Consider the following 72089-nt stretch of genomic DNA (forward strand, 5'->3'; position numbering starts at 1 on the left):
TAATAAATTCCATCTGGTCCAGCAGCACCATTGCGAGCTGTTCTAATGACATGTAAAAGTTCAGAATATTGCAGAGGTTTGTTATATGGGAGAGGACGGGTAGTTTGAAAATGAATAGCATGCTTTTCTTTAGTGATTTTAATTCTTTGGAAAGAGGTAGTATAGGCTGACGTTGCTGAGATTTCTGCAAAAGTATTGGCTAAAGCATTAGCTATATCTACAGGATTAGAGAGATCTTTTCCATTCCAGGAGAGGATTGGAGAAGGTATGGTAGGAAACTTACCAGACAGCTGTCTAATTTTTTTCCATATTATTTTGGGATCGGTATTTCTGTGAAAAGTGGATGCAAAACGGGTCCAGGATTCTTTCTTTGCCTGTTTTTGTATGAAGCGTGCTTTTGCCCTTAATTTCTTATAATTAATGAGATTGACTGTGCTCGGACATTTCCGAAACAAATTCCAGGCTTTATTTTTTGCTCTCTTTGCTGTGGTGCATTTGTCATTCCACCAGTAATTATAATGCTTTCGGCCCGGCGGATTTGATATTGGTATTGTGTCTTTAGCCACATTTAGAAGATGCGACGTGATGTAATCTGTCACATCATCAATGTGCTGGAGGCGGATTTTTTCCTCATCGAGGTCAATTGATGATTGAAATTTTGCCCAGTCTGCTCGGACAAATTTCCACTTTCTGCAGGGTTGAATTGAAGGAGTCTTTGCTTTTAGAAAGTTGCATACTATTGGGAAGTGGTCACTACCCATGGGATCGTTTATTACATACCACTCTATGGCTGGGACTAGTACTGGTGAACAAATTGAGAGATCTATTGCTGAGGTGTGTCCTGTTGGAAGCTGTACGTGTGTCGGTGCACCTGTATTGAGTATAGTGAGATTTAGTGCATCCAAAAAACTTTCAATTAGTCGGCCTCGTCTATCCAATTTAGGAGAGCCCCATAATGGGTGGTGCCCGTTAAAGTCCCCTAATATACAGAGAGGTGGAGGTACCTGTATAAAGAGGTCTTCAAGATCTTTTAAAGAGTTAGTACAGTTTGGCGGTAGGTATATTGAGACTAGTGTTATTGCACTATGGAGAATTATACGAACAGCAACAGCTTCTATATAAGTTTGGAGTGGGATATGTTTAGTTGGGATCTTTGAATTTACTAAGATTGCCACACCACCATGGGCAGCGCTAGCGGTATTTCGATCTCTTCGATAAATGCAATAGTTCTTTATCGAAGGAGAAATTTGTGTGGTTAGGTAAGTTTCCTGTAAACAAAAGGCAACCGGAGAATATTGATTAATTAGGTATTGAATATCGTCTGTGTTTGAACGAAAGCCTCTGCAATTCCATTGTAAGATGCTGTGGTTCATTTTGGTTTAGATGAGGACGATTCATCTGACTGTTTTTTGTTTGAGGAGGATTTTTTTCGGTCTCTTTTCGGGAAGGTAGGGCGACCGGTATCCATAGTATCGTTTGCGTGAAGTTCTAGTATTGGTTCTTCATGATCTGGGTTTACATCTACTTCCATACTACCAGTGGATGATTCAGGTTTATTGTTGTGTTTAGTAGTTTTCAGTTTTTCTTTGTCATGCGGGACTGTCCGAGTCTCAACTGGGATACTGATTGGAGTGTTGGTCGATTCAGTGGTTTTAATTTGATGTGTGTCTTTGACAGGGCTTGATAATGTGTTTTTAACCCATTTAGATAGAGATGTGCAGGGAGGTATGGATACATCTGTTTGAGCTGCTGTTGAATTAAAGCTTCGAGTGTGAGCTGCATATGAACGACTGGGCATGGTCGACATAACCTGTCTGCGTGCCTCAGGGTACGTGACTTTGTGCTCTATTTTATATTTTTGGATTTTCTTCCCCGTTTTCCACATTTCACAAGATTTGGAAAAGGCTGGGTGACTTTCTTTGCAGTTTGGACAAATGGGACTTGAGGCTGAACAGTCTGTTTGTGTATGCTCCTTGGAACCACAAATTGGACAAATGGCATCACCTCTACATGCTTGTTGCGAATGTCCATATTTTTGGCATTTAAAGCAACGTAGAGGATTAGGTATGTAAGGCCGTATTCGGCAGTTTAAATAGCCAGCTTTTACTGAGGATGGTAAATCTGGGGTGCTGAATGTTAAAATTATGGATCGGGTTGGAACAAGATTTCCATCTTTTTTGGTTTTTATACGTTTTGCACTAATTACTTTTTGATTGCCCAGTTCCTGTACTAGTTCCTCTTCAGATACTGTAATCAGGTCCCACTCTGTGATGACACCTTTTGACGAGTTTAACGTATTGTGGGGAGTTACAGATACGGGTAGCCCAGCAAAGGCTGTTGTTTTAAGCAGCCATTCTGAATGTTTTGAGGAAGCTGTTTCGATTAGTAGGTCTCCGGACTGCAGACGTTTAACCATTTTCGGCGTACCAGCAATGGATTCCAAAAATCTTTGGATGACAAATGGTGACAATTTGCCAACAGGCTGGTTGGAGAGCGAATGTATTACAAGGAAGTTTGGCATCTCATTGCTCTGCACTTCTCTTCGGAGCCTTTTTGGTTGGTTTAGGTCATCATCATTTGGTATGTCTGGCCTTGAATTTGAAGGCTCTAGTGGTGGATAGTCATTTATATCCATCGTTACTCCTTTTCGCCCTGGAGAATAACTTTTCCCCCAGGTTACCGGCCCCGCCACGGGGAGGCAGGAGCAGTGCCGCTCGGAGGCCAAGCGGTTGAAGTGTTAGTTAATTAGTAAAAATATAAATTGAGGAAAATGTAAAGAAAGGTGTATTTCCTTCCTGTGTTCTACTTGTTACTTTTCAAGTATAGAACTGTTTTTTAAAGTAAAACTGTTTATAGAAATGTGAACGTAAAATATAATTTCAATCACTTATCAAGAGCACTTTATAAATCGCAAGAATATAGCTTGGCCTCGAAATACGCTTGGCACCCGGGGCCATGGTGGAATGTAAATCGAAACAATGGTAACTGAAATACCAACTGCAATCCGAGCTGCCACAGCTTCTAGGCTGGTTCTTAATTGGATCGGTCTGGACGGTATGTTAGTATTTACAAGAATGGCTACTCCTCCACGGGCAGGAGACTCTGGGCTTCTGTCTCGTCTATATATCATAAAATTTGAGAATTTCGGCGAAACTTGGGGTGACAAGAATGTTTCCTGTAGGCATATACCTATGGGGTTAAACTGAGAGATTAAATCTCTTATGTCATCCGAATGGCTGCTTAGTCCTCTACAATTCCACTGTATGATGTTAGGCATTATTTTGGTTTGGCTGAAGATGATTCATCTGACTGTTTTTTATGTGCAGGGCATTTTTTTCGGTCTTTTTTTGGGAATAATGGACGTCCAGTATCCATAGTGTCATTGGCAAGGAGTTCTAGAATAGGGTCTTCATCATTTTGGTGTATATCCACTTCCATAGTGTTGGTTGGTGGATCAGTTTCCTTAGAGTCTTTATTGGGTTTCAATCTTTCTGCATCATTTGAGACTGTCACAGTATCAGTTGGGATACTAATTGGGGTGTTGGTGGCATGGCTGGTTTTTGTTTTAGAATTTTCTTTTCCAGTGGTTGATAAGGTTGTTTTAACCCAATTAGCTAGCGAGACGTTGGGCGGTATTGAGACATCTGTTTGAATTGCAGTTGTATGAAAACTGCGAGTTCGAGAGGCATATGATGGACTTGGCATGGTCAACATTATTTGTCTGCGTGCCTCAGGATATGTGACTTTATGTTCTACTTTGTATTTTTGGATTGTCCTACCTGTTTTCCACATCTCACATGATTTAGAAAAGGCGGGGTGATTGCCTTTGCAGGTGGGGCAAATGGGAATTGCGGCTGGACAATCTGCCTGTGTATGATCTTTTGCTCCACAAATAGGACAGATGGCGTCACCTCTGCATGCCTGCTGTGAATGGCCATATTTTTGGCATTTGAAACAGCGAAGAGGATTTGGGATGTATGGACGAATTCGACAATTTAAATATCCAGCTTTTACTGAGGAAGGCAAATCAGGAGTACTAAAAGTTAAAATGATGGAACGAGTTGGAATGAGATTTCCATCTTTTTTTGTCATAATTCTTTTAGCAGCGATTACCTTTTGATGGCTAAGTTCTTGGACTAATTCCTCCTCAGACACTGTAATTAAGTCCCATTCTGTGATGACTCCTTTAGATGAATTTAAGGTATTGTGAGGAGTGAAAGACACTGGTAATCCACCAAATGTAGTTGTTTTTAATAGCCACTCAGAATGTTTGGATGTGGCTGTTTCAACCAGGAGATCTCCTGATTGTAGTCGCTTCACCATTTTTGGTGATCCTGCAATAGATTCTAGATGTCTTTGAATCATAAATGGTGATAACTTGCCCACGGGCTGCGTGGACAGAGAGTGTATCACAAGAAAATTAGGGATGTCTGGACGCTGTGCTTCAGTTCGAAGCCTTTTTGGTTGATTAATATCATGAGAGGATTCATGTCTTGAGCTTGAAGGCTCTAAGGGTGGAAAATTGTTTGAATCCATGATAGCTCCTTTTGGCCCTGGGGGTTTATCTTTACCGCCCAGGTTTCCGGCCCCGCCACGGGGAGGCAGGAGCAGTGCCACGAGGTGACCAAGCGGCTGATTGATTGATTGATTGATTGATTGAGTTTTATTGGCGCATCAGCAACTAAGGCTATAATGCGCCAAAACCTTGTCATAAAAAGGTAAAACTTTCAGTGACCTAATGAATTAGGTCACTAAGTCAGGGTATAAAAACAAGTATAAACTATAAAAGACAAAGATCAGTAAACAAATAACCATAGTAAATGTTAAAATAATAAGATTTTTTTTTTTTTTTTAAATGCGTGTAAAAAGGTTTACTGATTTTAGGAAACTAAAAACAGCAGACACATTGTCATTGTCGGATAAAATCTGAATGAGTGTATACGGCTCAGTCAGATGGTTAAAAGCGGTAAAACGAGCATTTCTAAAACTGGTACAGTTACATAAAATATGTTCAACGGATAAAATGGTGTCACACTGCTCGCACATAGGAGGGTCATCAGCCCTCAGCAAAAAGGAGTGTGTAATATGACAATGTCCTATGCGGAGCCGAGCAAGAACAACTTCCTCTTTGCGATCTCTGCGTAAGCTGGACCGCCAAGGATAGATCACAGGCTTAATTCGACATAATTTGTTTGTAGTAATCAGTCGATGCCACGAATCTTGCCACTGAGATTGTAAATTATTACGGATCACTTGCCTGTAGTCTGTATAGGGGACTAACAGGCCAAGATTATCCATCAGGGCTGCCGATTTGGCTGCAGTGTCAGCCAAATCATTTCCTGTAATCCCGATGTGACTGGGGATCCAGCAGAAATGGATATCGAATCCACTTACATAGAGGCTGTATATTATCTGCTGAATTCGGGACAGTGTTGGATGATTGGTGTGTGACATCGCTGATAAAGCCTGTAGTGCACTCATTGAATCGGCATATATAATACACCGTTGGTAACGGTGTTTTCTTATGTGATCTAGAGCTAACTCTATGGCATGCAGCTCTGCAGTGTAAATGCTGCAGTTAACAGGTATCTGCTCTGATATGGTTTTATTTGGAAACACAGCAGCAGATCCTACATATGATTCTGACTTCGAGCCGTCTGTGTAAACTGGCAAGAAGTCAGAATGTTCTGCACGGTGTTGTGAATAGAGCTGAAGGTAGACTGAAATTGGAGTATTCGACTTCGTCGCAATCTTCAGCGAGAAGTCACATGCTGGTGTTTGTGCATGCCAGGGTGGAAGGGGGTCCTTTGGTGATCGAGCGACCTTGTCTACCGAGATGTTAAGCTCATTGAGTAGCTCTTGAACACGAATGCCGAATGGGCGATTGGCGGTCCGTCGTGTGTTATAAAGATTTTCCCATCGTGGCTCGAAAACGGATGTCCACGTGGGATGGTCCGGCATCGACTTCAGCTTGAAGGCATATTGTAGCGACAACTGCATTCGTCGAAGCGACAGAGATGGTTCATTTGCTTCGACATACAGACTTTGGACAGGGGAGGTTCTGAATGCACCAGTAGCGATACGAATGGCTTGGTGATGGACGGGGTCAAGCCACCGAACAGCGCTATTTCTAGCAGATGCATACACCTGAGACCCACAATCTAATTTTGAGCGTACAAGTGCACGGTACAGACGTAGTAGAGTGCATCGGTCTGCACCCCAAGAGGTAGAAGAGAGAGAGCGGAGGATGTTAAGCCCTCTCGTACACTTTGTACGTAGCTGACGAATGTGTTGAACAAATGTCAACTTTTTGTCAAAAATGAGTCCCAGGAATTTCGCCTCTGATACAACTGGAATGGTGCTTTGTCCAAGTCGTAATTCAGGCTCGGGGTGGAGGTTACGTTTGCGACAAAAATGGACGCAAACGGTCTTCTCCGGTGAGAACCTGAAACCATTGGCCGTGGCCCAGGTGTTAACACGGTCAATAGCTTGTTGTAGTTGTCTCTCAATAACCCTCATATTGCATGATTGAGAAAATATGCAGAAGTCATCGACATAGAGTGCACTGTTTACAGTTGGAGGAAGTTGTTCAGAAATAGAATTTATTTTAATGGCAAAAAGCGTAACACTTAAGACAGATCCTTGTGGTACCCCCTCCTCTTGGCAAAAAGGCCGCGAAAGGGAGGATCCTACACGAACTTGGAAATAACGGGAGGATAAAAAATTTTTAATAAAAATGGGGAGGTGGCCTCTCAGACCGAGATTGTAAAGGTCTTTTAAAATACCAAATCTCCAAGTTGTGTCGTACGCTTTTTCCATGTCAAAGAAGATGGACACCAAATGTTCTCTTTTTAGGAAAGCATCTCGAATAGATGTTTCCAGTCTAATTAAGTGGTCCAGTGTGGACCTATTTCTTCGGAAGCCGCACTGAAAGCGGGAGAGAAGGTCGTTCGATTCTAGATACCATAAGAGACGAGCATTGACCATTCTCTCCAATATTTTGCACAGACAGCTGGTCAGAGCAATAGGACGATAGTTTTTTGGACATTTAGGATCCTTTCCCGGCTTAGCAAAAGCAAGTATAATTGCCTTGCGCCAGGTATCCGGAAAGTGCTCTTCAAGGAAGATTCTGTTATACAGGAAAAGCAAACAGTCCATGGATTCTGATGAAAGATATTTGATCATTTCATAATGGATGTTGTCTGGTCCAACAGCGGTAGCCTTTGTATAGGCAAGTGCTGTTTTTAGCTCGTGGATAGTAAATGGCCCATTATATGGGTGGGAACCCTTCGATGTGAACTTAAGGGCCTGATTTTCAGTCTTGCACTTTAAGACCAGAAACTCTGGGGAGTAAGATGACGTTGCAGAGATGTTAGAAAACGTTTCCCCAAGAGCATTGGCTATTGCAGTAGAGTCTGCAATAGTACATCCCTTATATTCAAGGACCGATGAGGGGTGTGCTGTGTATTTACCCTTCATTTTCCAGATTTTTTCCCAGACTACCTTGGAGTTGGTAGACTGGTTAATAGATGATGTAAAACGGATCCACGATTCCTTTTGACTCTGACGACGGATGTAGCGAGCTTTGGCTCGCGCACGTTTAAAGGCTATAAGGTTGGTCGTGGTAGGATATCGGCGGAATATCCCCCACGCTTTGTTTTGGGCCTTTTTTGCTGTTGTGCATTGGGAATTCCACCAAGGTTTGGGAAATGGTGGAAACCGGGCAGATGTTTTTGGAATTGCATTCGCAGCTGCTTGGACGATAACTTCTGTGATGTACGTTACTGCTTCATTGATAGGCTCTTGGCTGACGGTACTGAGATCAAAATTTGCCTGATTTTGGAAGGCAAACCAGTCAGCCTGATCAATCTTCCACCGTGGTAACCTGAAAGGAAGACATGGTCTCCCACTGTGTAACAAGGTTATCACAGGGAAGTGGTCACTTCCGTATGGATTCTCCTCCACTTCCCAAGTGAGTGAAGGGAGTAGAGAAGGGGAGCAGATAGAGAGATCAATGGCAGAAAAAGTACGGGTAGGCATGTGGAAGAAGGTGTTTTTTCCAGTATTCAGAAGGGAAAGGTCATTGTCATTGAGCATACGCTCTATGACTCGTCCCCTTCCGTTGATGTTAACACTACCCCACAGGGTGTTATGTCCGTTAAAATCCCCGAGAAGTAAGAAAAGGGGAGGCAGCTGCGTTAGAAGATCATCAAGGTCTGCCTGGGTGATGTCAGTCCCAGGTGGCAAATAAATGGAGCACACAGTTATTAAAAATCCCACTGAAAGGCGAATTGCAACAGCCTCTATGCTGGTTGTAATTAGCAAGGGCTGCACTGGGGTCTGGTTACCCACAAGGATAGCCACTCCCCCATGTACAGGGCCATCCGCAATTCTATCCTTTCGAAAAAATGTGATGTTGTGCATTGTGGGATCATCATTTGCCTTTAGATATGTCTCCTGCAAGCAAAAGCCAACTGGATCGTGCTTTTGCAGGAGGGCCTTGATGTCATCAATATTTCGCCGGAATCCACGACAATTCCATTGTAGGAATTTAGCCATTATTTTGGCTTGGTGGGTCCATCAGGCGGCTTCCGAGGTGCTGAGGGCTTACTTTTGTCAGTCTTGGATTTATCCTTTTTGGGGAAGAATGGACGCTGTCCGGTGTCCATTTCTTCCTCCGCAAAGAGTTCCAGGACTGATTCATCCGGTACCTCCTTATTCTCTACATCCATTTTTTCTGGTATTGCGGGTGGCTCTTTCGAACTTTTTGGACTTTCTTTACCACTTGGTTTGGGTAGTGGTGGAGCATTAGGAGGTACGGATATAGGAGTGGCAGCCGATTGTGTTTTTTTGGTGGGCTTTTGTGAACTCAATAAATAGCGTGCAATCGGAGTGAATGACTCTCTTGGTGGTATAGTCATCTCAGTTTGTGTCCCGATAGTGCTCTTAGCAGAAACCCTCTGGGCATATGAAGGTTTCCCGCTATTTATTGGTTGGATACGTTTTCTGGCCTCTGGGTAGGAAATATTCAGCTCTGTTTTCAGTTTTTGGATTTCTTTTTCGTCCTTCCACCGCTGGCATGCTCTTGAATAGGCGGGGTGCTCACCTTGGCAGTTGACACAGGTGGGTTTTGGAGCTGAACATTCCTTGCTCTCGTGGTCTTTCATACCACATCGAGCACAGGCAGGGTTACCACGACAAGATATTTGTGAGTGGCCGTATTTTTGGCATCTAAAACACCGCAGTGGGTTTGGGATATAAATCCTCACTGGGCAATTTAGATAACCTGCCTTGATGGAACTTGGAGGCCGTGGGGTGTTAAATGTGAGGATAAGAACTCGGGTAGGGACGAGATTCCCATCCTTCCGTATCGATATTCTTTTTACAACTGTCACTCCTTGGTCTTTTAATTCAGAGCAGATCTCTTCTTCAGAAACATGAAGAAGGTCCCACTCTGAAATGACGCCTCTAGAAGAGTTCAAAGTTTTGTGGGGGGTGACAATGATAGGTATTCCCCCTATTGATGTGGCGTTCAGGATTTTTTCCGCCTGTTTAAAATTGGTAGCTTCGACCAAAAGGTCGCCAGAACGCAGTCGTTTAACGGATTTGGGCGAACCTGCCAACCCTTCTAATCCTTTCTGGATGAAGAAGGGTGACATCTTTCCAATGGACTGCTCTCCGGTGGAATGGAGAATGAGGAAAAGCGGTGTAACTGATGGTGGTTGTTTATCCTCAGTTCTGGCTCGTTTTGCAGAGGTGTTATCTGCGTCATCATCTCGATTAGGTAGGGGCCTTGTTGGGGCCCCAGAAGAAGGATTTAAATTACTCATGAGAGTAAAGAAAAAATGTCTGATGCCTAAGTACCTCACCCACCACGGAGCCCTACGAGGGGGCGCCCACTCGTGAACTAGCAGGTACTGCGTACACGAATGGGACGCCGAGTTCGCTTAGAACACCATACCCACGTTACCAATAAGTCTTTATCCCGTCCCAGGACCAAAGGGAGGGAGACTTATTGGAACGCAGTTGACCCTAGCAGTATAGAACCACCCGCCGATTGATCCCAGTCGAGCCGGTCCGGGACCGCCCGTCTTGTCGAAGCAGGGGCCAAAGTGGTGTATTAAGGCTGGGCCCCTCAACCACCAGGATCCCCCTTTCCGCTTCCACGGGTCGCGGCGCACGGCTGCCCACGCCGGATTCCAAAGATGTAACCCTGGAACCAAGGTATGGGCGTTAGATCCCAGTGGTGCTAATCTGGAAACCCAGCAGCATCACTGGGAGGTCCCCTCACCACGTACAGGTGCCCACGTCGAGGGGCCAAGCGGCTGAGTTAGTAAGTTAGTACTAATAGAAAAAAACAGAATGGTGGTTTCCCTTTCTGGGCTTCTGCCTACTTCTTGTAGTGCGAGAGAGCTACTATGCAATAGAAATCAAGAAAACGGTTTTTCAAACTAAAATAGAAACTGTTCGCTCAAATGTTCTCTGTAGAAAAACGCTTTGGAAAACGCACTAGAATCGCTTGGCCACGGAACGCTTGGCACCCGGGGCCGTCTATGGCTGTAGTATTTCCTGATGGAAGATGTGTATAAGTATGTGTGCCGTCGTTCAACAAAGTTAAATCATTCTCGTCTATCCATTTTTCAATTTGTTTTCCTCTCCGATCTGTGGTTGTGTTACCCCACACAGGGCTATGCCCATTGAGGTCGCCTAGTATACAGAAGGGGGTTGGTACCTGCCTTACAATGTCTTCTAAGTCCTGTTGTAATAAATTTTGGTTTGGTGGAACATAAATTGTTATTACTGTTATGAGGGATCTAGTGGCTATGCGTACTGCAATCGCTTCAAGGGTTGTGTTTAGCGGGACAATCTGGGACGGAATGAGAGAATTTATTAGTATTGCCACACCACCATGGGTTGTGCCACCTGTTACTCTGTCCTTTGGATATGCTGTATAGTTCTTTATTAAGGTAGAGTCTTGAGGTCTGAGGTAGGTTTCTTGTAAGCAAAGACATAATGGTGCATACTGTGTAATCAGATCATATATATCACCTATGTTAGTGCGGAGTCCTCTACAATTCCACTGGATTATGGTTTTCATTATTTGGTTTTGGAGAGGTTTTCGGTCTGTTTCCTAGTTGCTGTTTTAAGTCTTTCACACGTTGGTTTTTCCTTTTTCGGGAAATATGGTTTTCCGGTGTCCATATCGTCTTCCGCGAAAATCTCTAATACTGATTCATCTGCTTGGTTGGTTGCTTCTGTCTCCATTTGTTCGGTTGCCTTCTGACTTATCACATTACGTTTTCCTTGAGGGGCTTTCGATTCTGAGTGTTTTTTATCGGGAGGCACGGAAAGTGGTGTGTTGGTGAGTTTCTCTTGATATTTTGGCTGGGAAATTGTGAGTAGTGCTCGTGCCCAGTCTGAGATAGATTTCTTTGGAGGGATTGTAAAATCTGTTTGAGTTTCTATTGTACGATGATTCGTTATGACCTGCGCGTAGGAAGGTCTGTTTAAGATAGTCGGGTGTATAGTTCTCTTAGCTTCTTGGTATGTGACAGAATGTTCCACTTTATACCGCTGAATCTGGTTTTCTCTTTTCCAATATTCACAATTCTTGGAATAGGCAGAATGGTCTCCCTTGCAGTTTGGACATTTCGGTTTCTCGGATGAACAGTTCTGATTGCTGTGCTCCTGGGACCCGCAGTTGGAACAGATAGCTACACCACGGCATGCCATTTGTGAATGACCATACTTTTGGCATTTAAAGCAGCGGAGAGGATTTGGAATGTATGGTCTGATGTTACAATTTAGATATCCGGCCTTCACAGATGTAGGTGGTTTAGGAGTGTTGAACGTCAGTATGATAGTTCTGGTTGGGATAAGTGTCCATCTCTTGTAATTTTAATCCTTCTCACAGCTATAACGCCTTGATTTTCAAGTTCATCTTTAATTTCTTCTTCGGAGAGGCTGATAAGGTCCCATTCAGAAATTACTCCTTTCGATGTATTTAGCGTATTATGGGGAGAGACCTTTACTGGGATCCCACCAAATGTTTTCATTTGAAGCAGTCTTTCTGCGTGTTTGGCATTTGCTGTCTCGACTAGAATGTCGCCTGATTTTAGTCGCTTAACATTTTTTGGTGTTCCAGCCACACTTTCTAAACATTTCTGGATGACGAATGGCGACAATTTTCCTAATGGCTGTTCTGTCGTAGAATTAAAGACAATAACGGTAGGTGCATTAAGTGATGTTATTTCCTTTTTTTGCCTTTTGGTTGCAATAGTCACATTGTCCTCATTTTTCCGACTCAAAGGAGTCAGATCTTTGGGATTCGTGGTAATGTTTGAGTCATTCATGTTTGCTCCTTTTAGCCCTGGGAGTGAGAGCTTTTCCTCCCAGGTTTCCGGCCCCGCCACGGGGAGGCAGGAGCGGTGCCACCTAGTGACCAAGCGGAAGTAGATTAGTGGTTAGTAAGACTAGAATATAAATAAAAGAAAGGTGACTTTCCTTTCTTAGGAACCTTTGCACTGATACTTTTCAGTAACTATATATGTTTACAGAAGAGAATTAACTTTAAACTCTTGATATATCTAACACTCTTTCACTTTACGAATCGCTTTATAATTGCACAGAAATCGCCTGATCACTAGAAACGCTTCGCACTCGGGGCCGGTCTCCCACTGTATAACAAGGTTATCACAGGGAAGTGATCGCTTCCGTATGGATTCTCCTCCACCTCCCAAGTGAGTAAAGGGAGTAGAGGAGGGGAGCAGATAGAGAGATCAATGGCAGAAAAGGTACGGGTAGGCATGTGGAAGAAGGTGTTTGTTCCAGTATTTAGAAGGGAAATGTCATTGTCATTGAGCATACGCTCAATGACTCGTCCCCTTCTGTTGATGCTAGCACTACCCCACAGGGTGGTATGTCCGTTAAAATCCCCGAGAAGTAAGAAACGGGGAGGCAGCTGCGTTAGAAGATCATCAAGGTCTGCCTGGGAGATGTCAGTCCCAGGTGGCAAATAGATAGAGCACACAGTTAATAAAAATCCCACCGTAAGGCGAATTGCAACAGCCTCTATGCTAGTTGTAATTAGTAAGGGCTGCACTGGGGTCTGGTTACCCACAAGGATAGCCACTCCCCCATGTACAGAGCCATCTGCAATTCTATCCTTACGAACAATTGTGGTGTTATGCATCGTGGGATCGTCATTTGCCTTAAGATATGTTTCCTGCAAGCAAAAGCAAACTGGCTCGTGCTTTTGCAGGAGGGCCTTGATGTCATCTATATTTCGCCGGAATCCACGACAATTCCATTGTAGGAATTTAGCCATTATTTTGGCTTAGTGGGTCCGTCAGGCGGCTTCCGAGGTGCTGAGGGCTTACTTTTATCAGTCTTGGATTTATCTTTTTTGGGGAAGAACGGACGCTGTCCCGTGTCCATTTCCTCCTCCGCAAAGAGTTCCAAGACTGACTCTTCGGGTACCTCCTTCTGCTCTACATCCATCTTTTCTTGGGAACTAGGGGGGACTTCCCCTTTTTTATTCTTTTCTTTAATAGTTACCTTTGGAACTTGTGTGTGAGATATGGGTGTTTTTTGGCGCATCAGCTGCTATGGCTATAGTGCGCCTATTCGTAGTTATATCAGAAAATAATAAAGAACGTAACAATTCAAATTCATTTCAGTACTGAGCGCTATTCATAAAAGATTATATACTCTAATTTGTTTCAGAAAGCAGAAAAGTTCCTTAATATTTGCCTCCTCTCCTATGATATGATGTAGTGTCAGCGGTTCATGAAGATTAGCCAGATTTTGAAGTGTTGAGGTACGATGTGGTTGATAGTGTGGACAGTCAATCAAAATATGTTTGACTGTTAGATGTTCAGAGCAGTGTGAACACTGTGGAGGATCATTGCCGGTGAGTAAATGGAGGTGAGTCAGATGGGTGTGCCCTATTCTTATCCGTGTGAGTACCACTTCTTCTCGTCGAACTTTCTGAGTGCATGAGTGCCATAATTTTGGGTCCCGTTTCAATTGAAAAAGTTTGTTATTTGTTTCTTTATGCCACAGCGCTGTCCACTGTGCATGGTATGCTGTTTGAATTATGATATTATAATCCGATGCTGGAATGAAGGCAGAGGTTAAGTCTAAGGTTGATGGATTTTTAGCAGATATATCAGCTATTTCATTTCCTTTTATGCCTGAATGTGCCGGAATCCAGCAAAACTTCACTAGTTGTTGACGGTGGTCAATTTGCGATAGCAAACTCCTGATTTTAACTAAAATATGGTGATTCTTTTGAAAGGGATTCTGCATTGCTCTAATTGAGCTGAGAGAGTCAGTGTAAACTATATATTTTGCAGATGGGTGTAGAGTCAAATTTTCTAGAGCTAATTGTATTGCATACAGTTCTGCTGAAAAGTTGGTATACTCAGGTGGAAGAGAAGCTGATATGATAGCAGAGGGAAACACTGCTGCTGCTCCAACAATTGAAAGAGATTTGGAACCATCCGTATATACCGGCAAGAAGTCAGCACAGCTTTGAAGATGGCTAGCATGGAGTTGTTGCACATTCAGTGTCGGTAGGCGATTCTTTTCCCATTGTAGAAAATAAGTATCACAGGTTAGTTGAGGAAACGAGGTCCATAGAGGATGAGAGTAATTCTCTATCTGTTGCCTATTGTGGAGAGGAACATTCCAGTTCTGTGATATGTCAAGAAGCCGTAGGCCAGCTGGTCGGATTTTACTTGGTTTATTTCTATAGAGATTAATTAGTGGTTGATTAAAAAGGTATGGCTGAATAGGATGCAAAGAGCAAGTCTGTATTTTGGCTGCATATTTAAGTAACAGCATTTTTCTGCGGAGATGCAGAGGGGGCTCATGAGCTTCAATGTATAGACTATGAGTTGGAGATGTCCTATACGCACCAATTGCAATCCGCAGTGCATTATGTTGAATAGGATCCAGCCAGCGTAGTACACTCTTTCGGGCAGAATCATAAACTGGAGCACCATAATCTAAACGGGATCTGATCAATGCTCTATATAAGAGCAGCAGAGTTGTACGGTCTGCTCCCCAAGAATGGGCAGATAAAGCTCTTAGCATGTTGATCTTTTTAAGACAGGTAGTACGTAACAATTTAACATGCTCAAAGAAATTCAGCTTACTGTCCAGGATTAGTCCCAAGAATCTGATATTGCTGGCGATCGGAATGGTGGTATTTGATATCCGAAGTTCAGGATCCGTATGCAGTTTGCGTTGATTGCAAAAGTGGATCGCAACTGTTTTTTGTTGGGAAAGACGATATCCATTGCGCTCAGCCCACTTTTGTACTTTATTGAGAGATATCTGCAATTGCCTTTCAATAGATCTCATATTCTGTGAATGGCAAGAAAGAGAGAGATCGTCAGCGTAAAGGTACGCCTCTACAGTATTTGGAAGTTCTTTTGTGATAGAATCAATTCTGAGGGCAAACAGGGTTGCACTCAAAACTGACCCTTGTGGAACTCCTTCTTCTTGCAAGAATGTAGTAGAAAGGGAATTTTGATATCGCACCTGGAAGGATCTGCTCTTGAGGAAGTTCTTAATAAATATAGGCAGGTTGCCACGGAGACCATGATTATGGAGGTCACGAAGAATTCCATAACTCCAGGTAGTATCGAATGCCTTCTCTATATCTATGGAGACCATAACTAGGTGTTCGTTTTTAACAAAGGCATTGCGAATTTCGGATTCAGCCTTGATCATCAGATCAAAGGAGGACCTGTTTTGGCGAAAGCCATGCTGACTATTACTTAGTAGATGTTCGCTTTCAATGATCCAAGCGAGTCGACTGTGGATCATTTTTTCAAGAATTTTACCGAGGCAACTGGACAGAGATATTGGTCTGTAACTATTAGGATTGGAGGGGTCTTTTCCAGGTTTCAAAAAGGCCAGAACTGTAGCATGGTGCCAAGAAGTGGGATAAACATTTCCCAGGAAGATTCGGTTAAAAAAGGCTAGCAGCATTTGTAAGTTTTCTTCATCAAGGTGCTGTAACATAACATAATATATCCCATCTGGCCCAGCGGCACTGTTGCGTGTTGTTCTGATGGCTTGCATAAGTTCACATTTTTGGAGCGGCTGGCTATATGGAAGTAGCAGTGAAGTTCGAAAGTTGATGTGTCTCTGTTCTGCGGTGCTCTTAGTTTTCTGAAATTCCGGAGAGTAGGTGGAAGCAGCTGAGACGTCAGCAAACGTTTTGCCTAAGGCATTTGCTATATCCAGAGGAGCAGAAACGTTTAGACCATTGCAGGAGAGAATTGGGGAAGGAACAGTTGGAAACTTCCCGGAAAGCTGCCTTATTTTCTTCCATATTAATCGTGGGTTCGTGTTTCTATTGATAGTGGATGCAAACCGAGTCCAAGAATCTTTCTTGGCTTGTCTTTGAATGAGACGAGCTTTTGCCTTTAGTTTCTTGTATTGAATAAGATTAACTGTAGTTGGAGTTCGCCGAAATAAATTCCATGCTTTATTTTGTTCTTTCTTCGCTTTTGTGCATTCCTCATTCCACCAACAGTTGAAATGGCGTCGAGTCTTTGAGTTTGATATTGGTTGTATTGTTGTATTTGAGGTTTTTTTTGGCACAAGGGCCTCTTGGGCCATATTGTGCCTGTTCATGGTTTGGGTATCACTGATTTCACGTTATGATTAGAGACTATTATAAAAATTGATGCGTTTTAAATACTTAAACAGATCCTCAAAATTTGCTTCGTTGCCAAGAATATGTGATAACGTTAAGGGTTCCTGCAAATTGGAGAGGGAGCTGAAGCTGGAATTTCGGACAGATGAAAGGTGTGGACATTCAATGAGAATATGTTTTATTGTTAGTTGCGACTGGCAGAAAAAACACTTAGGAGGAGTCTCTCCCAAAAGCAAATGCAGATGAGTTGGGTGTGAATGACCGATGCGAAGCCTTGCCAGAATTACTTCTTGTCGCCTGTTTCTTCTAAAACTAGATGTCCACAGTTGGGGCGCTTTTTTTATCTGGAACAGTTTATTATTGGTTTGAGATTGCCAGAGATCAGACCATTGTTTCCAACATGTTTTTTTAATAATGGATTTATAGTCTGTGTATGGAGCTTTCAGCTGACTGTAAGATCCAGAGTCGGGATGTTTAGCAGCCTCATCTGCACAATCATTACCTTGGATGCCAACATGACCAGGAATCCAGCAGAAGGTAACCTTGTAGTTGGCTGTTTGATGGTAAGATAATTTAGACCGGATCTCTTTAAGAACGGGATGAGAGGGAGGAAAGGTAGATTGAAAGGCATTGATTGCACTTTAAGAGTCTGTATATATCAAAGATTGTTTGATATGATATTTGTTTATGTTATCCAGAGCCAGTTTTATTGCAAATAATTCTGCAGTATAGATACTGCATTCGGAGGGAAGAGAGGCAGCTGTTATGAAAGTGGCGGAAACTGCTGCTGCACCAACAGCCGTATCTGTTTTGGAGCCGTCAGTATAGATATGAACTTTCTCTGAGTTTTCCAAAGAATGCAGTTTATGTAGCTGTTGAATGTTGGTATTTGCCAGGGAGGATTTTCCCCATCTTGAGAAGAAATTGTCACAGAGAGGTATGAATTCAGTCCAGGGAGGTTCAGGAGTGGCAAGGTCTTGGAATATATTCTTAAAGTTAATTTTCCAACTAATCATGAGTTCTTGCAGTCGAATCCCTGCGGGGCGGTTTTCATTAGGTTTATTGTGATATAGCACGGTGTGTTGAGGATCAAACAGATACTGCCAGCTGGGGTGGGCTGGATTACTTCCAATCTTTGCTGCATAATTTAACAATAACATTTTTCTCCTGAGATGCAGAGGGGATTCGTTTGCCTCAATATACAGGCTGTGAACCGGAGATGTTCTGAAGGCTCCAACAGCTATTCTAAGGGCACTATGCTGGATGGTGTTCAGACGTAATAGAGAACTTTTCCTGGCGGAGTCGTAGATAGGTGCTCCATAATCTAAGCGAGATCTTATTAAAGCTCTATAGAGGTGTAGGAGAGAGCTTCTGTCAGCACCCCAGGACATAGCAGAGACAGCTCTTAGGATATTAAGTTTTTTAAGACAAGTATTCCGGAGGTATGCCATATGGGAAGCGAAGTTAAGTTTGTTATCTAAATGTAAACCCAACAGACGGAAATTGGTAGTGACAGGAATGAGGCTGTTATTTAAAAATATTTCTGGATCCGGATGTAGTTTCCGTTTTTTACAGAAATGAATAGCAGCAGACTTCTTTTCTGCTAGGGAATAACCGTTCCGCAATGCCCATGATTCTATTCTAGCTATAGCAATTTGAAGTTGCCTTTCGATGGTGTTCATAGTCTGGGATTGAGTAGAGATAATGAGGTCATCGGCGAACATGTACGATTGTACTGTATTTGGTACATCCCTTGTCATGTTGGTGATTCTTATTGCAAATAACGTTGGACTCAGAATGGAACCCTGTGGTACACCTTCCTCTTGTTCAAATGTTTTAGATAAATTATTCATGTATCTGACCTGAAAAGTTCTATGGCATAGGAAGCTTTGAATAAATTGGGGTAGATGACCTCTCAAGCCGAAAGAATGAAGATCTTGTAGAACACCATATCGCCAGGTGGTATCGAAGGCTTTCTGAATATCTAGATTAATCATGACCAGATGCTGTCCCCTTATGAAGGCATTCCGTATATTTGACTCTGCTTTTATCATTACGTCTAAGGTGGAACGATTTTTTCGGAACCCGTACTGATTACTATTTAGCAAGTTGTTTGTTTCCAGGAACCAGATTAAACGCCGGTGAACCATTTTTTCCAGGACTTTGCCTAAACAATTGGTCAGTGAAATTGGCCTATAATTATGTGGAAAGGTACGATCCTTTCCGGGCTTTGGGAAGGCTAGAACTATTGAGTGACACCAGGAGATGGGGTAAGCATTTTCTAAGAATATTCGGTTGTAATAGGTTAACAGTGATCTTTTTGCTCTGTCGTTCAGTTGTTTCAGCATTATATAGTAGATCCCATCTGGGCCAGCAGCGCTATTTGATGTTTTATTGAGCGCTCCAAAAAGCTCTGTTAATGTGAATGGTTGGTTATATGGATGTGAAACTCTGGTGGAGAAATTAATCTTATGCTGCTCTGCAGTTTTTTTTAATTTGCTGAAAGGCTGGTTTGTAGGAGGCTATTGCTGATATACTGGCGAATGATTCCGCTAAGGCATTTGCTATTTCTCCCGGGGATGACAACTCTTTCCCTTCCCAGTTTAGTATTGTAGCTGGGGACTGAATGTATTTGCCATTAAGCATTTGTATTTTCCTCCAGATAATTCTGCTGTCTGTATCCTTGTTTATGCTCGAGGAAAAGCTGATCCAGGCATCTTTCTTTGCTTTTCGTCTTATTTGGCGGAACTTGGCTTTCAGTCTTTTGAAGTTAATTAGATTGGTAGTTGTGGGAAATTTACGAAATAAATTCCAAGCTCTATTTTTGTACTGTTTGGCGTGTGTACAATCATGATTCCACCAGTAATTACTATGTTTCCGTTTCCCTGAGAAAGATTTTGGTATTGCAGAGGTAGCAGCTCGTAATATTTGATTAGTTACATGTTCTGTGACATTGTCTATGGGTTGAGATTGGATTATTTTGTTGTCTAACTGCACATGAGAGGCATATTCATACCAGTGTGCCCTACGAAATTTCCAAGAGGAACGACGTAGTGAAGGAGAGTTTACCCGTGTTTGCAGCTTGCAGAGAATCGGAAGGTGGTCACTGTTTAGTGGATTTTCAAGAACCGACCACTCCATAATACTATATAAGGAAGGAGAACAGATTGATAGGTCTATTGCACTCATGGATCCTGTAGAAAAATGAATATAGGTAGGTTCACCAGTGTTCAGAAGGGTAAGTTGATAAGAGTCCAGAAGGGATTCTATTAACTTGCCTCTCTTGTCAATTGTTAGAGATCCCCACATCGGATGATGAGCATTAAAATCTCCAAGTAAGCAGAAAGGAGACGGTAGCTGTTCTATTAGATTTTCTAGGTCATCTGAAGAAAATGAGAAATTAGGAGGAATATATATAGATGCTATTGTAAGAGTGATGCCAATGTCAATGCGCACTGCCACTACTTCAAAGGGAGACTGAAGAGCAATATGTTTCGATGGTACGTTGTTTCTTATAAGAACCGCCACTCCTCCATGGGCTGGAGAGTCGATACTTCTATCTCTTCTAAAGATAGAGTAATCTTTTATAGTAGGACAAACTTGTGAATTTAAATAAGTTTCCTGAAGGGATATGGCTGCTGGATCATAACGGTGGATGAGATCACATATATCATCTTTTGTACTGCGAAACCCTCTACAATTCCATTGAAGAATTCTTTCCATTAAGCGGTTTTGTTGGTTGTTTTTGTTTCTGACTGCTTTTTAGTTGTGACTTGTTTACATCGATCCGATTTTCCTTTGTCTTTCTTTGGAAAGTAGGGGCGTGTTACGTCCATCTCATCAGTCGCATGAAGTTCTAATATGGCCTCTTCGGAGTCATTGTGCTGGTCAATATCCATTCTGCTTGGATTTGGTGGTTTCAGTACCATGGTTTCTGTCACTTTTTGTTTTGCTGTTGGGTTTACATTAGCTGGAATGGTAATTGGGGTATTACAGGCTTGTTCAGTTTTTTGTTGCGAAGGACACTGTTTGGGAGCAGAGAGAATGGAGCGTGCCCAATTAGCGATGGACATATTTGGGGGAACAGCAACATCTGTTTGTGTACCTATTGATTGAAATTGTTTAGCAGCCATTGCATATGTACGTGTTCGATCTGTTTTTAGTACTTGCCTTCTGGCCTCTGAATATGTCACTTTATTTTCAACTTTATATTTCTGGATTGTTTTTCCTTGCTTCCAAAGTTCGCAACTTTTGGAAAAAGCTGGGTGATCACCCTTACAGTTTGGGCAAACAGAAGTCGTAGCAGTGCATTCAGTTTGATTGTGCTCCTTCGATCCACAAATTGGACATACTGACTCACCTCGACATGCAGTTTGGGAGTGTCCGTATTTTTGGCACTTGTAGCACCTGATTGGGTTTGGGATGTAAGGCCGGACACGGCAATGGAGATAGCCTGCTTTAACAGATGATGGTAGGATGGGAGAGCTGAAAGTAAGAATTATGCTCCTAGTGGGAACAAGCACACCATCTTTCCGAGTCATAATTCTCCTTGCTTGTATGACTTTTTGTTTACCTAGCTCTTGAACTATCTCCTCCTCTGATACAGTTAGCAAGTCCCATTCTGCGATTACTCCCTTCGAGGAGTTTAAGGTGGCATGGGGAGTAACTTTTATTGGTTGTCCGCCAAAAGTAGTCATCTTTAGTAATTTTTCGGAATGCTGTGGTTTCATAGTCTCTACAAGAAGGTCTCCAGACTGGAGCCGCTTTACTGTTTTTGGTGAGCCTGCAGCAGACTCGATGCATTTTTGAATAAGGAATGGGGACAGTTTACTCAGAGGCAGCTCTGATAGAGAGTGTAGTATGAGGAAAGCTGGTATTTCCTCTTGTGGGGTTGTTTTCAACCTCTTTGGTTGAGAATAGTCATTTTCGGTGTCTTTTTCTAGTCTTGAGCTCGATGGCTCTAAAGGTGGAAAAGAATTGTTTTCCATCTTTGCTCCTTTCAGCCCCGGGAGAGTGGATTTCTTCTCCCAGGTTACCGGCCCCGCCACGGGGAGGCAGGAGCAGTGCCGCTAGAGTGACCAAGCGGTATAAGGGTTAATGCGTTAGTTGAAAGAGAAAAAAAGAAAGGTGAATTTCCTTCCTGTAACTTAGTTACAATTCGTAATACTAAGTTAATAAATAATTAATGGGAACGTAAGAAAACTTTTACAAATGAAAATAACTGTAGCTTTGACAAAAACGCTCTAGAAATCACTCAGGGAATCGCTTGATCACTATAACGCTTGGCACCCGGGGCCGTTTGATATTGGAATTGAGCTTTTAGCTGCAAATAAAAGGCAGGAAGTGATATAGTCGGTAACTTCATCTATGGGATGTAGTTGTATAAGTTTTTTGTCCAATGTGATTGCTGACTGAAATTTGTCCCAATTAGCTTTAGAAAATTTCCATTTCCTGCAGGGTTCGTCTAATGGTGGTTGTGTAGTCATCAGATTACAAACAATTGGAAAATGGTCGCTGCCCATGGGATTATCCAGAGCGGACCATTGCATGACTGAAAACAGTATTGGGGAGCAAATCGATAGGTCAATGGCAGAAGTCTGTCCATTAGGTAACTGTATATGGGTGTGCGAACCACTGTTAAGAAGAGTGAGGTTTTCTTTATCCAGCAAAGTTTCGATCAGTCGGCCGCGTGGGTCTAATTTAGTTGATCCCCATAAAGGGTGGTGGCCATTGAAATCCCCTAGCAGGCAGATAGGGGAGGGGAGCTGTAATAAAAGTTCTTTAAGATCAGTATAAGAGTAAGTATGATTTGGTGGGAGATAAACTGAGACTAGAGTTAAAGCAGTCTGACTAATCAGACGCACAGCGACAGCTTCGATTTGGGTTTGGAGAGTGATTTGCCTAGCTGGAATCCTTGTGTTAATTAAGATAGCTACACCACCTCGAGCAGAATTGGATGTGTTCCGATCTAGTCGATAGATTGAGTAGTTTTTTATGGAAATGGAAATTTGAGGAGTTAAATAGGTTTCTTGCAGGCAGAAACCAACTGGAAAGTAGCGGTTAATTAAGTAATGAATGTCGTCAATGTTGCCACGAAAGCCTCTGCAATTCCATTGTAAGATGTTAGGCATTACTTGAATTTAGAAGAAGAAGCTGTACCTGACGTGGCTGTCTTATGGCGTTCTGGCTTTGGTTTGTCTCTTTTTGGAAATGTAGGGCGACCTGTGTCCATATCTTCTTCTTCTACAAATATTTCCAGAACTGGATCTTCCTGTTTGGGTGAATACTCTGAATGCATTGATGTGTCCTGAATAATCTTTTTTGTGGATGAATTAAGATTATTTGAAGTAGTAGCAATCACTGGTGGAGGAGGAGATTTTGCTGGAATTTTAAGAGGCGTATTACTGGCTTGGTCTGAGTGCTTCAGGGTATTGGACTCTTGCTGAGAGAGGACAGCTCGAGCCCAGTCGGAGATTGATATGTTATGTGGAATGGTAACATCAGTTTGCGTGGCTATTGTCTGATACTTTTTTGCGATACTGGCATAGGTACGGTTATGTATAATGGGTGCAACTAATTTTCTTGCTTCCTGATAACTAACTTTATTTTCGACTTTATATTGCATAATTTTTTTCTCTGTTTTCCATCTCTCACATGTCTTAGAGTAGGCCGGATGGTTGCCTTTGCAGTTGGGACAGATCATTTCTTTCACTGAACAATCACTTTGAATGTGATCAGAGGATCCACAGTTGGGACAAACTGGGTTGCTTCTGCATGTCGTTTGAGAGTGGCCATACTTTTGGCATTTATAACATCTCAACGGATTTGGTATAAAAGGACGAGTGCGGCAAAGAAGATATCCTGCTTTTATTGATGAGGGCAGATTTGGGCTGTTAAAGGTGAGAATTATATTTCTGGTTGTTGTTGTTGTTGTTGTTATTGTTATTTTTGGCGCAAGGGCTGCTCAGGCCATATTGCGCCGATCAGCGATGTGAACGATACTCATGATGACTGTTTTGCAAACAGTCAGAACTGATCGTATAAGTTTATCCGCTTGATAAATTAGAAAAATTCTGTGAGATTGGCATTATTACCTATGATATGACAGAGGTTCAAAGATTCGTTAAGATTAGGAAGAAAACTGAATGAGAGTTGCCGGGCATGCGAGTATAAGGTGCATTCAACAAGAATGTGCTTCATTGTGAGTTGAGAATTGCAGTGTGTACACTGAGGAGGATCATTGCCTGTGAGGAGGAATAGGTGGGTAATGTGACTGTGACCAATTCTTGCTCTGGCTAGGATTACTTCTTCCTTTCTGTTTTCCCGGAAGCTAGAGGCCCATAATTGTGGATCTGGTTTTATTTGAAAGAGCTTATTATCTGGTTTATTTTGCCATATAAATGTCCATTGTTCCTTACATATTCTTTGTATATTAGATTTGTAGTCAGAATATGGAACGAGAGCACATGATGAATCTGAATTAGAAGGATGTTTGGCGGCATAATCTGCACATTCATTTCCAGATATCCCAGTGTGGCCTGGGATCCAGCAAAAGATAACTACAATCTGGCGTTCCTGAGTGTGTATCAACATATCTCTTATAGTTTTTAGTAAAGGATTCTTTGGTGAGGAGGTGTTTTGTAGGGTTATAAGTGCACTCTGCGAGTCCGTATATATTATACTCTTTTTGATGGACAGATGGAGAATATTTTGTAGGGCAAGCTTGATGGCAAATAACTCAGCTGTATAACTGCTGCATTCTGTGGGAAGTGATAGAGAGATGGTGTTAAAAGGGAATACTGCTGCAGCACCTACTGCGCTATCAGACTTTGATCCATCGGTATATATTTTTGTAAAAAGAGGATAATTCTCTGTGTGAGCAGTATGGAGTTGTTGTATATTGATATTTGCCAGGGAATGCTTCCCCCAGTTTACGAAGTAATTGTCGCAGGATGGTATATTATAGGCCCATGGGGCAACTGGACAGGTTGGATCTTGGAGGACTTTTTCGAGATGGACATTCCAAGTTTCTGATAGTGCTTGTAATCTGATACCAGTAGGCTGAGCAGCACTGGGTTTATTTCTATAAAAGCTTTTAAACTGTGGGTCACTAAGTATAGGCCAAATTGGATGGGTAGGCATGCTTCGAATTTTAGCTGCATAATTCAGAAGTAACACCTTTCTTCTGAGACAGAGTGGAACTTCATTGGCTTCAATATAAAGGCTTTGTACTGGCGATGTCCTAAAAGCTCCTGTAGCAATCCTGAGGGCAGAATGTTGAATAGGTGCAAGGCGTGTAAGTACGCTTTCCCTGGCAGAGTCATAAACTGGGGCACCATAATCAAGACGAGACCTAATTAGAGTTCTATACAATTGAAGCAGGGTATAGCGATCTGCACCCCATGTTGTCGAAGAAAGAACTCTGAGTATATTCATTTTTTTCTGGCAAGTAGTCCGCAGATATTTGATATGTTCCAAGAAATTAAGCTTACTATCAAAAATGAGGCCCAGGAGAGAAATACTTTTCATGACTAATATAGAATGATTCGTTAAGTGAAGCTCTGGTTCAGGATGCATCTTTCGTTTGTTGCAAAAATGAATGACACTGGATTTCTGATGTGATAGTCGGTATCCATTCTGTGTCATCCATAATTCAATATTGTTAAGAGAGGTTTGTAGTTGCCTTTCGATGAAGTTCATATTCTGTGAACTGCAGGAAACAGTCAGGTCATCGGCATAGAGATATGTGTTTACAGGGACTGGTATGCATTTGGTTATATTATTTATTCTTATTGCAAATAAGGTAGAACTCAGAACTGAGCCTTGTGGGACTCCTTCCTGTTGTATATAGATTTGCGAGAGGACTTGCCGATAGCGGACTTGAAAAGTTCTATTCTGAAGGAAGTTTTGTATGAAATATGGTAAGTGGCCTCTGAGGTCAAGAGAATGTAGATCTTTCAAGATACCAAAACGCCAAGTGGTGTCAAAGGCCTTTTCTATGTCAAGGCATACCATAACGAGATGCTCGTTTCGGATAAACGCATTCCTGATGTTTGTTTCAGCTTTGACCATGAGATCCAGGGATGATCGATTTTTCCTGAATCCAAATTGGCTATCAGATATTAAATGTTTGGAGTCAAGATACCAGGTTAGTCGGCGGTGTATCATTTTTTCCAGGGTTTTGCCCAAGCAGCTGGTAAGAGAAATAGGTCTATAGTGGTGAGGGACAGAGTGATCTTTCCCTGGTTTGGGAATTGCCAGTACATAGGAGTGATGCCAGCATGTGGGGAATGAATGTTCAGTGAAAATACGATTGTAGAAAGTTAACAGCAAGGATAATGCTTTGTTATCTAAGTGTTTAAGCATTGTATAATACACTCCATCTGGACCAGGAGCACTGTTCTTTGAGGTATGTATAGCTTCTTGAAGTTCAATCATAGTGAGGGGCCGATTATATGATAGACACGATTTGGTTTTGAAGTTCAATCGAGATTTTTCAGCTGAAGCTTTAATCTTCTGAAATGACTGGTCATATGCGGTCGATGCAGACAGCTGTGAGAATACAGAGCCTAAAGCATTTGCAATTTCTGCAGGAGTACACAGTTCCTGTCCATTCCAGTTGAAAATTGGGGAGGATGGAGGAGGAAATTTGCCATTTAATTGTTTTATTTTTCTCCATATTATTCTAGAATCTGTATTTTTATTAATTGAATTTGCAAATCGGATCCAGGAGTCTCTTTTTGCTTTTTTCCTGATATGGCGAGCCTTGGCTCTGAGTTTTTTATAATTTATAAGATTATTGGTGGTAGGATGTTTGCGGAATATATTCCAGGCTCGGTTTTTTTCTTTTTTGGCACTTCTACAGTCTTCATTCCACCAATAATTTGTGGATCTACGAGAGCTTGACTGTGACTGTGGAATGGCAATAGACGCAGCTGCTAGGATTTGTTTAGTGATATGGCTGGTGACTATGTCAATTGGACAAGATTCAATTATCTGATTATCAAATGATACATGATAAGTATATTTTGCCCAATCAGCCTTGGAAAATTTCCATTTCATGCAGTTTTCTGAAGTCACGGAGTGTGAAGTTTGAATTTTACAGATTAGTGGATAGTGATCACTGTTCAGTGGATCATCCAAAGCTGTCCACTCAATACAAGGAAAAAGGATTGGAGAGCATATAGATAGATCTATTGAGGACACAGTTCCTGTTTGGAGATGAATGTAAGTTGGTGAACCAGTATTTAGGATGGATAAATTCTGCCTGTCAATGAGCATTTCAATAAGGTGTCCCCGTCCATCTGCATTGGGAGAGCCCCACAATGGATGGTGTCCATTGAAGTCGCCCAATAAACAGAAAGGGGTTGGCAACTGCAGTATTAGATCTTCAAGTTCATGAATAGTGCAAGGCTGAGTGGGCGGTAGATAGATAGAGACAACTGTTATAGTGACTCCAATTGCTATTCGCGCAGCAACCGCTTCAATGGAGGTTTGCAAAGGAATACGCCTGCAAGGGACTCGTGAATCTATGAGAATAGCAACCCCACCGTGAGCTTTATTTGTAACTGGTCTATCTTCTCTGAAAAGAGAATAATTTTTGATCGAGAGAGATACTTTAGGAGTTAAATATGTCTCCTGTAAACAGATGCCAACTGGATTATGACGTTTAATTATTTCTTGGATGTCATCAATATTGCTACGCAAGCCTCTGCAATTCCACTGGACTATATTATTCATTGTTTAGATTTAGATGAGGGAGCTGAGTCTGTCTGCTTTTTAAAAGTCTGTTTACCGCGGTCAATTTTGATTTTATCTCTTTTTGAGAAAACTGGTCTCTTGTCTATTTCATCTTCCGGATGGATCTCCAGAATCGTTTCTGTTTCTTCCTGACTGGGGATTTCATTGGTATCCATAAGGATGGAGTCAACTGGCTGTTTGCTAACGGTATCTGGTTTCTCTGTTTGAACAGATATTACAGGGGCTGCATGGACAGCTGGTGGTATGGTGATTGGCGTGTTGTTAGCCCTGCTTGATATATGTTGCTTTGATGATTGTGGTGCAGAAGAGAGCAGGGATCGAGCCCATTCAGCAATAGAGATGTTTGGTGGAATTGATGTGTCAGTTTGGATGGATACTGAATGAAATTTTTTCGAGGCTTCGGCATATGTACGTCTAGGCATCTGTATTTGCAGTTGCTTTCGTGCTTCTGGGAACGAGACTTTGTTTTCTATTTTATATTTCTGGATTTTTTTCTCGTATTTCCACTGTTCACAATTTTTGGAGAAGGCTGGATGGTTGCCTTTACAGTTGGGACAAAGAGAAGACTGGGCATTACAATCAGTTTGGGTATGCTCTTTCGATCCACAGTTTGGGCAGACTGGGTCACCTCGACAGACTGTTTGTGAGTGTCCAAATTTCTGACACTTATAACATCTTATTGGGTTTGGAATGTATGGCCGTATGCGACAATGCAAATACCCTGCTTTCACTGACGAAGGTAGGTTTGGTGAGCTGAATGTTAGTATGATGCTCCGAGTTGGAGTTAGCTCGCCATCTTTTTTCATCATGATTCTTTTGGCCTGTGTGACTTTCTGTTCCTGCAATTCCTGTACAATTTCCTCCTCTGAAACATTCATTAGGTCCCATTCTGAAATTACGCCTTTGGATGTGTTTAGTGTGGCATGTGGGGACACCTTGACTTGAATTCCACCAAATGAATTGAGTCTAAGTAGAGACTCAGATTGTTTAGAGCTTGTGGTCTCTACAAGCAAGTCGCCAGATTTTAGTCGTCTCACCATTTTCGGGGAACCAGCTACATTCTCAAGACATTTTTGAATTAGAAATGGCGATAGATTGCCTAAGGGTTGGTTTGTCAGTGAATGGAGAATCAGAAAACTCGGATGTTCAATTCGATGAGTATCCGTTTTCAGTCTCTTTGGATTGGTAGAGTCGATATCAGGTTGATGCAAATCCGTATTATTCAGATTTGCAGTCTTAATCGGGGGGAAGTTGTCATATTCCATGTTTTGCTCCTTTTGGCCCTGGGGGTTTGCTTTACCTCCCAGGTTTCCGGCCCCGCCACGGGGAGGCAGGAGCAGTGCCACTAGGTGACCAAGCGGCTGAGTTAATTGGTTAGTACTGTTAGAAATAGAAACAGAAAGGTGGCTTCCCTTTCTGGGCCTTTGCCTACTTCTTGTAGTGCGAAAGTGCTGCAGTAATTTATAAATAAAGAAAACGGTAGTTGGAACGAAATATAATTTGTTCAAAGGCTCTTTGGATATAACGCTTTTTGGAACGCACAAAAATCACTTGGTCACGGAACGCTTGGCACCCGGGGCCTATATTTCTGGTAGGTATCAGTATATTGTCTCTTTTGACCATAATTCTTTTTACAGCGATGACATTTTGTTCCTTAAGTTCTTCTTTAATTTCTTCCTCCGTCACATTCATCAGGTGCCAACTAGATATTACACCCTTTGATGTATTTAGGGTTGCATGTGGAGTTACGTTAACTGGAATACCAGCAAAAGTTGTCATTTTTAGTAGTTTTTCAGAATGCCTGTGGTTTTGAGTTTCAACAAGTAAGTCCCCTGATTGCAGTCTCTTAACCGTCTTGGGAGACCCTGCAATACTTTCCAGATGTTTTTGGATTAGAAAAGGGGATAGCTTACTGAGAGGCTGTTCTGATAGTGAGTGCATTATTAAAAATGCTGGTAAGTCTGTCACCGAGGGATTTGTTTTCAACCTCTTTGCTTGTGACGAGTCATGTTTATTTTCGGTATCTGGTCGACAGCTTGTCGACTCTATAGTTGGAAACATATTTTTTTCCATGTTGGCTCCTCTTAGCCCCTGGCAGATGGACTTTTCTGCCAAGGTTACCGGCCCCGCCACGGGGAGGCAGGAGCAGTGCCTGGTGTGACCAAGCGAAGTTAGTAGTGATTAGTCTATTAAATATGAAAAAAGAAAGGTTACTTTCCTTTCTTGCTCTCGATCAGTACTTTTGAAAAAAGAGCTGCTATTAAATAAAAGGATTTATTAAGGAGAAGAACGTAAAAGAGAACTAGAATTCACCTTTTGAGAATCACAGTGAAAGCACAGAGAAATCGCTTAGTCACAATCGCTTGGCACCCGGGGCCTTTGGAACTTGTGGAGCGTTAGGAGGTACCGATATAGGAGTGGCAGCTGATTGGTCCTTCTGCGCAGGTTTTTGAGAACTTAAAAGGTAACGCGCGATGGGAGTGAAAGACTCCTTTGGAGGAATGGTCATGTCCGTCTGAGTTCCGACGGAACATCTCCCTGCTACCTTCTGGGCGTAGGTAGGTCTGCTGATATTCAGGGGTTTGACCGATTTCCTTGCCTCCTGGTATGATATATTTAGCTCTGCCTTCAGCCGTTGAATTTCTTTTTCTTCTTTCCACCTCTGGCATGCTCGTGAATAGGCCGGGTGTTCGCCTTCACAGTTAATACAGGTGGGTTTTGCGGCTGAACATGCTGTTGTTTTGTGGTCCTTTGCACCGCATCGTGCGCATGCAAGGACTGCGCGGCAGGCCATTTGAGAATGTCCATACTTCTGGCATTTGAAACACCGTAAAGGGTTCGGAATGTATGGACGCACTGAACAGTTGATGTATCCAGCTTTAATCTCATCAGGAGGTTTAGGAGTGTTAAACGTCAGGATAACGCTCCTGGTTTTAACAATTTTTCCATCCCTTCGCGCAGTGATTCTCTTGATGGCAATGACTCCCTGTGGTTTTAATTCGGAGCAGATTTCCTCCTCGTATACGTCGAGAAGGTCCCACTCCGAAATGACACCTCTAGATGAATTGAGTGTTCTGTGTGGTGTCAATGTTATAGGGATTCCTCCGATTGATGTTGTTCGGAGTAGGTGTTCTGATTGCCTGTCATTTTTAGTTTCAATTAAGAGGTCTCCAGAACGGAGCCTCTTAACTGATTTGGGTGAACCTGCTAACCCATCTAACCCTTTTTGAATAAAAAAGGGCGACATTTTATCAATCGGTGTCTCATTGGTAGAATGCATGATTAAGAACCGTGGGACTGGCCCTGATGTTACTTCGGTTCGCTGCCTCTTTTTAGCAATACTGCTATCTGTATCTGTGTCAATGTTTTCTGATAGGGACCGGGTTGGGGCCCCTGAAGAAGTAAGTTTATCAGGATTCATGAAGTTTTTTATATGGTTCAGTGCCCGGGCTCCCCACCCACCACGGAGCCCAAAGGGACGCCCACTACCCGGCATGCAATAAATGCGCTCGGGAGTGGGACGCCAGGGCTACCCAGACACTATACCCGCACCGCCGCCAGCCTGAATCCTGTCCCTCGGACCATGAGGGTAGGAGCATGGCATTGTCACGGTTGACCCTCGCAGGCGAGCCTACTAGCCGATTGATCCTAGCCGGGCCTTCCAGGACCACCCGTCTTGTCGAAGCAGGGGCCAAAGTGGTGTATTGAAGCTGGGCCCCTCAACCACCAGGATCCCCCTTTCCGAATTTCCACGGGTCGCAGCGCACGGCAAACACGCCGGATTCCATTGATGTAAGCCTGGAACCTGGGCTGTGGGCGTTGGATCCCAGTGATGCTAGTCTGGAAGTCCAGCAGCGTCACTGGGAGGTCCCCTCACCACGTACAGGTGCCCACGTCGAGGGGTCTGAGGCGCAGTCCTACTGGTTTATTTTCATTTGGCTTGTGATCATAATTACTCGTCCATGGTGGATTGTGAATAATGGACCAATTTGGATGTGATGGCTGACTGTATATTTTTGCCGCATACATGCACAGTAAATAATCTCGGCGAAGATGCAGCGGGGGTTCCGAAGCATCTGCATACAGGCTGTAGATTGGTGAAGTTCTAAATGCTCCTAGAGCTATACGGAGAGCATTATGGTGAATGGTATCTAGGCGACGTAAGATGCTCCTTCTTGCTGAAGCATATACAGGAGATCCATAGTCTAAACGAGATCTAATCAAAGTTTTATATAATAGTAATAATGTGGACCTGTCGGCTCCCCAGGCCATTGAAGATACTGTGCGCAAGATGTTAAGTTTTAAGAGGCAACTAGTTCGAAGTCTTAGTATATGTTCCTGAAAGTTTAGTTTTCTATCTATTGTTAAGCCCAAAAAGGTTTGTTTGTTTGTTTGTTTGTTTGTGTTTTATTGGCGCATCAGCAACTGAGGCTATAATGCGCCAAATACCGGTCATATATAAAAGGTTAAGAAATTCAGTGACCTAAGTAGTTAGGCCACCATGTCCATATGTATAATAACAAAGATATAAAAAGTGAACCAATAAACACGTAACAATAACGTAAATTTTTATATACAATTAAAAACTTTTATTAATTTGAAATAGCTAAAAACAGCAGACACGTTGTCGTTGTCGGATAAAATCTGACTGAGTGTATACGGCTCAGTCAGATGATTAAAAATGCTAGAACGGATATTGCTAAAATCTGGACAGTCGATTAAAAGGTGTCTAATTGATATAATTGTGCCACAAGACTCACACATAGGAGGGTCATCAGCCCTCAGCAGAAAAGAATGTGTCAAATGACTATGTCCTATGCGGGTCCGGGCAAGAACAACTTCCTCCTTACGATTCCTGCGCAGACAAGACTGTCACGGTTCAATAACAGGCTTTATACGATGTAATTTATTCGCAGTCTGTCTATTCCACGAATCCTGCCATTGGGAATGTACCTTTTGATGTACTGTTTGCCTGTAGTCTGTATAGGGGACTAACAGGCAACGGTTATTATTGGGAATTGCTGATTTGGCTGCGGCGTCAGCGAAATCATTTCCCCTAATCCCAATGTGGCTGGGAATCCAGCAGGAGCGGATGTCATATTCGCGTTCATGGAGAACGTGAATCTTCTGCTGAATGCTAGACAGAACTGGATGAGGATTATACCTCACAGATATTAAAGCCTGTAGCATGCTAAGAGAGTCGGAATATAAAATGAACCGTTGGTATTGGCATTTACTAATATGATCCAAAGCTAACTCTACAGCGTGCAGCTCTGCAGTAAATATGCTGCAATCAGAGGGAATCTGCTCTGAGATAGTGCTGCCTGTAAAGACAGCAGCAGATCCCACATATGATTCTGACTTCGAACCGTCTGTGTAGACTGGCGCGAAGTCGGAATATTCAGTTCGGTGTGCTGAGTGAAGCTGCAGGTAGACAGACGATGGCGTGTCCGACTTTCCCCAGTTTCTAAGCGACAAGTCGCATGTCGGGACACGAGCATGCCAGGGTAGAAAGGGTTGCTTTGATGTTTGGGCAACCTTGTCTACCTTGATATTAAGTTCTTTGAGTAGCTCTTGGAAACGAATACCAAATGGACGATTGGCAGTCTTACGAGTATTGTATAAATTTTCCCATCGTGGCTCAAAAACGAATGGCCACGTAGGATGGTCTGGCAGGGATTTCAGTTTTAAAGCATACTTTAAAGACAACTGCTTACGTCGAAGCGATAACGGTGGTTCGTTTGCTTCAACGTATAAGCTCTGGACAGGAGATGTGCGATATGCTCCAGTAGCAATACGTAGGGCCTGATGATGGACGGGGTCCAGCCATCGCAGGACATTGTCTCTGGCTGAGGAATATACCTGGGACCCATAATCTACTTTGGATCGCACAAGTGCACGGTACAGCCGAAGAAGGGTGCTTCTGTCTGCTCCCCAAGTTGTAGAGGAGAGCGAGCGGAGGATATTAAGCCCACGTGTGCACTTTGTGCGGAGTTGACGAATATGATCCAAGAAGGTCAGTTTTTTATCGAAGATGAGTCCCAAGAATTTTGTGTTCGCTGCTACTGGAATAGCATTTTGTCCGAGCCTTAATTCAGGTTCAGGATGAAGATTACGCTTGCGACAAAAGTGTACACATACGGTCTTCTCCGGCGAGAACCTGAAGCCATTAGCAAGTGCCCAGGAATTCAAGCTATCAATGGCTTTCTGCAGTTGTCTTTCAACAACCCTCATGTTGCACGACTGGCAAAAAATGCTAAAGTCATCAACATAGAGGGCACTGTTTACGGTTGGAGGAAGTTGTTCTGTGATGGAATTAATTTTAATGGCAAAAAGCGTGACACTTAATACTGATCCTTGTGGTACTCCCTCCTCTTGGCTAAAGGAGCGAGAGAGTGAGGATCCCACACGAACTTGGAACGATCGATTGGCTAAAAAGTTGTGAATAAAAAAGGGCTGATGCCCTCTTAGGCCTAGGCTATGTAAATCTTTTAAAATGCCAAATCTCCAAGTTGTGTCATACGCTTTCTCCATGTCAAAGAACACCGACACCAAGTGTTCGCGTTTTAGGAAAGCATCCCGGATGGATGCTTCCATTCTAATAAGATGGTCCAAAGTGGACCGGTTCCTTCGGAAGCCGCACTGGATGCTGGAGAGAAGGTCATTGGATTCTAAATACCATACTAAACGAGAATTAACGATTCTCTCCAGGATTTTGCACAGACAGCTAGTCAGAGCAATAGGACGATAGTTGGTGGTGACTTTTGGATCCTTTCCTGGCTTAGGGAAGGCAAGAACGATTGCCTTTCGCCAGGAGTCCGGAAACTGCCCTTCAGTAAAGATTCTTTTATACAGAAGGAGCAGACAATCCATAGATTTTGGTGAAAGATTTTTAATCATTTCATAATGGATGCCATCTGGTCCAACAGCACTTGCATTAGAAAGAGTGAGGGCTCTCTTCAATTCCTGCATAGTGAACGCCCCGTTGTAGGTATAGAGGCCCTTGGACTTGAAATTGAGTGCCTGCTTTTCGATTTTATGTTTCAGGACCAGGAACTCTGGGGAATACGAAGATGTTGCGGAGATGTTAGAGAATGTTTCCCCAAGAGCATTGGCTATTGCAGTTGGATCTGCAATAGCGCATCCATTATAATCTAGGATTGAAGAAGGGTGGGATGTATATTTCCCCTTCATTTTCCGGATTTTATCCCAGACTACTTTAGAGTTGGTAGCCTGGTTAATAGATGATGAAAAACGGATCCACGATTCCTTTTGACTCTGACGACGGATATAACGTGCTTTGGCTCGTGCACGTTTGAAGGCTATAAGGTTGTTCGTGGTAGGATATCGGCGAAATATCCCCCACGCTTTGTTTTGAGCCTTTTTTGCTGCTGTGCATTGTGAATTCCACCATGGTTTAGGAAATGGTGGAAACCGGGCTGATGTTTTTGGGACAGCATTAGCAGCTGCTTGGACAATATTTTCTGTGATGTACTTAACTGCATCATTGATAGGCTCTTGACTGACTGTACTAAGATCAAAATTTGCCTGGTGTTGGAAGGCAGTCCAGTCAGCCTGATCAATCTTCCACCGTGGTAGCCTGAAGGGAAGACATGGTCTCCCACTGTGTAGCAAGGTTATCACGGGGAAGTGATCACTACCGTATGGATTCTCCTCCACTTCCCAGGTGAGTGAAGGGAGTAGAGAAGGGGAGCAGATAGAGAGATCAATGGCAGAAAAAGAACGGGTAGGCATGTGGAAAAAGGTGTTTGTTCCAGTATTTAGAAGGGAAAGGTCATTGTCATTGAGCATATGCTCTATGACTCGTCCCCTTCCATTGATGTTAGCACTACCCCACAGGGTGTTATGTCCATTAAAATCACCAAGAAGTAAGAAAGGGGGAGGCAGCTGCGTTAGAAGATCATCAAGGTCTGCCTGGGAGATGTCAGTCCCAGGTGGCAAATAGATACAGCAGACAGTTAATAAAAATTCCCACCGTAAGGCGAATTGCAACCGCTTCTATGCCAGTTGTAATTAGCAAGGGCTGCACTGGGGTCTGGTTACCCACAAGGATAGCCACTCCCCCATGTACAGAGCCATCCGCAATTCTATCCTTACGAAAAATGGTGGTGTTATGCATCGTGGGATCATCATTTGCCTTTAGATATGTCTCCTGCAAGCAAAAGCAAACTGGCTCGTGCTTTTGCAGGAGGGCCTTGATGTCATCTATATTTCGCCGGAATCCACGACAATTCCACTGTAGGAATTTAGCCATTATTTTGGCTTGGTGGGTCCATCAGGCGGCTTCCGAGGTGCTGAGGGCTTACTTTTATCAGACTTGGATTTGTCCTTTTTGGGGAAGAATGGACGCTGTCCCGTGTCCATGTCTTCCTCCGCAAAGAGTTCCAAGACTGATTCTTCGGGTACCTCCTTTTGCTCGACATCCATCTTTTCTTGGGAACTAGGGGGAACTTCCCCTTTCTTATTCTGTTCTTTCGTAATTACCTTTGTTAATTGTGGAGCATTAGGAGGTACCGATATAGGAGTGGCAGCTGATTGGTCCTTCTGTGTAGGTTTTTGCGAACTTAAGAGATACCGTGCGATGGGAGTGAAAGACTCCTTTGGAGGAATGGTCATGTCCGTCTGAGTTCCGACGGAACATCTCCCTGCTACCTTCTGGGCGTAGGTAGGTCTGTTGATATTCAGGGGTTTGACCGATTTCCTTGCCTCCTGGTATTATATATTTAGCTCTGCCTTCAGCCGTTGAATTTCTTTTTCTTCTTTCCACCTCTGGCTGTTGTTGTTGTTGTTGTTGTATTGGGGTTTTTTGGCACAAGGGCCTCTTGGGCCATATTGTGCCTATTCAGGATTTGTTTGTCACTTTGATCACAGTCTATCATACAGATTTATGTGCTTCAAATAATTAAACAGTTCCTCGAAATTTGCTTCATTGCCAAGAATATCAAATAACGTTAATGGTTCCTTTAAGTTGGACAGGGAGCTAAAGCTTGATTTTCTGACTGTTGAAAGTTGGGGACATTCTATGAGGATGTGTTTTATTGTGAGCTGCGACTGACAGAAGAAACACTGAGGAGGATTCTCTCCCATAAGCAAAAACAGGTGAGTTGGGTGCGAATGGCCGATGCGGAGCCTTGCTAGAATCACTTCTTGTCGCCTGCTTCTCCTGCAACTAGATGTCCACAGTTGTGGCTCTTTTTTTATCTGCAGTAATTTATTATTGGTTTGAGTTTTCCAAAGGAGAGACCATTGTTTCCTGCATGTTGTTTTAATGACAAATTTGTGATCGGTGTAGGGAACTTTTATTTGTCTGGAAGATCCAGCGTCGGGATGCTTTGCAGCAGCATCCGCATGTTCATTGCCTGAGATGCCAACATGACCAGGGATCCAGCAGAAGGTAACCTTCTGATTGACTGTTTGATAGTGAAATAACTTAGATCGGATCTCTTTAAGAATGGGATGAGAGGGACAAAAAGTAGATTGAATGGCAGTGATAGCGCTTAAGGAGTCTGAATATATCAAGGATTCCTTGATATGGTACTTGTTTATATTATCTAGAGCCAGTTTTATTGCGAATAATTCTGCAGTATAAATACTGCATTCAGTGGGAAGAGAAACAGCTACTGAGAAGTTGGAGGAGACTGCTGCAGCACCTACGGCTGTATCCGTTTTGGAGCCATCAGTATAGATATGTACTTTTGCTGAGTTTTCCAAGGAATGCGATTTATGGAGCTGTTGAAAATTTGTATTAGCCAGGGATGTCTTCCCCCATCTTAAAAAGAAATTGTCACAGAGAGGTACGAATTCAGTCCAGGGAGGTTCGGGAGTACCAAGGTCTTGGAAGACATTATGAAAATTAATGTTCCAACTGATCATGAGCTCTTGCAGTCGAAGCCCTGCTGGGCGATTCTCATTAGGTTTATTTTGATATAGCATGGTGTATTTAGGGTCGAACAAGTGCTGCCAGCTAGGATGTGATGGAATACTCTTAATCTTTAGTGCATAGTTACATAATAAGGATTTTCTCCTTAGGTGCAGTGGAGGTTCATTTGCCTCAATATACAGGCTGTGGATCGGAGATGTTCTAAAGGCTCCCACAGCTATCCTAAGGGCACTATGCTGTATGGTGTTCAGTCGTAATAGGGAACTGTTCCTAGCGGAGTCATAGACAGGTGATCCATAATCTAAGCGTGATCTTATTAAAGCTCTATAGAGATGGAGAAGAGAGCTTCTGTCAGCACCCCAGGACATGGCGGAAACGGCTCTTAGGATGTTCAGTTTTTTAAGACACGTGGTTCGAAGGTAAGATATATGGGAAGCAAAATTAAGTTTATTATCTAAATGTAGCCCCAACAGACGAAAATTGTTAGTGACAGGTATCAGGCTGTTTTTTAAAAATATTTCTGGATCCGGGTGGAGTTTTCGTTTTTTACAAAAGTGAATTGCAGTGGATTTTTTTTCGGCTAAAGAATAACCATTCCGCAGTGCCCATGATTCTATTTTAGCTATGGAAATTTGAAGTTGTCTTTCAATGATGTTCATAGTTTGGGATTGACAGGAGATAATGAGGTCATCGGCAAACATATAGGATTCTACTGTATTTGGTACTTCCCGTGTCATGTTTGTAATTCTTACTGCAAATAATGTTGGACTTAGAATAGAACCCTGCGGTACACCCTCCTCTTGTTCAAATGATTTGGATAAATTGTTCATATACCTTACCTGAAACGTTCTGTTGCATAGAAAATTTTGTATGAATTGAGGTAACTGACCTCTCAAGCCGAAAGAATGGAGATCTTTTAGTACACCATATCGCCAGGTGGTATCGAAGGCTTTCTCAATATCGAGATTGATCATGACTAGATGTTCTCTCCTTATAAAGGCATTTCGGATGTTTGCCTCAGCTTTTATCATCACATCTAGCGTGGACCGGTTCTTTCGAAATCCATACTGGCTGCTGTTTAGTAAGTTGTTTGCTTCCAGGAACCACGTTAGCCGCCTGTGAACCATTTTTTCAAGGACTTTTCCTAGACAACTAGTCAGTGATATTGGCCTGTAGTTATGCGGAAAGGTACGATCCTTTCCTGGCTTCGGGAAGGCTAGAACAATTGAGTGACGCCAGGAGAGTGGGTAGGTATTTTCTAAGAAAATACGGTTGTAATATTTTAACAATGTTGTTTTTGCTCTGTTGTCAAGTTGCTTTAACATTATATAATAGACCCCATCTGGACCAGCAGCACTATTTGGTGTTTTATTGAGTGCCCCTACTAATTCTGCGAATGTGAATGGATGGTTGTATGGATGTGAAACTGCCGTAGAAAAATTAATCTTACGCTTTTCTGCAGATTCTTTAATTCTTTGAAAGGTTGGGTTAAAGGTGGATATTGCTGATATGCTGGCAAATGATTCAGCTAAGGCATTTGCTATATCTGCTGGTGATGACAACTCCTTCCCTTCCCAATTTAGTATTGTAGCTGGGGACTGGACATATTTGCCATTGAGCGTTTGAATTTTCCTCCAAATGATTCTACTATCTGTGTCCTTATTTATACTTGAGGAGAAGCTGATCCAGGCTTCTTTCTTTGCATTTCTTCTTATTTTGCGGAACTTGGCTCTTAGTCTTTTGAAGTTAATTAGGTTACTAGTTGTGGGGAATTTACGAAATAAATTCCAAGATCTGTTTTTTTCCCGTTTCGCATGCGTACAATCTTGGTTCCACCAGTAGTTACTGTGTTTCCGTTTCCCTGGTAAAGATTTTGGTATTGCAATGGTGGCAGCTAGTAATATTTGAGTAGTAATGTGTTCCGTGACATTTTCTATGGTCTGAGATTGTATAATTTTATCATCTAATTGAACATGAGAGGCATATTCACTCCAGTGTGCCCTACGGAATATCCAAATGGAGCGACGTGGGGAAGGGGAGTTTGCTCGTGTTTGGAGTTTGCAGAGGATTGGCAGGTGATCACTGTTCATTGGATTGTTAAGAACAGACCACTCCATAATAGTATATAAGGAGGGAGAACAGATCGAGAGGTCTATTGAACTCATGGATCCAGTCGAAAAATGAATGTAGGTTGGCTCGCCAGTATTTAAAATGGTGAGTTGATAAGCATCAAGAAAGGATTCTATTAGCTTACCTCTCTTGTCAATTGTTGGAGATCCCCACAGCGAATGATGTGCATTGAAATCTCCGAGCAAGCAGAACGGAGATGGTAGCTGGTCTATTAGATTTTCTAGGTCGTCTGAAGTGAATAAGAAATTAGGAGGGATATATATTGACGCTATTGTAAGAGTGATGCCAATTTCAATACGCACTGCCACTGCTTCAAAAGGGGTCTGAAGAGCAATATGTTTCGATGGAACGTTGTTTCTAACAAGAATTGCCACTCCTCCACAGGCTGGCGAGTCTATTCTCCTATCTCGTCTGAAGATGGTGTAATTTTTAATGGTGGGACACACTCTTGCATTTAAGTAGGTTTCCTGTAGGGCTATGCCTGCTAGATCATACCGGTCGATGAGATCATATAAATCGTCTTTTGTATTGCGAAAGCCTCTACAATTCCATTGGAGGAATCTTTCCATTAAGTGGTTTTATTGTTTATTTTTGTTTCTGACTGCTTTTTAGTTGAAACTTGCTTAGATCGATCCAATTTCCCTTTCTCTTTTTTTGGAAAGTAGGGACGTGTGACATCCATCTCATCAGTCGCATGCAGTTCTAATATACCATCATCTGATTCATTGCGTTGGTCAACATCCATGCCCGTAGCTACTGGTGGGTTCAGAACTTTAGTTTCTGCCACTTTTGGTTTGGCTGTTTGAGGCACGTCGGTTGGAATGGTAATTGGGGTGTTACTGGCTTGTTCAGCTTTTTGCTGTGAAGGACACTGTTTGGAAGCAGAGAGCAAGGAACGTGCCCAATCGGCGATGGATATATTTGGAGGAACTGTAACATCTGTTTGAATACCTACTGACTGACATTGTTTAGCAGCAGTGGCATATGTACGCTTTGGTTCTGTTATGAGTATTTGTCTTCTTGCCTCTGAGTATGTGACTTTATTCTCAACTTTATATTTTTGGATTTTTTTCCCTTGTTTCCATAGTTCGCATATTTTGGAAAAAGCTGGGTGATTACCTTTACAGTTTGGGCAATGAGGAGTAGCAGTGCATTCGGATTGATTATGTTCCTTTGATCCACAATTTGGACATATTGCCTCACCTCTACATGCAGTTTGGGAGTGTCCATATTTTTGGCACTTATAGCACCTGATTGGATTCGGGATGTAAGGGCGCACACGGCAATGAAGATAGCCAGCTTTGACAGATGTTGGTAGGATAGGAGAACTAAAAGTGAGTATTATACTCCTTGTAGGAACAAGAATACCATCTTTCCGAGTCAGGATTCTCCTTGCTTGGATTACTTTTTGTTCTTGAAGCTCTTGGACTATTTCCTCTTCTGATACATTTACTAAGTCCCATTCTGCAATTACACCCTTCGAGGAGTTTAGGGTGGCATGGGGAGTGACTTTTATTGGTTGTCCACCAAAGGTAGTCTGCTTTAATAACTTTGCAGAGTGTTGCGCTTTACTGGTCTCTACAAGAATATCCCCGGACTGAAGTCGCCTCACCATTTTCGGTGAACCTGCAACAGACTCAATACATTTTTGGATAAGGAATGGCGATAACTTACTCAGAGGCTGCTCTGAGAGAGAGTGTAGAATGAGGAATGATGGTATCTCCTCTTGAGGGGTTGTTCTCAGCCTCTTGGGTTGAGAGAAGTCATTATCATTGTCATTTATATTGTCTCGTCTTGAGCTCAATGGCTCTATAGGTGGATATATATTTTTATCCATCTTTGCTCCTTTCAGCCCTGGGAGAGTGAATTTCTCCTCCCAGGTTACCGGCCCCGCCACGGGGAGGCAGGAGCAGTGCCGCTAGAGTGACCAAGCGGTATAAAAGTTAGTACGTTAATTTAAAGAAAAAAAGAAAGGTGTTTTTCCTTTCTTAAACTAGCTTACGATTTGTAAGACTAAGTTGCCTAATAATAGGAAAGTAAGAAAACTTTTATAACTGAAACAGAACTATATCTTTGAGAAAACGCTCTAATAATCACTCAGGAAATTGCTTGATCACTATAACGCTTGGCACCCGGGGCCTCCACCTCTGGCATGCTCGTGAGTAGGCCGGGTGTTCGCCCTCACAGTTAATACAGGTGGGTTTTGTGGCTGAACATGCTGCTGTTTCGTGGTCCTTTGCACCGCATGGAGCGCATGCAAGGACTCCACGGCAGGCCATTTGAGAATGTCCATACTTCTAGCATTTAAAACACCGTAAAGGGTTTGGAACGTATGGACGCACTGAACAGTTGATGTATCCAGCTTTAATCTCATCAGGAGGTTTAGGAGTGTTAAAAGTCAGGATAACGCTCCTGGTTTTAACAATTTTTCCATCCCTTCGCGCAGTAATTCTCTTGACGGCAATGACTCCCTGTGGTTTTAATTCGGAGCAGATTTCCGCCTCGGTGACGTCGAGAAGGTCCCACTCCGAAATGACACCTCTCGATGAATTGAGTGTTCTGTGTGGTGTCACCGTTATAGGGATTCCTCCGATTGATGTTACTCGGAGTAGATGTTCGGATTGCCTGTCGTTTTTAGTTTCAATTAAGAGGTCTCCAGAGCGGAGCCTCTTAACTGATTTGGGTGAACCTACTAACCCATCCAACCCTTTCTGTATAAAGAAAGGTGACATTTTTCCAATCGGTTTTTCATTGGTGGAGTGCATGGTTAAAAACCGCGGGATAGGACCTGATGGTAATTCAGTCCGCTGCCTCTTTGAAGCAATATTGCTGTCAATGTCTGTATTTTCAGATAGGGACCGGGTTGGGGCCCCTGAAGAAGTAAGTTTCTCAGGATTCATGAAGTTTTTTATATGGTTCAGTGCCCGGGCTCCCCACCCACCACGGAGCCCAAAGGGACGACCACTACCCGGCATGCAATAAATGCGCTCGGGAGTGGGACGCCAGGGCTACCCAGACACCATACCCGCACCGCCGCCAGCCTGAATCCTGTCCCTCGGACCGTGAGTGTAGGGGCGTGGCATTGACACGGTTGACCCTCGCAGGCGAACCTACTAGCCGATTGATCCTAGCCGGGCCTTCCAGGACCACCCGTCTTGTGGCAGCAGGGGCCAAAGTGGTGTATTGAAGCTGGGCCCCTCAACCACCAGGATCTGGGAGGTCCCCTCACCACGTACAGGTGCCCACGTCTAGGGGCTCGCAATAGAATTCGCAGGGAAGATCGCTTGGCACCCGGGGCCGACCGAGATTGTATAGGTCTTTTAAAATACCAAATCTCCAAGTTGTGTTGTACGCTTTTTCCATGTCAAAGAACACCGACACCAAATGTTCTCTTTTTAGGAAAGCATCTCGGATAGATGTTTCCAGTCTAACTAAATGGTCCAATGTGGACCTATTTCTTCGGAAGCTTTGTTTGTTTGTTTGTTTGTTTTAGGGTTTTATGGCGCATTAGCATCTAAGGCTATAATGCGCCAAGTCAAAAGGATGTAGAATATAAAACTATAATATTAAAATTATTTGTATATTATTGTAAAATAATATACGATATAAATCATTCATATAGCATAAAACGATAAAAATATTTTAGATAGAATTATTTAGATTAATAAGTTGTAAAAACTTAAAAATAGCTGACACGTTGTCATTGTCCGATAAAACCTGTCTGAGTGTATAAGGTTCACACAGATGGCTAAAACATAAACGGCGGTCATTATAAAAGGACGGATCTTCAATTAAAATATGCCGGACTGTTAAAATGGTGTCACAATTTCTGCACATAGGACGATCGTCTGCCCTCAGCAAATAGCAGTGTGTCAAATGACAATGTCCTATGCGGAGTCGAGATAGAACAACTTCCTCTTTTCGGTTCTGTTGTTGTTGTTGTTGTTGTTTTGGGGGCTTTACGGCGCAAGGACAGCAAAGGCCATAATGCGCCTAACTATGGTGATGTTAAATCTTGAATTGCGTCTGTACAGATGCTGTTCAAATTTATATTGTGTTGTATAGTTTTATATGTTTGAGGAAATCAAAAATTTTGGACACCTGTGGTGTGTCTCCTAGTAGATCAGAAATGCTGAGAGAGGTGTTCGTCGTGGGAAATGAGATAAACATAGCTTGTCGCTGAATACTGTACTTGGGACAATCAATAAGTAGATGGTGGACAGTGAGCTGAGTGTTGCAGTTTGTACACAGTGGTGGGTCAGTGGCTGCCAGCAAATAAAGATGTGTCAGGTGTGTGTGGCCTATCCTTAATCGGGCTAATACAACTTCTTCATGTCGGTTTTCACGGATACTAGATTTCCATGGTTTTAGATATTTCTTTATGCCAAATAGCTTATTGTTGGCTTGATTCTGCCAGATATGTTGCCATAATTCAAGGCATCGCTTATTTATAATGTATTTATAGTCAGATATAGGTGTAGTGAAGGATTGGTCTATAGGATCGGTAGCAGTTTTGGCAGCTAGGTCGGCCTGTTCGTTTCCAGAAATGCCAGCGTGACCAGGGATCCAACATAACAGAACCTGTTGTTTCTTCTGGTTTAACTTGGTCAGAGTATTCCAGATCTGTCTAAGTAAGGGGTTATCATTTTTTGTATTGTGTTGTATAGCTTGGATAGCACTAATGGAGTCGGTATAAATAACGCTGTGGAGACTTGTTCTTGAGAGTGTGTAGTTTAAGGCTATGTGGATAGCACAGAGTTCTGCAGTATAGCTGCTACATTCAGTGGGGAGTTTTTTGGACAAAGTGATGTTAGGAAATACTGCTGCTGCACCAACATGCTTTTCAGTTTTAGATCCATCTGTGTAGATCGGTGTGTACTGGCCGTGCTGGGTTCTCAGTGTGGCATGTATTTGTAGCAAGTTCTGTTGGGACATGGTGTGTTTTCCCCAGGCTGTGAATGAAAAGTCACACGGCGGTATATGATACATCCATGGCGGGACTGCATGAGAGGCAGTAGGCTGTATCTTACTCAGGTCAATTTGCCAGTCAACGTGTAGTGAGCGAAGACGTATCCCAGTTGGTGGGTTTATTGATGGGTAAGCTCTATAAAGGTTTTCCCATTTAGGATAGAAAACACCATTCCAAGTTGGGTGGTTTGGATGCCCTTTGAGTTTTGCGGCATAATTTAATAAAAGCATTTGTCTCCGTAGCTGTAAGGGTGTTTCATGCGCTTCGGTATATAGGCTCTGAACCGGTGATGTACGGTACGCCCCAATTGCAAGACGAAGAGCGCTGTGGTGTACAGGATCAAGCCAACGTAAAGCGCTTGGTCTAGCAGAGCTATATACGCAGAACCATAATCGAGACGTGACCGTATTAGTGCACGGTTGAGATTTAGCAGCGTGTAACGGTCAGCTCCCCACGTTGTGCCCGATATAACTCTTAGAATGTTAAGCTTTTTAAGACAGTTAGTACGGAGTGTTTTTATATGATCAAGGAAAGTGAGTTTTTGGTCGAATATCACACCCAGAAAGCGAACACTAGGGACCACTGGTATGACCTGATTTTCTAGTCTAAGTTCCGGATGTTGGTGTAGGTTACGCTTTCTACAGAAATGTATCGCAACTGTTTTTTGGTGTGAGAGACGAAAACCATTGTTTTGGGACCATTTGGCTATTTTGTTGATAGCACATTGCAACTGCCTTTCTATCATTCGCATGTTAGGCGAATGGCAGGCGATACTGAAGTCATCAGCGTACAGGGTAGTGGATATCGTTTGTGGTAGGTCGTGTGTTATTGAATTCATTATTATACTAAAGAGAGTGGCACTTAGCACTGACCCTTGTGGTACTCCTTCTTCCTGGATGAATTTTGAAGATAACTGGTTGTGAACTCTCACTTGAAATGAGCGGCAATGCAGGAAGTTTCTGATAAACTGTGGTAGGTGTCCGCGAAATCCCAGATCGTATAGGGTTCGCATAATACCATATCTCCAAGAAGTGTCAAAGGCTTTTTCGATGTCAAAGAAGACCATTGCAAGATGTTCTTTTCGGACGAAGGCATCCCGGATGTTTATTTCTGTCTTGATCAAAAGGTCAAGAGTGGATCTACCTTCCCGGAAACCACATTGCACAGGATTTAGGAGATCATTTTCAGCTAGAAACCAGGTTAGGCGGGCGTTAACCATTTTTTCCATGACCTTGCTCATACAGCTAGTGAGTGCAATAGGTCGATAATGTTGCGGATTTGTAGGGTCTTTGCCTGGTTTTGGAAAAGCCAGAATGTACGCATGGTGCCATTTGTCGGGGAACGTGTTTTCTTTGAATATTCTGTTATAGAGGAGTAACAGAGTCTTGAGAGCCGGTTCGGTGAGTTTTGCTATCATGATGTAGTGGATTCCATCTGGCCCTGCTGCACTGAGTTTAGTAGACGACAGAGCATGATGCAACTCTGACATTGTGAAGGGGAGATTGTACGCAGAAATTGATGCTGATTCAAAATTGATACGTTTTTTTTCAGCTTGTGCTTTGTGTGCCTGAAAATATTGCGAGTATGATGTTGCGGCTGATATATTCATGAAAGTTTTACCCAGGGTGTTTGCGATATCCTCAGGTTTTGTGATATCATGGCCATTGACAGTGAGCATGGGACAGTTGACACGTGGGTGTTTTGCGTACATCCGCTGTATTTTTGCCCATATTGTTTGAGTTTTTGTCGTGCTTGTGATTGTGGATGCGAAGCGTCTCCATGCTTCCCTTTTGCTAGACTGCCTGACTCGTTTTGCCCTTGCTCTTGCCTGTTTAAAGCGGATGAGGTTTTCTGTTGTGGGGAACTTCCTGAAGATGTTCCATGATTTGTTCTTCTGTTTTTTAGCTGCATTACATTCATCATTCCACCACACTTTTGATTTGGCCGATATTTTTGTGGATTGTTTTGGAATTGCTTTGTCTGCTGCCTGCAGTATTTGATTAGATATGTATTCTACTGCCAGGTTTATGGATGTTTGTTGGATCTGGTTTTCTTCTAGTATTGCTAGCTGCTTGTACACATCCCATTCAGCTTTTGAAAAGTTCCATTTGGGGATCCGATAAGAAAGGTGGGGAATGCTTGTGTTAATGCGACATATCACAGGATAATGATCACTGCCCAGCGGATTGCTGTGAATAGTCCATCCAAATAGAGGATATATGATTGCTGTGCACAGAGAGACATCAATAGCTGATGTAGATCCTGTCGCAAGATGTGTATAGGTGTGAGCCCCATTATTGAGAGTTATCAGATTCTGTTGATCGAGTAATTTTTCAATGATTTGTCCACGCTTGTCCAGATTGTGGTTTCCCCACAGCGGATGGTGACTGTTGAGGTCTCCTAAGATACAGTAGGGTTTGGGAAGTTGTATTACTAATTCTTCTAAATCGGCATAGCTTATATTTTGGTTAGGTGGCAAGTATAGTGAGACTATGGTTAAATCAAAGTTAATATGGACTCGTGCAGCAACTGCCTCAAGGTTTGTTTTTAGCGGGAGTGGCTTTGAGGGTATCTGGGCATTGATAATCAGTGCTACTCCTCCATGGGCAGGATTGTTCGAATTTTGTGCAACACGATCTTGACGATGTATTATGTATTTCCGAAGGGAAACATTTATATTTGGTGTCAGATTGGTTTCCTGTAAGCAAAAGGCAATAGGGTCATATTGTGAAAGAAGATCTTGGATGTCGGACAAGTTACTGCGATAGCCTCTGCAGTTCCACTGTAAGAAAGTAAGCATTATTTGGGTTTAGTGGAATCCTCGACTTCTTTTCGAGGGACAGAAGATTTGCCTCGGTCAAGTTTAACTTTTCCCTTCTTTGGGAAATAAGGTTTCCCTGTATCCATGTCCTCATTGGAGAACAGTTCTAGAACCTGTTCGTCGTGATTCAAATTGTCTTCTGAGTCCATGTATTCTGTTTGGTTTGAGTCAGGAGTAGAAGATACTGTGGTATTCTGTTGAATGGCATCAGGTTGTACTGAGATTGGCGTATTTATGGCTTTGCTTTGTTTGTTTTTCGTTTGGGGCGTTGGTACTGTGGACAACAATGACCTTGCCCATTCAGCTAGTGATTTATTTGGTGGTATAGTTACTTCCGTTTGGGTAGAAATTGATATGTGTTTTGTGGTTATTTGTGCATAAGTGGGCTTATTAGTATTTGGAACCGGTAGGGATTTTTTGGCCTCTTGGTAGGTTACGTTATGTTCGGTTTTGTACCGCTGTATCTTTTCTTCACGCTGCCAAAGGGAACACTCTTTGGAATATGCTGGGTGTGCCTCTTTACAGTTCAGACAGATTGGTCTTGTGGCTGTGCAGTCAGTACTAATGTGTTCAGTGGATCCACACGTGGCACAGGCAGCTACTCCTCTGCAGACTGTCTGTGAGTGCCCAAATTTCTGGCATTTATAGCAGCGTAATGGGTTCGGGATGTACGGTTTAACTCGGCAGTTAAGGTAGCCTGCTTTTATCACTGTTGGTGGCTTGGGATTGTCAAAAGTAAGTATTATGTTCCGTGTAGGAACTAGTATACCATCTTTCTTTGTCATAATTCGTCTGACATTAATGATTCCTTGGTCGTGTAATTCTTGTTTTAGTTCTTCGTCTGACACGTTCATGAGGTCCCATTCGGTGATGACACCTCTTGACGTGTTCAGGGAAATGTGGGGTGAAACGGTGATAGAAGTTCCACCAAACGTCTTCAGTTTTTGTAGTTGCTCAGCCTGTCGAGCAGTGGCAACTTCAACTAGTAGGTCACCTGATCTTAGACGACGAACTGTCTTTGGAGTTCCTATTGTGCTTTCTAGGCATTTCTGCACTAGAAATGGAGAGAGCTTTCCAACTGGTTGTTCTTCAGTTGAATGAATAATCAAGAATGTTGGAGTACGGATTCTGTCTACGTCAGTCTTTTGACGTTTTGCTGCGACAGAACCAGACTCCTCTTGTTCTTGCCTTGTCAAGGTTTCTTCTATGCACCCAGTGTTTTTCTGGGTTTTACGGACTTCTTGCTCCATTTCGCCCTGGAAGGGAGACCTTTTCCCCTCCAGGTTACCGGCCCCGCCACGTGGAGGCAGGAGCAGTGCCACCTTTGTGACCAAGCGGTAGTGAGTTAGTAGTAATGAAAAATAAAAGAAAAAAAGAAAGAAGGTTACTTTTCCTCCTGTTCAAGTAAAGTGATTTCTTTACTGAAGCTTATTTAATTGATTGTTAGTGTAACGCTGTAAATAAAGAAGACGATTTTATTTATTCAAGAGAGCGCAAAAATCACTGGCAAAGACACTTGATCACAAAATCTCTTTTCGGTTCCTGCGCAGACTAGACTGCCAATGTTCAATTACAGGCTTAATCTCATATAACTTGTTTGTAATCTGTCCATGCCATGAGTGTTGCCATTGGGATACAAGTTTCTTTCGAATTACCGACCTGTAGTCTGTAGAGGGGACTAACAGGCAAGAGTTAAATAGGTTTGCTGATTTGGCTGCAGTGTCTGCCAAATCATTTCCTGAGATCCCAATGTGGCCTGGGATCCAGCAGAAACGAACATCAAATCGAGATTGTACAAGGAAGTGCAGCTTCTGTTGTATCCGAGTGAGGACAGGATGAGGGTTAAACCTCATCGATGATAAAGCCTGCAATGAACTCAGAGAATCGGTATATATAATATATTTTTTGTGGTGGGTGGTTCGTATGCGATCTAAGGCTAGCTCAACCGCATGCAGCTTTGCAGTGAACACACTGCATTCGTTGGAGATCTGCTCAGATACCGTGGTATCTGGGAAAACAGCTGCAGATCCAACAGACATTTCTGACCTCGAGCCATCTGTGTAGATGGGCAAGAAGTCAGCATGTTCAGAGCGATCAGCTAAAAAGAGCTGCAGGTAGACGGTGGACGAAGTATTGTCCTTTCTCCAGTTGTTGTTGTTGTTGTTGTTGTTGTTTTTTGGTGCAAGGGCTGCTTAGGCCATATTGCACCTATCACCGTTATAAATGTTACATATGCATGGTGATTGTGATGGCATTACTCAAAAACGATCATATAATTCGATATTTTTTGTGAAATGAAAGAACTCCAGTAGATTAGCGTCGTTACCTATGATGTGGCAAAGTGTCAAAGGTTCTTTAAGGTTTGGCAGAAAGCTAAAAGAGACTTGGCGGGCAGTGGTGTATAAAGTACACTCAATAAGAATATGCTTTATTGTGAGTGGACAGTTGCACTGTGTGCATTGTGGAGGATCATTACCTGTGAGGAGATAAAGGTGGGTAAGGTGACTATGGCCAATTCGCGCTCTAGTTAAAATTACTTCCTCCCTCCTGTTCATACGGAAACTGGAGGTCCACGATTGCGGTTCAGGTTTTATTTGGCGGAGTTTATTGTGCGTTTGGGCTTGCCATTGAATTCTCCATTGTTCTTTACACATTCTTCGAATGTTACTTTTGTAGTCAAGATATGGGACGTAATGCTGTGATAATTCACTGTCGGATGGATGTTTAGCGGCATAGTCTGCACGTTCGTTTCCTTGTATCCCAGCATGGCCTGGGATCCAACAGAAAATGACCACTCGTTGGAGTTCTTGAAGATGCATCAGTTTGGATTTTATGAGCTTTATTAAAGGATGTGTTTTAGGAGAATTGTTCTGTAAAGCTATAATCGCACTTTGGGAGTCTGTATATATCATGCTTTTATGGATGGTCAGATGGAGGATATTTTCCACTGCAATTTTGATGGCGTATAATTCAGCTGTATAGCTGCTGCATTCATTGGGAAGTGATACAGAGAAGGTTTTATGAGGGAAAACGGCTGATGCACCCACTCCACTCTCAGATTTTGATCCGTCAGTATATATTTTTGAAAATTGCAGATAATTTTGTGTATGGGCTATATGGAGTTGTTGTATATTAACATTTGCAAGAGAGTGTTTTCCCCAGTTTAGAAAATAATTGTCACAGAGTGGCATAATACACCTCCATGGGGGATCCGTACTGCTTAAATCTTGTAGAACTTTATCGGGATCTATATTCCAGGTTTCTGATAGTGCTTGAGCTCTGAGAGCAAAAGGTTGAATTGCTCTTGGTTTATTTCTATAGAATGTTGTGAACTGTGGGTCGTTAAGTATCGGCCTAATGGGATGGGTAGGTAGACTTTGGATTTTAGTTGTATAGTTAAGAATTAACATCTTTCTCCTGAGGGTTAGAGGAAGTTCATGAGCATCAATATAAAGACTTTGGACTGGTGAAGTTCTATAAGCGCCTGTAGAAATCCTCAGGGCAGAGTGTTGAATTGGTGCAAGTCGCGCTAGTACGCTTCCTCTAGCAGAATCATACACCGGGGCACCATAATCAAGGCGAGATCTGATTAGGGCTCTATACAAATGCAGTAACGTGTACCGATCTGCACCCCATGATGTGGAAGAAATGACTCTAAGTACGTTCATTTTTTTCAAGCAAGACGTCTTTAGATGTTTAACGTGCTCTATGAAGTTCAACTGACTATCAAAAGTCAGACCAAGCAGACGAATGCTGCTCACAACTGAGATAGGTTGATTTGTTAAGTGCACTTCTGGATCTGGATGCATCTTCCTTTTGTTGCAAAAGTGAACTACTTTCGATTTTGAACAAGAGAGTCTATACCCATTCTGTGCCATCCATAACTGAATATTATTAATTGAAATTTGGAGCTGCCGCTCAATGAAAGTCATGTTTTGAGAACTGCAAGAAAAAGTGAGATCATCTGCATAGAGGTATGAATTCACAGTGCTGGGCATATATTTAGTCATATGGTTTATTCTTATTGCGAATAAGGTGGCGCTGAGCACAGAGCCTTGTGGGACCCCTTCTTCTTGTATATATGTTTGAGAGAGAACTTGTCGGTATCGGACTTGAAAAGATCTGTGCTGAAGGAAATTCAATATGAAGTACGGTAAGTGGCCTCTCAGGTCAAGGGAATGCAGATCTCTTAGGATACCAAAACGCCATGTGGTGTCGAAGGCTTTTTCTACATCAAGGCATACCATGACGAGATGCTCATTTCGAATGAATGCATTCCTGATGTTTGTTTCCGCTTTGACCATGAGATCCAGGGCTGATCGATTTTTCCTGAATCCAAATTGATTGTCAGAAATTATATTTTTAGAGTCGAGAAACCAAGTAAGTCGACGGTGAATTATTTTTTCCAGGGTTTTGCTTAAGCAGCTGGTGAGAGAAATAGGTCTATAGTTTTCAGGAATGGAATGATCTTTTCCTGGTTTCGGAATTGCTATTATATAGGAGTGGTGCCAGGAACTGGGGAAACAATGTTCAAGAAAGATGCGATTGAAAGAAATGAGCAGTGAACAGACCGATTCTTTATTTAAGTGTTGGAGCATAATGTAGTATATCCCGTCGGGGCCTGCAGCACTGTGTTTTGAGCTAGATATGGCTTCTTGAAGTTCAAGCATTGTAAGCGGCTGATTATAAGGTAAAGTACATTTACTCGTAGATCTGAAGTTCAGTTTGGACTTTTCAGCTAATGCTTTGATCTTCTGGAATGATAGATCATATGCTGTTGAGGCAGATAGCTGTGAAAAAACAGTCCCTAGGGCATTGGCTATATCTGTAGGAGAAGAAAGATCCTGTCCATTCCAGTTCAGAATTGGAGAGGATAATTGGGGAACTTTGCCACTTAGTTGTTTTATTTTCCGCCATATTATTCTTGAATCAGTATTCTTATTAATCGAGCTCGCAAATCGAATCCAAGATTCTCTTTTAGCTTTCTTCCTAATGTGACGGGCCTTGGCTCTGAGTCTCTTGTAGTTTATAAGATTGGCGGTGGTGGGATATTTTCGAAACAGATTCCATGCTCGGTTTTTTTCTTTTTTTGCACCTTTGCACTCTTCGTTCCACCAATAGTTTATGGTTCTATGGGTTGTTGACTGTGATTGTGGAATCGCAGTGCATGCAGCAGCCAGTATTTGTCTCGTGATGTGATCGGTAGCTGTGTCAATAGGACAGCTTTCGATGATCTGTTCATCAAAGGACACTCGGGAAGTGAATTTTGCCCAATCTGCTCTGTGAAATTTCCATTTTACATAGTTTTGGGAAATTATGGAATGTCCTGTTTGAATTTTACATATTAGCGGAAAGTGATCACTATTTAGCGGGTTGTCGAGGGCCGTCCACTCAATACTAGGGAAGAGGATCGGAGAGCATATCGAAAGGTCTATTGCAGAAGTTGTACCCGTAGAGAGATGGATGTAAGTTGGCAAGCCAGTATTTAGTATAATCAGATTTTGTCTGTCAGCAAGCTGTTCGATAAGTTGTCCTCGTCTATCTGCATTGGGAGAACCCCACAATGGATGGTGTCCATTGAAGTCACCCAATAAACAGATAGGGGTTGGCAACTGCTGAATAAGATCTTCCAGTTCATGGATAGTATAGGAGTGATTGGGCGAAAGGTAGATGGAAACAATTGTCAAAGTAATACCAATCACAATACGTGTTGCAACAGCTTCGATGGAGGTTTGTAAAGGAATTAATCTGCAAGGTACTCGTGAGTCTATGAGTATGGCTACCCCTCCGTGAGCATTATTTGTAGCAGTTCTATCTTTTCTGAAGAGTGCATAATTCTTAACTGAGAGTGATACATGTCGTGTTAAATTTGTCTCTTGTAGGCAGATGCCTACGGGATGGTAACGATCAATTAACTCGTGGATATCATCAATGTTACTGCGAATTCCTCTACAGTTCCACTGTATGATTTGGTGCATTATTTGGTTTTGTTACTTGAGGTGGATTCTGAGTCTTTTTTATTCCCAGGCTGTTTGTGGCGATCGAGTTTCATTTTCTCTTTTCTTGGAAAGGTTGGGCGTCCGGTATCCAAGACATCTTCTGCATGAAGATCTAGAATAGGTTCATTTGGGTCAGTATTGTTATCAGTGTCCATATTTTCTGAAGTAATATTGTTTGTCTTCCTATTTGTAACTGAGTCGGTTTTTGACTTTGAATTATCTGATGGTCTATGTGGGGTTGCAGGTGGGACTGTGACAGGGGTGTTGTTGGCTCTATCTACTACCTTTTGCTCTTTTGGAGTCTGTTTCATTGTTGGTGACAGTATAGATCGGGCCCAATCTGCAATCGACATGGTTGGGGGAACTGATACTTCAGTTTGTGTTGCTGTTGTTTGGTATTTTTGCATTGCTGCTGCATATGTGTTCTTAGGTGCGTTAAGCATAATTTGCTTTCTTGCCTCTTGGTATGTGACTTTTCGTTCTACCCTGTACTTTTGGATTTTTTTTTCAGTTTTCCATAGATCGCATGACTTGGAGTAGGCTGGATGCACGCCTTTGCAATTCAGACAGTGTGGTGTTTTGGCGTCACAGTCTGCTTGCGAATGTTCTTTCGATCCACAGTTTGGGCAGACTGGATCTCCTCGACAAGCCATTTGTGCGTGACCAAATTTTTGGCACTTGTAGCATCTTATAGGATTCGGGATAAAGGGTCGTACTCGGCAGTTGAGATAGCCGGCTTTGACACTGGATGGCAAGATAGGTGTTCCGAATGTCAGGATGATGTTGCGGGTGGGAACAAGTTCTCCATCTTTCCTGATCATGATGCGTTTGGCTTGTATCACTTTCTGATGTTTGAGTTCTTGGGCCAGTTCATCTTCTGTTACATTTATCAGATCCCACTCTGCAATTACTCCCTTGGAAGTATTTAGTGTTGCATGAGGGGTAACTTGAATGGGTAGTCCGCCAAATACTGTTAGTTTCAACAGTCTCTCAGAATGTGCGCGACTCGCTGTTTCTACCAAGAGGTCTCCAGATCTTAGTCTTCTCACCATTTTGGGAGAGCCCGCCACATTTTCCAAACATTTTTGAATAAGAAATGGTGAGAGAGTGCTCATAGATTTGTCCGACAGACTATGTAAGATAAGGAATGATGGGCATTCCTGTTGGTCTGTGTCTGTACGCAGTCGTTTAGACTTTGTTACATCGTGAGAAATTTCATGATCAGCATTGTTGATGGTACTGGATGAGCGCCTAGGCTGCTCAAGCTCTGGGTAGTTGTCGTAGTCCATGTTAGGCTCCTTTTTGCCCTGGGAGGTTGACTTTCCCTCCCAAGTTTCCGGCCCCGCCACGGGGAGGCAGGAGCAGTGCCGCAAGGAGGCCAAGCGGTTAGATAAGTTAGTTGGTTAGTAAAATAGAGTAAATATATGTATTGAAAAAGAAAGGTGAGTTTCCTTCCTGGTTCTTACTTGTGATTTTTCAAGTATAGAACTAAATTATAAATGAACTTCCAGTAAAGAACGATATAACTTAAAATGAATTTTTATCACTGGGAAAGATCGCTGTATATTCGCACTTTGAACGTTTGACCTCGAATTCGCTTGGCACCCGGGGCCTTTCTCCAGTTGTTAAGGGAGAAGTTGCAGTTTGGGACACGAGCATGCCAGGGTGGAAAAGGTTGCCCTGGTGATGGGGCAACATTGTCTAACGTGATGTTCAAATCGTTGAGAAGCCTTTGGATACGAATACCGAATGGTTGATTGGCAGTCTGGCGAATGTTATACAGATTTTCCCAACGTGGCTCAAAAACGGATGTCCACGTCGGATGGTCTGGCAGGGATTTCAGTTTCAAAGCATACTGTAGAGACAACTGTTTCCTACGAAGCGATAACGAGGGCTCATTCGCTTCGACATAGAGGCTATGGACAGAGGAATTTCGAAATGCTCCTGTGGCAATACGGATAGCCTGATGATGGATGTTGTTGTTGTTGTTGTTGTTGTTGTATGTTTTACGGCGCAACGGCACCTATAGGCCATTATGCGCCAAGCAATGGTAGGAGGCAAAAGGCTTTATTAAAAGAGAGATATGTGCACTATGTGAAGATTTAAGCATTATATTCTGTCATAGCATTTTATCCTTTTTAGGAAAGTGAAAACTGCATTAATATCAGATCTGTCGCCTAATATTTGTTCCAAAGTAGGTGTGGTTTGGGCTGCATAGTTTGATAAGAAGGTGGTCTGCCGTACTCCATTATAGAGAGGGCAGTCAACAATGATGTGCTGGACTGTGATTTGAGCATGGCAGTTCGGACAAGAAGGTGGGTCTGAGGAAGAGAGAAGATAAAGGTGAGTAAGGTGTGTATGTCCTATTCGTAATCTTGCAAGTGTGACTTCTTCCTTTCGGTTCGAGCGGAAACTAGATGGCCAAGACTGGAGTTTCGGTTTAATCCGAAGCAGTTTGTTGCCTTCTTGGTTTTGCCAGATGGTTTGCCAGTGAATCATACTTCGCTTTGTTATAAGACTTTTATAATCGGTGAAAGGAATTTTGAAAGAGTCATGAATTGGTTGCACAGTAGATTTGGCTGCGTGGTCGGCACTCTCATTGCCAGGTATGCCAACATGGCTAGCGACCCAACAAAATTTTATTACTTTCGTGTTCTTAGCAAGATGAGCCAGCAAGTTTTGAATATTACCAAGTAGGTAGTTATGATGCTTTCTTGGTTGCTGTAAAGCGAGAAGGGCACTCAGAGAGTCGGTAAAAATAATACTATGGGTATACTGCTTCAGCTTTATAGTTTCTAGCGCCATCTGAATGGCATGAAGTTCAGCAGTAAAGATACTGCATTCTAAAGGTAACTGATTAGAGATTGTTGATGATGGAAGAACAACAGCAGCACCGACGTGGTGATCAGTTTTGGAACCGTCTGTGTATATCATGGTATAAGATTCATATTTCTCAAGTAGAGATTTATGAAGCTGGTTTACATTCTGTGAAGAAAGAGTACTTTTCCCCCATTCTTGAAGGGACAGATCACAGGTGGCAGGGCAAAATGCCCACGGAGGAGTCGTGAAACTAGTGGTGGCTATTTTAGAAAGATCAAGCTGCCAATTATCAAGTAGTGAGCAAAGATGTATGCCAGCGGGTCGATTTATTGATGGATAAACGGCATACAAGTTCTCCCAATCTGGTGTAAATAGATGTTTCCACGATGGATGCAGGGGTTGGCTTTTTATTTTGACGGCATAATTCAGCAGTAAAATTTGTCTTCGTAGAGAGAGTGGGGGATCATGAGCTTCAGCGTACAGGCTCTGCACAGGAGATGTGCGGTAGGCTCCAAGAGCAATGCGAAGGCCACTATGGTGAATAGGGTCCAAAGCCCTCAAAATGCTAGGTCTAGCAGAGTTGTAGACTGGTGACGCATAGTCTAACCTTGATCTTACAATAGCATGATATAAATGAAGGAGTGTTTGACGGTCAGCACCCCATGTTGTAGCTGATAATACTCTCAAAATGTTTAGTTTCTTGAAACAGGTGGTTCTAAGTTCTTTAATATGGTCAAGAAAGGTCAATTTTTTATCTAAAGTTAATCCAAGGAAACGAATGGTAGGCACAACAGGTATATCATGGTTCCCCAGCTTTAGAAGTGGGTCAGGGTGGAGATTACGTCTTCTACAGAAATGAACTGCAACAGTTTTTTCAGGTGATATGCGGAACCCGTTGTCTGTGGCCCACGTTGTAATCTTATTAAGAGCTCCTTGCAATTGTCTCTCAATCATTCTCATGTTCTGTGAGTGACAAGATATACTGACATCATCTGCATATAAGGTAGTAAATACAGTGGCTGGAATGACCTTGGTAATTGAATTGATTTTTATAGTGAATAGAGTGGCACTTAAAACTGAGCCCTGTGGAACACCTTCTTCTTGGATGAATTTTCGGGAAAGAGTGGATTGAATACGGACCTGGAAGGATCGCTGCTTCAAAAAGTTCTGTATAAATCTTGGCATATTACCTCTGAAACCTAATGCATGTAGATCACGGAGAATTCCGTATCGCCAAGCTGTGTCAAAAGCTTTCTCAACGTCTAAATAAACTGTAGTCAAATGTTCCTTCCTTAAGAAGGCATTGCGAATCTGGTTTTCCATTTGTATCAATAGGTCTAAAGTTGATCTACCTGTATGAAATCCGCACTGCGATGAATTGATGAGGTTGTATTTGCTCAGCACCCAGGTGAGTCGAGAATTTACCATTTTTCCATTATTTTTCCCATACAGCTGGTGAGGGCAATAGGTCGATAGTGACGCGGGTTGATTGGATCCTTGCCAGGTTTTAATAATGCTATGACATATGAGTGTCGCCAGTTATCAGGGAAAGTATCTTCTGTGAAAACCCGATTATATAGCTGGAGTAAGACACAAAGCGACTTTTCGCTCAGCTCTTTCAACATGACATAGTGTATTCCGTCAGGTCCAGCAGCACTGTGTTTCGAGCTGTTAAGAGCAAGCCGTAGTTCAATTATGGTAAAGGGACAGTTGTACATTTGATGGTGGTCTGTGTTAAAATTTAGGGTCTGCTTTTCAGCAAGAGACTTTAATTTCTGAAAGTTTGGCGAGTATGAGGATACAGCAGAGGTTTCAGCAAAGGATTCTCCGAGAGTGTTGGCTATGTCTTGAGGTAGTGAAACATCATTGCCGTTTATATTCAGTATTGATAGATGCGAAGGAGGATATTTATTATACATTTTTCTAATATTTTTCCAGATGGTTTGTGTTTTAGTGGACCGTGTAATGGTTGAGGCAAAACGTTTCCATGACTCTCTTTTACTTGCACGCTGAATGCGTCTAGCATTGGCTCTGGCTTTCTTAAAGTGTACTAGATTAGCAGCGGTAGGGTTTTTGCGAAATTTATTCCAGGCTTTATTTTTCTCTCGTTTAGCTTGATTGCATTCATTGTTCCACCAGGGTTTTGGTCTTATTCTATGATCTGTGCACACTCTTGGTATTGCTGCTTCTGTGGCCAGCAATATTTGATTTGTTACATAATCAACCGCATTATTTATTGACATATTTGAAACAGTTGTTTTCTGCAGGGTGGCTAGTTGCCTATATTTTTCCCAATCAGCTTTGGCAAAGTTCCATTTGGCAGTTTGATTATGACAAGGTGGAGAATTTGATTCTACACGGCAGACTATTGGATAATGGTCACTACCCAGTAGACTGTCATGAACAGACCAATCAAATAGCGGAAAAAGGACTGGTGAGCATATGGAGAGATCAATTGCTGAGCTTGACCCAGAAGGTAGATGAAAATAAGTGGGTAAACCAGTATTCAGTAGAGTCAGATTAAATTTATCTAAAAGCTTTTCTAGTATTTTTCCTCGTTTATCATGTATTCTATCACCCCATAGAGGATTATGTGCGTTAAAATCTCCCATGATGCAAAAGGGAGGAGGGAGCTGAGATACAACAGTTTCAAGATCAGTGTAAGAAATGTCTTGGTTAGGGGAAAGATATAAGGAAACAATGGTAAAAGAAAAAGGAAAAGATATTCGAGCAGCTACTGCTTCTAGATTTGTTTGTAACATTAATGGTCGGGAAGGGATATTGGAGTTCACTATAAGAGCAACCCCTCCATGAGCCGAATTGCTTAAATGAGAAACTCTATCTTTTCTGTAGATAACATGATGTTTAATTGAGGTAGCAAAAGAAGCTGTTAAGTTAGTTTCTTGGAGGCAGAAGGTAACTGGGTTATACTGGAGAAGGAGATCCCGAATATCATCAAGGTTGGTGCGATACCCTCTACAATTCCACTGAAGAAAACTGGGCATTATTTGGGTAGAGTGTGGTCCTCGGTTTCTGTCCGAGGTACTGTTGGCTTATGGTGACCAGATTTTCTTTTTGGGAAGTACGGTCTTCCTGTTTCCATCTCTTCTTCTGGGAAGAGATCGAGAACGGGATCTTCGCGGTCAGTGTTTTCTTCCATTTCAATCGAATCAGTTTTAGAAATATCAACACTTTTTGAGTACATTGGATTATTGGTAGAATGCGGAACAGTGATTGGTGTGTTAACAGCCTTGTTTGATTTATATGGTTTACCAGAAAGGGGCATAGCTTCCAAAATTGACCGAGCCCAATCTGACATTGATCTGTCTGGGGGAAACGTTACCTCAGTTTGAGTACCAGTCGTTATTCTTCTTTGCACAGTACTTGTTACCACAGTTGGTTTTTGGACTATTTCAGCAAAGCTGGGTCGAGTGTTAAATTGAGCCTGTACAGATTTTTTAGCTTCTTGGTACGAGATGTTTTTTTCGGCTTTGACCCGTTGAATGTTTTTTTCCTTTTTCCATAGGGGACAATCTCTGGAGTAGGTAGTATGTGGGCCATTACAATTTGAGCATTTGTGCTGCTCTGCTTTGCAGTCAGAGTGATTGTGCTCGCGTGAACCGCAGTTGGCACAAGTGGCTAAACCTCTACACACGTTTTGGGAATGCCCAAATTTTTGGCATTTAAACAGCGTGTAGGGTTAGGAATGTATAATTTTATTTGACAATTCAGATAACCTGCTTTGATGGATGCTGGAGGTTTGGGGCTATCAAATGTTAGTATTATATTCCGTGTTGGAACTAGAGCATTGTCTCGTTTTGTGTATATGCGCTTTACATGCACAATTCCCTGGTCTTGCAATTCGTTTTTCAACTCTTCTTCTGAGAGATTTATGAGATCCCACTCAGCTATCACACCCCTGGAGGTGTTTAGAGTAGCATGAGGGGAGACAGTAATCGGTAATCCTCCAAAGGATGTCAGTTTTTGGAGCCGTTGTGATTGCCGTTCATCTGAGACCTCAACGAGCAAGTCGCCCGATCTCAGACGCTTAGTTGTTTTCGGAGATCCTATTAGATTTTCTAGGTATTTCTGAATTTTAAAAGGCGAGAGACTACCAAGAGACTTTTCTTGAGTAGAATGCAATACAAGGTGCATTGGATGCCTTCTTTGTAGTAAACTGTCAGTTTTTTGACGTTTAGCACTGCATGAGTTAGAGTCTTCTGTCTCATGAGCAGCCATATTAGGATCTTTATGTCCTGTAGAAGAGATCATTTTGCTCCTTTTAGCCCCGGAAAGATAGCTTTTCTTTCCAGGTTACCGGCCCCGCCACGGGGAGGCAGGAGCAGTGCCACAAGGGTAACCAAGCGGCTGAGTTAGTTTGGTTAGTAAGATAACAAGAAACAGAAAGGTGAATTTCCTTCCTGGAACTCTGCCTACTCTTTGTAGTGCAAAAGTTTCACAATACAAATAAATGAGGAAAACTGTGTTTAAAACCTAAAGAAAACTATTTGCTTTGCACACAATATATAGATCGCTTGGAAATCGCTTGGCTACACTAATAATCGCTTGGCACCCGGGGCCGATGATGGATGGGATCCAGCCATCGGAGTACGCTGAGTCTAGAGGATGCGGATACCTGGCACCCGTAATCTAACTTAGATCGTACGAGTGCAGGATAGAGGCGCAAAAGGGTACACCGTGTGTGTGTGTGTGTGTTATGGGGGTTTAATGGCGCATAAGCTGCTGTGGCTATAATGCGCCTATTCACATGAAAATGCTAAACACAAAATTTAAGCATAGCTAAAAACATAATTTAGGCATAACAGCTTGGTTGCGTTTACAGAGATACTTTAGAATTTATCATAAAGTCCAATTATTTTCAGATAAGAGAAAAACTCGTTGATGTTTGCATCATCTCCAATAATATGTTGCAATGTCATTGGTTCTCGTAGATTTCTCAGGGAACAGAGGACGGATGTTCTGTCCTGTTGATATTGAGGGCAGTCTATCAGAATATGTTTTACTGTTAAATTTTCTGAACAGTATGGACATTGAGGAGGATCTTCGCCTCTGAGCAGATGGAGGTGGGTCAGATATGTGTGTCCAATACGTGCCCGTGCAAGAACCACTTCTTCTCTTCGCACTGTTTTGGTGCTAGAGCGCCAATGCTTTGGATCCTGTTTCAACTGATAGAGTTTATTATTCTTTTGTGTGTGCCATAGCTCTTTCCACTTCGCGAAACCTGCTGTTCGTATGATGTGACAGTAGTCAGAGGCTGGAACCGGACTGGAGGTTAAATCAAAGGTTGACGGATTTTTAGCATTTTCATCAGCAAGTTCGTTACCCTTTATCCCCGAATGTGCTGGGATCCAGCAAAAGGTCACTGATTGATGACGTTCTTCAATTTGTAATAGGAGTCTTCCGATTTGATTTAACACAGGATGAGCCTTGTAGCAGGAGTTTTGCATTGCAGTTATTGAGCTGAGAGAGTCTGTGTATACAACATATTTTACAGATGGGTTGAGATTCAGGTTTTCTAAAGCTAATTTTATTGCATGAAGTTCTGCGGAGAAGCTGCTGTACTCAGGTGGAAGGGCAGCTGAGATGATAGTAGAGGGAAATACTGCCGCTGCTCCAACGGCTGAATGTGATTTGGAGCCATCAGTATATATGGGCAAAAAATCAACGTATTTCTGAATATGGCTTGCATGGAGTTGCTTCATATTGAGTGTTGGTAGACGATTCTTTCCCCATTTGTCAAGATAAGTATCGAAATATAACTGAGGAGGCGGAATCCATGGCGGTTGGGAGTAATTCATTAAATGTTGCCTGTTGAAAATCTGAACATTCCAACTCTGCATTAACTCAATGAGGCGTAAGCCTGCTGGTCTTATTTTACTGGGTTTATTTCTATAGAGGTTTTGAAGTGGTGGATTAAAGAGGTATGGCTGAACAGGATGATGACCACAATTTTGTATTCGGGCTGCATACTTTAGAAGCAGCGTTTTTCTGCGGAGGTGAAGGGGGGGCTCATCAGCTTCAATGTACAAGCTATGAGTAGGAGATGTCCTGAAAGCACCAAGTGCAATCCGCAATGCGCTATGCTGTATAGGATCCAGCCATTTCAATGTACTCTTACGGGCGGAATCATAAAGAGGAGCACCATAATCCAATCGGGATCTGATCAATGCTCTATATAAGAGCAACAAAGATGTACGATCTGCTCCCCAAGACAAGGCAGATAAAGCTCTTAGTATGTTCAGCTTTTTGAGGCAGGATATACGCACAGATTTAATGTGCTCAAGGAAATTCAGTTTCCTGTCAAGGATTAAGCCCAAGAATTTGATGCTGTTAGTCACTGGAACAGTAAAGTTTTGCATCTGAAGTTCGGGATCTGTATGCATTTTCCGTTGATTACAAAAGTGGATTGCAACAGTTTTCTGCTGTGATAGATGATAGCCATTTAACTCTGCCCACCTTTGGACTTTATTTAAACATATCTGCAGCTGCCGTTCAATGGATCTCATATTCAGAGAATGGCAAGAAATAGAGAGATCATCGGCATAAAGGTAGGTCTCAACAGTATTTGGAAGATCTTTTGTGATCGAATCGATTCTTAGGGCAAACAGGGTTGCACTAAGTATGGACCCTTGTGGCACTCCTTCTTCCTGTAAAAATGTCATAGAAAGCGAGTTGCGGTATTGAACTTGGAACGAACGAGTCCTGAGAAAGTTCCTGATGAATATAGGAAGGTTGCCTCGTAGACCTAGAGCATGGAGGTCACTGAGAATGCCACGACGCCAGGTAGTATCAAATGCCTTTTCTATGTCTATGGAAACCATAACAAGATGTTCATTTTTCACAAAGGCATTACGAATAGCAAACTCAGCTTTGATCATGAGATCTAAGGAGGACCTGTTCTTTCGAAAGCCATGCTGATTATTGCTAATTAGTTGTTGCGTTTCGATGATCCAAACAAGGCGATTATGGATCATTTTTTCAAGTAATTTACCGAGGCAACTGGATAGAGAAATAGGTCTATAACTGTTAGGACTGGTAGGATCTTTACCGGGTTTCAAAAAGGCAAGAACTGTGGCATGATGCCAAGAGCTGGGATAAATGTTTTCCATAAATATCCGGTTATAATAGACCAGCAGTATTTGTAAATTTCTCTCACCAAGGTGTTGTAACATAATGTAAGAGATTCCATCTGGTCCAGCGGCACTGTTGCGTGTTGTTTTAATGACATGTATAAGTTCATGATATTGCAGAGGCTGATTATATGGAAAGAAAACTGAAGTTCGAAAGTTGATGGCTCGTTGTTCAGTCTGGGTCTTTATTTTCTGGAAATCCGGAGAATAATTTGATGCCGCAGAAACTTCGGCAAAAGTTTTAGCCAAGGCATTTGCAATGTCTTGAGGAGCAGATAGTTCTTGCCCATTCCATGAAAGAATTGGTGAAGGGGTGGTTGGAAATTTTCCAGAAATCTGCCTGATTTTCTTCCATATTAACCTGGAGTTAGTGTTTCTGTTTATGGTGGATGCAAACCGAATCCAAGAATTCTTCTTTGCTTCTCTTTGAGTGCGACGTGCTTTTGCTCTTAGTTTCTTGTAATTGATAAGATTAGCTGTGGTTGGGGATCTACGAAATAAATTCCACGCTTTATTTTTTAACTTCTTAGCTATTGTGCATTCTTGATTCCACCAATAGTTAAGGTGCCGTCGGGACTGGGGATTCGACAATGGAATCGAACATTTAGCTGCAGATATTATATGTGAAGTGATATACTCTGTGGCTTCATCTATCGACTGTGTTTGTATATATTGTTCATCCAGGGTGACAACTGATTGAAATTTGACCCAGTTGGCTTGAGAGAACTTCCATTTCCTGCAGGGTATGATTAATGGTGGTTGTGCAGTGAGCAGGTCGCAAATAATCGGAAAATGGTCGCTGCCCATGGGATCGTCTATAACAGACCATTCTATAATTGGATACAGAATCGGGGAACATATTGATAGATCGATTGCAGAGGTTTGTCCAGTTGGTAGTTGTATGTGAGTAGGTGCACCAGTATTAAGAACAGTAAGGTTTTCCTTATCCAGAAAGGTTTCAATTAAGCGGCCATGGATATCTAATTTTGTCGATCCCCATAAGGGGTTGTGGCCATTGAAATCACCCAAGAGACAGACAGGGGGTTCTAGTTGCATTAGCAGGTTTTCAAGGTCTTGGTAAGAGAAGGTATGACTTGGTGGGAGATAGACTGATACCAGTGTTAAAGCAATCTGGGTTATCAAACGTACGGCGACAACTTCAATTGTAGTTTGCAAAAAAATTTGCTTGGTCGGGATATTTGAGCTGACTAAGATGGCCACACCCCCACGGGCAGTATTTGAATTATTACGATCGTGCCGATAGATTACATAGTTCTTTATGTTGGTGGAAATTTGCGGAGTTAGATAGGTTTCCTGTAGACAGAAACCAACTGGAGAGTAGCGGTTAATTAAGACTTGAATATCGTTAAGGTTGCTACGAAATCCTCTACAATTCCATTGTAGAATGTAAGGCATTACTGATGTTTAGTAGAAGAAGCTGCTTCTGACTGTTTTTTTAATGTGACTGTCTTGTGACGTTCAGGCCTTGGTTTATCTTTTTTGGGAATAATGGTCGACCGGTGTCCATTTCTTCTTCCGCATATATTTCTAAGATCGGTTCTTCCTGTCTGGATGAGTCAATAGTATCCATAGACGTTTCTTGGATATTCTTTTTTAAATTTGAGTTGCGATTATTCGGTATAGAAGAAATCACTGGGGAAGGAGAAGAAGTTGTAGCTGGTACTGTAAGTGCAGTATTACTTGCCTGGTTCAACTGTTTCGGGACATTGGGCTGTTGCTGAGAGAGAACAGTCCGAGCCCAGTCAGAGATTGAGGTGGTAGAAGGGACTGTAACATCAGTTTGAGTGGCTACTGATTGATATTTTTGCGTAATATTGGCGTACGTACGTTTATTCATACTGGGAGCAATTAATTTCCGTGCTTCCTGAAAGCTCACTTTATTTTCAATCTTATATTTAACGATTTGCTTTTCAGTTTTCCATCTATCGCACGTCCTTGAGTAGGCAGGATGGTTTCCCTTACAGTTGGGACAAGTCATTTCTTTTGCCAAGCAGTCAGTTTGGGTGTGGTCAGCGGACCCACAATTAGGACAAACCTGGTTTCCTCTGCATGCCGTTTGAGAGTGGCCATACTTCTGGCACTTAAAACATCTCAATGGGTTAGGTATATATGGTCTAATGCGGCAGAGTAGGTAGCCTGCTTTTATCGATGGTGGTAGATTTGGCGTGTTAAAAGTTAGAATAATATTCCTTGTAGGTGTGAGTATATTTTCTCTTTTCACCATAATTCTTTTCACAGCAGTGACATTTTGATCTTGAAGCTCTTGTGTTAACTCCTCCTCCGTGACATTCAATAGATCCCAGCTGGATATAACACCCTTAGATGTATTTAGGGTGGCATGGGGAGAAACCTTTACTGGAATTCCAGCAAAACTTGTAAGTTTTAGCAGTTTCTCTGAATGTCTACTGTTCGCTGTTTCCAATAGCAGGTCGCCTGATTGTAATCTCCTGACTGTCTTAGGAGATCCTGCCAAACTTTCCAGTTGTTTCTGGATAAGGAACGGAGAGAGCTTACTGAGAGGCTGATCTGCAAGAGAGTGCATTATAAGAAATGCAGGACAATTTGTCGCTGAGGAAGTGGTTTTCAACCTCTTGGGTTGCGACGTATTATGGTCAGGGTCTAACTCTGGCCGAGAGCTTGTCGGCTCGAGAGGCGGAAAGGCATGTTGATCCATGTTTGCTCCTTTTAGTCCTTGGCAGATGAGCTTTTCTGCCAAGACTTCCGGCCCCGCCACGAGGAGGCAGGAGCAGTGCCCGGTGTGACCAAGCGTAGAGTATTAAGTGTTAGTAAAAGAAGTATGAAAAATAAAGAAAGGTAGCTTTTCTTTCTTGCTCTGTACAAGTACTTTTTGTGACAGTAGCTGATATAAAAAATAAATTTCTTAAGGGCAGTAACTTAATATAACTTTAAATCGCTTTTATATAATCACTTTTTAAGCACAGAGAAAACGCTCGATCACATTCGCTTGGCACCCGGGGCCAGGGTACACCGGTCAGCGCCCCAGGAATGTGAGGAGATTGCACGTAGGATGTTCAAACCTCTCGTGCACTTCGCACGTAGTTGACGGATGTGTTCCAGAAAGGTCAGCTTTTTATCGAATATAAGCCCCAAAAATCTAGTCTCAGGTACTACTGGGATTGCATTTTGTCCAAGCCTCAGTTCAGGTTCAGGGTGAAGATTGCGCTTTCTGCAAAAATGCATGCAAACAGTCTTTTGAGCAGAGAACCTGAACCCGTTATTCGTTGCCCATGAGTTCAAATGGTCAATGGTACGTTGCAGTTGCCTCTCAATTACCCTCATGTTGCAGGAATGACAGAATATGCTAAAATCGTCAACATAGAGGGCACAGTTTACAGTTGGAGGAAGTTGTTCTGTGACGGAATTCACTTTAATGGCAAAAAGCGTAACACTTAAAACGGATCCTTGAGGTACTCCCTCCTCTTGGATAAAAGAGCGAGAGAGAGTAGATCCTACACGGACTTGGAAAGATCGGTGACATAAAAAGTTTTTAATAAAATTGGGGAGATTACCTCTAAGGCCGATGCTGTAGAGGTCTTTTAAAATTCCAAATCTCCAAGTTGTGTCATAAGCTTTTTCCATATCGAAGAACACTGACACCAGGTGTTCTCGTTTTAAAAAGGCATCTCGAATGGAAGTTTCAAGCCTGATTAAGTGGTCCAAAGTTGACCTATTCCTACGGAAGCAGCACTGAAATCTGGAGAGAAACCCATTAGACTCCAAATACCAGATAAGGCGGGCATTGACCATTCTCTCCAGAATTTTGCACAGACAGCTAGTCAGAGCAATAGGACGGTAGTTCGTTGGGATTTTGGGATCCTTTCCTGGCTTAGGAAAGGCAAGCACGATTGCCTTATGCCAGGAATCCGGAAACTGCTCTTCTTGAAATATTCTGTTATATAGAAAAAGCAGTTGGTCCATGGATTTTTCAGACAGATGTTTGATCATATCATAATGGATAAGATCTGGTCCGGCAGCACTTGCCTTGGTAAGAGTTAGAGCTGTTTCTAACTCTTCCGTGGTAAAGGGCCCGTTATAGGGATGAGACATTCTTGATTTAAAGTTAATTGGCTGCTTTTCACATTTATCTTTCCAGACCAGAAATTCTGAGGAGTAAGCAGATGTTGACGAGATGGCAGAAAAAGTCTCCCCAAGTGCATTGGCTATTGCAGTTGGATCTGCAATAACGCATCCATTATACTCCAGGACCGATGAAGGGTGCGATGTATATTTACCCTTCATTTTCCGGATTTTGTCCCATATGGCTTTACTGCTGGTTGACTGGGTAATGGTGGATGTAAAGCGGACCCACGATTCCTTTTGGCTCTGACGACGAATATATCGCGCTTTTGCGCGTGCACGTTTGAAGGCTAAGAGATTGGCTGTGGTAGGATATCGTCGGAATATCCCCCAAGCTTTATTTTGTGCCTTTTTTGCTGCTGTGCATTCAGTATTCCACCAAGGTTTTGGAAATGGCGGAAACCGGGTAGATGTTTTCGGAATTGTAGCTGCAGCTGCATGGACAATGCTTTCTGTGATGTACGCCACTGCGTCATTGATAGGCTCCCGACTGACTGTACTGATGTTAAAGTCTACCAGGTGTTGAAAGGTGTTCCAGTCAGCCTGATCAATCTTCCATCGTGGTAACCTAAAAGGTGAACATGGCGTCACTTTAAGTAGGCTGGTTATCACGGGGAAGTGATCACTCCCATAAAGATTCTCCTCTACCTCCCAAGTGATTGAAGGAAGGAGAGAGGGGGAACATATAGAGAGGTCAATAGCTGTGAACGTACGGGTAGGCATGTGAAAAAAGGTGTTAGTTCCCACATTTAGAAGGGATAGGTCATTGTCATTGAGCACATGCTCTATGACACGTCCCCTTCCATTAACGTTTGCACTACCCCACAGGGTGTTATGTCCATTGAAGTCGCCCAGGAGTAAGACTGGCGTAGGCAGCTGCACAATGAGATCATCAAGGTCTCTCTGGGAGATATCAGCCCCAGGTGGCAAATATAATGAGCAGACTGTTATTAAAAACCCTACCGTAATGCGAACCGCTACCGCTTCTATGCTGGTGGTGAGTGCAATAGTTTGATATCGGATATGGTTGCCCAGAATTATAGCAACACCCCCATGAGCAGGTCCATCGTCAGTTCTGTCCTTTCGAATGATAGTAGTGTTACGAAGCGAAGGGTTTTCATTTGCCTTCAGGTATGTCTCTTGTAAGCAAAAGCAGACTGGCTCATGCTTTTGCAGAAGGGCCTTGATGTCATCATTGTTTCCCCGGAATCCAGGACAGTTCCACTGTAGAAATTTTGCCATTATTTTGGCTTGGTGGGTCCATCAGGCGGCTTCCGAGGTGCTGAGGGCTTACCTTTTTCAGTCTTGGATTTATCCTTCCTGGGGAAGTACGGACGCTGTCCAGTGTCCATTTCCTCCTCAGCACAGAGCTCCAAAACTGTGTCTTCTTGTACCTCCTTCTGCTCTACATCCATGTTTTCTTGGGTTGTAGGTGGTATTTCACCTTTCTTATTCTTTTCTTTCGTGATTGCCTTTGTTATTTGTGGAGCATTAGGAGGTACTGATATAGGAGTGGCAGCTGATTGGTCCTTCTGTGCAGGTTTTTGGGAGCTTGTTGTTGTTGTTGTAGTTAAGTTTAACGACACATAGGCTGCTGGGGCCATATTGTGTCTTTCTAATGGTGGATATGAAACGATACCTATATTTTATGGTATATTCCTATCTGATTTAAGTAAGTAAATAGTTCCTTTTTATTAGGATCATCTCCCAGGATCTGCATTAAATTTACTGATGACTGTGTATTAGAAATTGACTTAAAGATGCTTAAGCGGATGGTTTGAAAGTGGGGACAGTCCACTAGCAAATGGCGAATGGTCAGTTGAACTTGGCATGATGTGCATTGGGGAGCACTGTCATTATTTAATAGATACAGGTGAGTGAGGTGTGTATGCCCAATCCTTAGCCTTCCTAAAATTGTTTCTTCTCGTCTATTTTTCCGGAAACTGGAGAGCCACAGCTTTGGTTCTGGTTTTATTCTGTATAGTTTGTTTCCTGGATAACCTCTCCAGATCAGTGACCATCTATTGTAACATGCTTTACGAATGATATGTTTGAAATCGGAGTACGGAACTTGACAATTCTGTAAAATATTGGTATCTGGTTGTTTGGCTGCAAGATCTGCTCTTTCATTACCTGCTATACCAGAATGCCCTGGTATCCAGCAGAATGTCACAGTTTGGTTGGTCTCATTGCACACAAGTAATTTGGAATGGATTTGTTTGATAACAGGGTGAGAGGAGGCGCTATTGCTATTTATGGCAGAGACAGCACTGAGGGAGTCAGAGTATATTAAGGCAGAAGAAATCAGAAGTTGAGTAATGTGATCTAGGGCCAAGTTAATAGCATAAAGCTCTGCAGTGAAGATACTGCATTCTACAGGTAATGAGATAGAAGTAGTGAATGAAGGGAAGATTGCCGCAGCGCCTACTTGGTGTGTGTGTGGTATGGTTGTTTATTGGCGCATTAGCTGCTATGGCTATAGTGCGCCTATTCGTAGTTATATCAGAAAATAATAAAGAACGTAACAATTCAAATTCATTTCAGTTCTGAGAGCTATTCATAAAAGATTATACACTCTAATTTGTTTCAGAAAGCAGAAAAGTTCCTTAATATTTGCCTCCTCTCCTATGATATGATGTAGTGTCAGCGGTTCTTGAATATTAGCCAGATTTTGAAGTGTTGAAGTACGATGTGGTTGATAGTGTGGACAGTCAATCAAAATATGTTTGACTGTTAGATGTTCAGAGCAGTGTGAACACTGTGGAGGATCATTGCCGGTAAGTAAATGGAGGTGAGTCAGATGGGTATGCCCTATTCTTATCCGTGCGAGTACCACTTCTTCTCGCCGAACTGTCTAAGTGCATGAGTGCCATAATTTTGGGTCCTGTTTCAATTGAAAAAGTTTGTTATTTGTTTCTTTATGCCATAGCGCTGTCCACTGTGCATGGTATGCTGTTTGAATTATGATATTATAATCAGATGCTGGAATGAAGGCAGAGGTTAAGTCTAAGGTTGATGGATTTTTAGCAGATATATCAGCTAGTTCATTTCCTTTTATGCCTGAATGTGCCGGAATCCAGCAAAACTTCACTAGTTGTTGACGGTTGTCAATTTGCAATAGTAAACTCCTGATTTTAATTAAAATATGGTGATTCTGTTGAGAGGGATTCTGCATTGCTCTAATTGAGCTGAGAGAGTCAGTGTAAACCATATATTTTTCAGATGGATGTAGAGTCAAATTTTCTAGGGCTAATTGTATTGCATACAGTTCTGCTGAAAAGTTGGTATACTCAGGTGGAAGAGAAGCTGATATGATAGCAGAGGGAAACACTGCTGCTGCGCCAACAGTTGAAAGAGATTTGGAACCATCCGTATATACCGGCAAGAAGTCAGCACAGCTTTGAAGATGGCTAGCATGGAGTTGTTGCACATTCAGTGTCGGTAGGCGATTCTTTCCCCATTGTAGAAAATAAGTATCACAAGTTAGTTGAGGAAACGATGTCCACGGAGGATGACAGTAATTCTCTATCTGTTGCCTATTGTGGAGAGCAACATTCCAGTTCTGTGATATTTCAAGAAGCCGTAGGCCAGCTGGTCGGATTTTACCTGGTTTATTTCTATAGAGATTAATTAGTGGTTGATTAAAAAGGTAGGGCTGAATAGGATGCAAAGAGCAAGTCTGTATTTTGGCTGCATATTTAAGTAACAGCATTTTTCTGCGGAGATGCAGAGGGGGCTCATGAGCTTCAATGTATAGACTATGAGTTGGAGATGTCCTATACGCACCAATTGCAATCCGCAGTGCATTATGTTGAATAGGATCTAGCCAGCGTAGTACACTCTTTCGGGCAGAATCATAAACTGGAGCACCATAATCTAAAAGGGATCTGATCAATGCTCTATATAAGAGCAACAAAGTTGTACGGTCTGCTCCCCAAGAATGGGCAGATAAAGCTCTTAGCATGTTGATCTTTTTGAGACAGGTAGTACGTAACAATTTAACATGCTCAAAGAAATTCAGCTTACTGTCCAGGATTAGTCCCAAGAATCTGATATTGCTGGCAATCGGAATGGTGGTATTTGATATCCGAAGTTCAGGATCCGTATGCAGTTTGCGTTGATTGCAAAAGTGGATCGCAACTGTTTTTTGTTGGGAAAGACGATATCCATTGCACTCAGCCCACTTTTGTACTTTATTGAGAGATATCTGCAATTGCCTTTCAATAGATCTCATATTCTGTGAATGGCAAGAAAGAGAGAGATAGTCAGCGTAAAGGTACGCCTTTACAGTATTTGGAAGTTCTTTTGTGATAGAATCAATTCTGAGGGCAAAGAGGGTCGCACTCAAAACTGACCCTTGTGGTACTCCTTCTTCTTGTAAGAATGTAGTAGAAAGGGAATTTTGATATCGCACCTGGAAAGATCTGCTCTTGAGGAAGTTCTTAATAAATATAGGCAGGTTGCCACGGAGACCATGGTTATGGAGGTCACGGAGAATTCCATAACGCCAGGTGGTATCGAATGCCTTCTCTATATCTATGGAGACCATAACTAGGTGTTCGTTTTTAACAAAGGCATTGCGAATTTCGGATTCAGCCTTGATCATCAGATCAAAGGAGGACCTGTTTTGGCGAAAGCCATGCTGACTATTACTTAGTAGGTGTTCGCTTTCAATGATCCAAGCGAGTCGACTGTGGATCATTTTTTCAAGAATTTTACCGAGGCAACTGGACAGAGATATTG

The sequence above is a fragment of the Mastigoproctus giganteus genome, chromosome 4, assembly GCF_048544385.1.
Source record: "Mastigoproctus giganteus isolate SK-2022 chromosome 4, ASM4854438v1, whole genome shotgun sequence".
Classification (NCBI taxonomy): Eukaryota; Metazoa; Arthropoda; class Arachnida; order Uropygi; family Thelyphonidae; genus Mastigoproctus; species Mastigoproctus giganteus.